The 72089-nt window shown below is 38.3% G+C and overlaps 3 protein-coding genes across 4 annotated transcripts in view; 2 read left to right on the top strand and 1 right to left on the bottom strand.

Annotated features, from left to right (window-relative positions):
• Positions 1-9457, top strand: part of LOC127203444 (zinc finger protein 420-like) — a 22543-nt gene extending 13086 nt beyond the window's left edge. Inside the window, exons 1-3 of one of the 2 annotated variants that reach the window (XM_051162219.1) lie at positions 818-883; positions 5585-5711; positions 6636-9457. In XM_051162219.1, the coding sequence (XP_051018176.1) occupies positions 854-883; positions 5585-5711; positions 6636-8797 (2319 nt within the window). In that variant the 5' untranslated portion in view covers positions 818-853 and the 3' untranslated portion in view covers positions 8798-9457. Of the gene's footprint in view, positions 1-817; positions 884-5584; positions 5712-6635 lie in introns of those variants that run through there. The other variant, XM_051162218.1, reaches the window with a different exon arrangement.
• Positions 9458-19803: 10346 nt separating this feature from the next.
• LOC127203443 (vomeronasal type-2 receptor 116-like) lies at positions 19804-61424 on the top strand. The gene is made up of 6 exons (XM_051162217.1): positions 19804-20015; positions 28445-28736; positions 29101-29907; positions 37024-37251; positions 52006-52129; positions 60520-61424. Exons 1-6 carry the CDS (start codon positions 19804-19806, stop codon positions 61422-61424), a joined length of 2568 nt encoding a protein of 855 aa, XP_051018174.1.
• Positions 61425-66994: 5570 nt separating this feature from the next.
• LOC127202992 (vomeronasal type-2 receptor 116-like) overlaps positions 66995-72089 on the bottom strand; it is a 31239-nt gene continuing 26144 nt past the window's right edge. Inside the window, exon 6 of the mRNA XM_051161813.1 lies at positions 66995-67926. Within this exon, the coding sequence (XP_051017770.1) occupies positions 66995-67926 (932 nt within the window). The remainder of the gene's footprint in view (positions 67927-72089) is intronic.

The raw sequence follows: 72089 nt of genomic DNA, 5'->3' as shown, positions 1-72089 counted from the left end.
CACGAGTTTGGTGCCATTCTTTCCCAGCATTATCTCCTCCTTATCCTTTGGCCTATTCAAATTTCTCCAGCTCACTCTTAAGCCTCTGGAGTAAATGGGACCAGGGAAGGCATGCATCTTCCTCTTCTTCCGCTATTCCTGCTAACACTGCTCAGTTTTCCTTTGCACTGGACTGTGGGCTTTGGCGTAGCGGTTAAGCTGTGTTCTGTTTATTCCTTGTCGCTTTGGGAGCTCATCACAAAATCTGTTGAACTTCATCTTAGACATTTTCAAACTTACTGGGATTTTCATATTGCAGGTTTTTTATTTCTCTTATGATTTTTAAAAAAAAAATATTCTGGTTGATAAAATTACTGGTGATGTTTCTTCCCTGGTTTTTGTGAGTTGGAAATGACATCCTACTCCCAGCTGCTCTCTGTTCATCTATTCTTTATGCAAAATGTCTTTATTCCCTGTGTTATCATGGTTAAATTCTCTCTGTATGGTTTATCTCCAATTGTGACCTTTGGTGTTGCCTGAGTGGGTGACCTGTGCTATTTCTTTGCTTTCTTCAAGTGTACTTTTTTCCTCCAGGACTTTTAAGAGCCAACATTTCTGGGTGCAGTGATGAGATCTACAGTTATTTTCTGTCATCACTCTAAATATATCCTCCATGCTTTTCTGTCTGTAAGAGTGTGGACAGTACCCCTTGTATCTTTTTCGTTCCGGGGGTTTCCTTATGTGGGATAGCATTGTCTGTAACAGGATTGTACTAAATTTAGCTTTCTTATTCTTGATAGCTTAATGTGAAATGTCCTGAAGAGTTGCAACCTTTGTTCCTGAGAAAGAAATTCAGAGTGGAGCAACAGAAAGAATGGATGCTTCTCCGATGAATGTACGCCAGGTCAGTGTTGTGTCCACATTCCTTTGAAGATTGTGTTGTTGTTGTTGTTGTTGTTAAAATCATGCATGCCTTTAATTTTCTGTCTTTGATAAAGTTATCTAAAGTGTTTATTTCCTATTTTTTTTTCTTATTTTTCTTCTCTGATAATTAAGATTAGGCCTTTGCATTTTGTCACCCACATAGCACAGTCTTGTCCCATTGTATCCTCCCTGGCTTATGACTGTGATGACAGATTATTTTCATGCACTTAAGACCTATAATTCTGAAAGGAAATATGTATTTCTATTGTAATTGGTGATCAAGTAAACCTAGTTGATGCCCAGTTCTTACAGAGGATGGACTCTTGTCCTGACACGTTAGTGAAGAAGGGAGGTCGCGTGTCTCATAGGGTTGCATTTCAGGGAGGTTTCGTAGCCATGGAAACACGTGGACTTTTTGGCCTACGTCACAATTTATGGTAAAACTGAAATAGAAGAGACTCACTGTTTTGAATCTCAGTAATACATATTTAGCTTCCTACAGAACCCAGATGATGGAAGGAGTACATGGCTTGCTCTTGCCATAAAACTGTTATTTCCGTGAGGAGGTGCAGACTGCATCATAGTGGATTTTATCTGTGCTATTGGATATCACACAAGGACAATGCACTTACAGGTGTGTTGACATCTGAAAACTATTTCTCTCAGGAAAAGTGTTGATCATATCATATCTTTTAATTCGAGTGCTCAGTGATAAGTTCACAATAGATGCATCAGGATTTTCTCTTTGTCTTTTAGTTTTCAGACAAGTTATAAGCAGGCTTGTTCCCACCTCTGTATTACATCATGTCGAATGTATTACTAAGAATTTTCTAGTTATTGACTTCACTCTGTGCATAAGCCATCAAATTTCAAGCATAACAAATGTCTCTTTTAACAATAATGCTCTTTTCTTTTGGAGGGTGAAGGCTCCCTGCATCTTATACGTTTCCTTTCCCAGAAACTATGCATTATATAGGTAAAGATTCCACAGAGAGTCTTCATTTCTTACTTAAGAAAGTATTTTTATTATGTATATGAGTGTCCATCTGCATGTTTTTATGTGTGTAGTACATACTTCCATTGATGCCCATGTAGCCTTGAATTGCCACCCAACCCTTAGTACACTGACGTAAGCTGCCATGTATGTAGAGACAATTTTAAACTATTTCTCTGCAAGACAAGTAACAGGAACAGATACCTCTGAGGCATCTCTGTGACTCTCGCGTTTACATTTCTGGTGTACATGGATGATGGAGCCAGTGTATAACCTGCATATTCTGTTTGTTTCCAAAACGAAGAAAGCATCATCAGTGGCACTTGTCTATGAAATATAAAATCATTTCATGTGACTGAGATCAAATACTGAAGAAAAGAGTAGCATTGAAATTAATACATTCAGATTTTTAGTTGAGACAATTCTGTGAGCAACAATATATTCGAAATTGATTAAGATTTAGTATCATATTCTCACACTCCTTATTACAACGATCACAGAATATCTTTCTACATCATCTGAATGCATTATCACATAGGACGTTCATTTTCACATATTTACACATGTTCTGTAGTGAGCCCCCATATGGAATTTCTTGTCAAAGGCCAACTTCGTCAGGCCAAGGAAGACTGAGGCGGTATGTGCAGAGTCAGAGACTGCTCACTCAGCAGTCTTTTTTTCTGAAGCTACAAAGCTGGATTCTCTGGGTCGGAACTACTTGTAGCCATCAAAGAAAAAGAAAGAAAAATTGGGAAAGAATTATACACTAACACACACACATACACACACACACACACACACACACACACACACACACACACACACACCATTAGTGGATGAAGCAAGAAAAGTTCCAAAAAGCAAGTTCCAACAAGCTTTAACAATTTCATACATACATACACACACACACACACACACACACACACACACACTCACTCACACATTGGGTGGAAGTAGCAAATTCCAAAAAGTGAGCTCCAAAAAACTTTACATACACACACACACACACACACACACACACACACACACACACACACACGTGCATAGTGAGTGGATGGAGCAAACTCCAACAAGCTCAGACAATCTTATTTTTTCCTCCCACAGCTTATATATCCCAGCAAAATCTTTCAAGCAGCACAAAAATCGCGGTGTGGTTTCATTCTGTTTTTCTTCAAGTGAACAATAGCAATGAATATACATAACTAAAACATGTTTCCCAGTGTTCCTCACATGATCAAATGTTCTACGTATTACCAATGAAGAAAAGCAACTATTCCCAAGAACGCACGTGCATTTATGACTAAGCAACCTGGTATGGATTAACAAACTGTAAGCGAGCAAAGTAACTTCTTTTTCAGCCAGTTTCCCTTTATTGGCAGGCTATAACTGGGGTTACAAAGAAAAGAATCAATTATCATAAAAAGGATTGTTATGCAAATCTTAAAAGAATCACAAATCTAAACTTTTATATAAAAACAAACAGTTGTCTACTCAGTAACAATTTTTATCAAATCGTATCAGGAAGAGGAGGGCAAAAATTGGTACAAGGAATTATCCTTTCCCTTAATCACCAGCCCAGCTTCTGCAGAGTCAGATTAGCTAGTGCTAATTGGGGTAATTGTTCTTGCTCTCTGACCTCGAAAATTCCCTCGCTCAAGCATCAGTGTGTACCTTTCTGAACTTCGAGTTATTCCTCAAGACACTCTACATCAGAACCACTGCCAAAAACCATCTTTACCTGACCTTACCAAACAGTCTTTTTCCAAATTCTTTCTGAAGGCGGTGGCCATTGCTAACAATCTGCATCTCTAAGTTCTTTCTAAGGGTGGTGGTTGAATCGTTAATCTGCTCCAGCAGCAATGCCTGAAAAAGATCAAATATTACGATTGTAAGTGCCGGTGATGGGTTGAAAGCCCCCTTAGGGTTTTCATACAACTCATCTATTATGGGATGTGGCAACGACAAGGGCAGCAAGCAGAGCCGTGCTCCATGACAGCATAAAGTTCTCAGAACACAGTCCTTGGGGCTCGGCCACCCGAGGCACACTCATCATGGTTGTGCTAACCCGTGGGCCGCATTCTATGAGTTTCTAAAACTGTTTTGTTGTTCCTCCTGCACAGCCCTCAACAATTTCCAAAATTATTGGTCATCCATATTGGCTTTGTTGACTTTTAGAAAAATGTAGATAATATTGATGCTGCTTAATGGTGATTTTTCTATTTCCTTGATGATACTGAAAATATCCTCACACGATAACTCCACAAAGTACTTGATTCTATGTGTTGTCTGGAATGTCGGATGTGTTCAGTGACCTTACTCTCCTTGCTGCTAGTAAGGAGACGCAAACTCCTTGACTTTTTTTTTAGATTTATTAATTTATTCTTGTTACATCTCAATGGTTATCCCATCCCTTGTATCCTCCCATTCTTCCCTCCCTCCCATTTTCCCCTTATTCCCCTCCCCTATGACTGTTGCTGAGGGGGATTTCCTCCCCCTGTATATGCTCATAGGGTATCAAGTCTCTTCTTGGTAACCTGCTATCCTTCCTCTGAGTGCCACCAGGTCTTCATTGCTGGTGGGAATGCAAACTAGTACAGCCACTTTGGAAATCTATCTAGCGCTGTCTCAGAAAAATGGGAATAGGGCTTCCTCAAGACCCAGCTATTCCACTCCTTGGAATACACCCAGAAGATGCTCCAGCACACAACAAGAAAATTTGCTCAACCATGTTCATAGCAGCCTTATTCATAATAGCCAGAACCTGGATACAGCCTAAATGTCCCTCAGTAGAAGAATGGATAAAGAAACTGTGGTACATATACACTATGGAATACTACTCAGCTATTAAAAACAAGGAATTCCCGAAATTTGTGGACAAATAGATTGAGCTAGAAATGATCATAATGAGTGAGTTAACCCAGAAGCAGAAAGAGTATATCAAATGGTATATACTCACTTATATCTGCATACTTGACCTTGACTTTTTATTCATCCGTAAACTGCATTCCATACTCTACCTCTTTGCTTTACAAACGATGTAGCATTGTAACCTACACCACAGGATCTCCAGCTGAGCGTGTTAGAATTGAGTCAGATGAGGCCCTGCTGCAGGGTTCTTATTGAGCAAGGTTGACGATGGAATCACAGTTTTGCCCGTAATTCTTTTCATCTGCGTTGCAACAATGTGATACTGTTTGATATCAACACAGACTTCATAAAGGTATACTCCTGGATCTACACCGCAAATGTGTATCTTATATGTACCCAGAGTTTGCTGATTGTATGTCTATTATGTCATCCTGTTTTCACAGATAGAGAATATGTAGAGAGATTGTGAATATTTTAGAGTACACCTTTTATTAAAATTAACTCGCATTTTTACTTTGTGGGTATATTTGCCTGAGTGTATGCATGAGTAATATTCTTCTTAGAAAGCCTAGAAGAAAACATTGAATCTGGTGTAACTGGGGTTACAACCTATGGGTACTGACAATCAAACTTGAGTTTTCCGGAAGTGTCGTCAGCGTTCTGAACCACGGTCTGCAGCATCATTAGAGAACATTTGCCTTTGTCTAAATGGCATGCCTCATCTATATCACAAAGCTGCCTCTAACTCTTCAGGTCTCTTTTACCTAGGAGAGCATTTTGTCCAGCAGCACATGGCAAATGGGGAACTTTTCATTACAGGATCTGTTGACGTTTAGCAATGTGGCTGTGGACTTCTCCCAGGAGGAGTGGGAGTTTCTCGACTCTTCTCAAAGGGCTTTGTACATGGACGTAATGTGGGAGAATTACAGCAACCTAGTTTTTGTAGGTAAGAATGTTTTTCTTGTAAACTTCATCACTCATCCTTTCTTTGTATTTACCTACTTTGTGGGTGTGGATGTTTATCTCTAGAAAGTTTATGGCCTGTCTACAGACTATCAGGAAAAAAAAAAATCTAATAACAGTAACTGTAATTTTACAGTTTTCAGTGTTGTGTGCAAAGAATATACAATGCTATATAGTATGAGAGCTCTCTAACCCTTTCATCTTGTTTTTAATCCTGATTTTAGAATTCAAAGAAAATTGAATATTCAAAACAATGAAATGCATTGTAGTGCAATATTTCATTGTTGGATTACATAGATTTTACTCTTGGTTTAAGCTATGTACCTGTTTCTGATTTTTTTAAAAATGGAGAGGTTTAAAATACAGAAAGCTGTTGGTGTGTGTATTGGGGTCTGTTTTGTTTTATTCATTTTTTTATATTTTGAGATATGGTCTCTAGTTTTGGCACAGCATGATTTTAATCCTGTCCCTAGGGAGGGAGGCTGAAGCAAGTGGATCTGGTGAGTATCAAGCCGGCGTGGGTTATAGTGAGTTTTAGCCGATGAAAGCTACACAGTTTGACTCTCTCAAAAACACAAACAATAAAAAATAGACAGAATTCCCTATATGCTTGTTTAGAGAGCATCTTTCTGAAATTGCATTATTATTTGATTACCGTTTCGTTAAACCTTCTGTAACATATGTAGATTAGACAGAGAAGGCTGTTATTGATCCTCTCAGATTGATAGAGATCAGAGTAGAAGTTCTTCTGAGCATTAATAATAATGAAAAAAAAAGTCCTCTGCTGAGGGCTCTGTTTATAATAATTGCTAGTTTATCTGTCTTTCAGAATTTAAGGAGGCATCAGTTATTGACTCTGTTTCATCAAGCGTCAACCTTATTGTCCCTAATTGTGCTAATTTTCCAGAGAACCATTGCATATGTGGTAAATATGAGGAGGTTGTGGATCAAGGCTCAAAGCATATTGTCTGTCAACATGCAAGTACCCAAAAGAAGTCTTACACATGTTGTGAGTTTGGCAAAATAGTTCATGAATCCTCCCAAGGTGTACCTTATAACACAAACGATACTACAGAAAACTGCGAGTACAGAAGTGGGAACCTCAAGGATGCCGCCATTGAATCATCAACTCCCACGACACAGAAAAGTGGGAACACTGGAGAAGAACAAGACAAATATAAAGATTATAAAGAATATTTAAATTTGTGTTCTGTCATTAGCCAATATCAACAAGTCCACACTGGAAAGAAAGAACACAAAAATACAGAGTATGATACATTTTTTGACTCGAAACATGAACTCACGATGAAACAACTCTGTAGTGGACAGAAACCATACCAGTGCAGGAAATGTGGAAAATGCTTCAGGACCTATTCGAGCCTCTATAGACACCAGAGAGCTCATCCTGGGGAGAAACCCTATAACTTTACAGAATGTGACAAGCCCTTTCTGTATTTGTCACACCACAATGTACATTACAACATTCATTATGGAGAAAAACCGTACAAATGTACAGAGTGTGGTAAATGCTTTTATCATTCATCAGGCTTTAAAAGACATTACAGAATCCACACTGGAGAGGAGACTTGCAAATATAACGGTGGTAGAAAATCCTTTCTCTGCTGCTTAGGTCTTAGAAAACCTCATAAAATTCATGGAGGAGGAAGACCTTATGAATGTAAGCAATGTAGCAAGTCCTTCTATACGTTATCACACCTTGAACAGCATTACAGAATCCACCGTAGAGAGAAACTTTACCGATGTAACGAATGCGGCAAGTTCCTTTCCACTTCTTCAGGCCTTCAAAGGCATCAGAGAATTCATAGAGGAGAGAAATCTTACGTATGTTCAGATTGTGACAAATGTTTTATCCAGAAGTCCCAACTTAAAACACATCAAAAGATTCATACAGGAGAGAAAACTTACAAATGCAGTGAATGCGAGAAATCCTTCACCGTTGGCTCATCTCTTAGAATACATCAAAGAATCCATACTGGAGAGAAACCCTATGAATGCAGTGAGTGTCACAAGTGCTTTGTCCAGCAAGCCCACCTGAGACGACATCAGAAAATTCACACAGGAGAGAAACCTTACAAATGCGGTGAATGTGACAAATCCTTTACCGTTGCCTCAGATCTCAGAATGCATCAGAAAATCCATACAGGAGAGAAGCCTTACAAATGTGGTGAATGTGACAAATGCTTTATCCAGAAAGCTAAGCTTAGAAAACATCAGAGAATTCACACAGGCGAGAAACCTTACAAATGTAGTGAATGTGACAAATCCTTTACTGTTGGCTCAGACCTTAGAACGCATCAGAAAATTCATACCGGAGAGAAACCTTACAAATGTACTGAGTGTGACAAATCCTTTATCCGGAAAGCCAACCTTAGACGACATCACAGAATTCATACGGGGGAGAAACCGTACAAGTGTAGTGACTGTGACAAATGCTTTATCCAGAAAGCCAATCTTAGAACTCATCAGAGAATTCACACAGGAGAGAAACCTTACAAATGTAGCGAATGTGGAAAATCCTTCACGGTTGGCTCAGACCTTAGGAAGCATCAGAAATGTCACACCGGAGAAAAACCTTACAAATGCAATGAATGTGAGAAATGCTTTATCCGGAAAGCCCACCTTAGAAGGCATTACAGAATCCATACAGGAGAGAAACCTTACAAGTGTAGTTACTGTGCCAAATGCTTTATCCAGAAAGCCAATCTTAGGACACATCAAAAAATCCATACAGGAGAGAAACCTTACAAATGCAGTGACTGTGACAAACGCTTTATCCAGAAAGATCATCTTAGAACACATCAGAGACTTCATACAGGAGAGAAACCATACAAATGTAGCGAATGTGAAAAATCCTTTACTGGTGGCTCCGTTCTTAGAAAACATCAGAAAATTCATACTGGAAGAAGTGTGAATTTTAGCAATGCCGTGAATCTGACTAACCCTTTATCTAAGAAGCCCACCTTAGAACTCATCAAAGAATTGATACAGGAGAGAAGCCTAATAAATGCAGTGTGTATGGCCCAGTCTCTACCTGCCTCTCAGGCCTAAGAAAACATCAGAAACTTCATACTGGAATAAAAGAAGTTTCAATAGCAAATAATATGGCATATGCTTTGTCCAGACTCTGTTCTAATGGGCCACTACAGGTTCCCCACTAGAGAATAGTTGTGAATATGAGAAACCTGGGAATGCCTTTAAGTAATTACGTCCAAATCTTGGTGAAAAAATATCAAGACTTTAAACTGAAGGAATAAATGCAAATGTGACATTGTAGAAAAAAAAATTGTTAAAATGTTTTACTTTTTCAACCTCAACCTATTTCATAGTGAAGACGAAATGGAGAATCCTGAAGAATATTCTATTGTGTAGCAGTTTTGTTTTGTTGTTTTCGTTATTTTTGAGACTAAAACATTTCATCCTCTAGGGAAGCGAATTAAAACAGGAAATAAACCGCTCAAAATAGCATCAAGAAGTCCCTGAAGCAGACAGGAATCATTGTGCTTAATAACATCTGAAGAAACTCACACCAGTGTTGCTGCTTAGAAGGGGTTTGATGGATTGAACCAGTAAGAGACGATGCCCTTTTCCCTGTAGATAAGCCTACAGTTGTGTAGTGTGCTCTGGGTGCTCAGTGTTCATAAGCTGTATTTCATGTTGGTTTGCATTTCATGATGGCAATTGTCTTTGAATCCCTTATGCTCCTAGAAGCAACTCCATTCCCATATTTATGTAAGTAACCCCACTAAACCCCAGTGATTGGACAGGATGGACTTCGTTGGCAAGCATACTGGCTTCTGTTGTCAATTCCCATTTGGCTGCGTGGGTGCATATGAATGTTGTTATCTCCGCAGGAGGAGCCTCTCCTACAACATGTGACAAACCCTCTCGTTGTTCCTCCAAACTTGGACATCAGAAAACCGACATTAGAGAGAAAACATTTGGTTAAATAAAGTAGGGAAGTCTTTTTGCTTACTCTTCAGGCTCACTACTATGGTAGTATACATGGTGCCATTAAAAGAGCTCAACACAGACAGTGTTCATAGGCTTAGGGGCTTAGGGGGGCCTTAGAAAGAAGACTATTCTCTTCCTTGCATTCATGGAAAGTGAGAAGTCTGCAGTGAGACAAATGGAAATACAGCTACAATCCTATTATTGATAGACAGTGTCCAAACTGGGCTGTTTGTATGATTCAGTCCAATTCCAATGGCCCTCGGAAGACTGCTTGCTGTCCATGGACCAATACTGAACACCATTGTACCATCCTTGAGCTCTCCTGTACCTTATAAGTTCCACTCTAAAAGCCTCAGCAAACGGATTGAATTTCTTTGTTAAATCTTTTATACAATGCTAATATTATAAACATATCAAAAATTTAGCATGAAATAAAACTCAAGAAAATGCTTTAATAAAGACTTATATTCATTCAGCTTAATTTCATCTGTGAGTCCATCCAAACAAATATCAGGAGACTATGAAGCTTTAAGGAGATAACCTATGAACAACAGAAGATGCACATGCTCATATATAGTTTAGAAATCTCCAATGTGGGGCTGGAGAGATGGCTCAGTGGTTAAGAGCACTGGCTGCTCTTCCAAAGGTCCTGAGTTCAATTCCCAGCAACCACATGGTGGCTCACGACCATCTATAAGGAAACCTGCTGCCCTCTTCTGGTATGCAGGCCTACATACAGGCAGAAGAACACTGTCTATGTAATAAATAAATAAATCTTTTTTTTTTTTTTTTTTAATCTCCAAGGGTGTGTGGGAAGATAATTTTGATGTACTGAAAAAAGATGGTAAAGTATTTACTCTCATTCCAAAGTATTATATTAGAATAATGGTACTAAAAACAGCAAGACTCAGACATTTGAGACCAGAGACAAGGCCGTGTGTTACAATCAATCAAACCATACCATGCTAAAAGTACTTCATGGATTTCAGTACAAGAGGATAGTCATATCAACTAGTGGGAAGCTATTGTTTGAGGACATTTTGGTGTTCTCAGTATTGAAGGTAGTGTTGAAGGTGGTTAATACAATCTGAGTAAATTCAGGCTCTTATTGGCAAATGTCCATACAATAATTTGTATCAATATGCTCCTGTATCAGGGCTGATCGATCTGACACAGGAGACAGTAGAAACTTAAAGCTTCTGGACTGTCCCTTAGCAATCTAGAGAATGTAACCAGACAGACAGACTCCTGAACTGCCAATATTAGGTGATCTATGGATGGAGGCCCCTCTGATGACATTAGATGATTGCACTACCTAATTCACCACAGATTTTCAGCCCCAAGTTTATAAGCTTGTGCACAATGAAGATATCTCATCTTGTACCTCTCACACAGTATTGTTTTCTTATTTCTGTGCTCATTTATACACACTGTTCTGGTGTCAAATGGCAGCTACCTGTGGGGAAGCTGTATAGAACAGGTCCAGGACAGCCTAACAAGTGGAGTTATGTTGAAGGTAGCCTGGACAGAGTGGGGCAGATGGGTATCTTTGGGGCTGGGGCAATTGTCTCACCTGAGACATGATGAGGAAGTGACACAGAGGTTGTATGGGCTTGGAAAATTCAGGACTTGTACAAGTGCATGGTAAGAACTAGGTTATAGGAGCCAGGTTGCCTGAACCAGGCCACGATAGACTGGGAAAGCCCGGCATTCCCAGAGGGACCTCTAGGAGCTACCTTGCTCAGAACCAAATAGAGGACACACATGGTATCTCTGTATCTTGTGCAGACAGAAAAACTCCCCTTAGTTGGCAGGGCACCCTGTGTGGCATCCTCCAGGAGCCATCAGTCAGCAGAGCAGTGGGGGGAGACAGGCAGTGGGAATCCAGCCAGTGGTTTGAATAGGCTTTCTGCTGCTGTGCAGGAGGACACCAGATGTCAAAGTTGTGTTGTGGATATGTACCCATGTCCATAAACTTCAGGTCATATATCCTGGGGCCTATTGGGATGTTTTTATTTATCCTCTGGTTGCCAGAGTGTTACGCAAGAGTCCTCTGGGAGAGACGTTCCATTTTCTCTTGTTTGGTAACATGGTCTTCGTGCTGTTGTAGCAGTTACAATGCTCTTGGAATTTAAGTTCATCCATGCTTTCTAAGTCTCCTGTTCTACCTTGCCTATTCAAGAGAGTGGGATTTGCCCCCAGGCCTAGTATCCCAAGAGTTGTTTAGAAATCAGTCTCAAAAGGAACCCGTGCATATTTGATGGAATCCGAAGATATACTTTGCTGAACTCTACAATAATGGTTGAAAACATTAACATTTACTAAGCAAATTTTTACTTTCTGTTATTTTCCATCTGAGATGTAGAAACTATACAGTGTGTATACAGCATTCAGAGATATGTCTTTATTAAGAACTCATATGATGCCCTCTTAATGTTCCACCTTAGCATGTGGAAAAGTGCAGTATATATATACTGTGGGTGAATATCAGGTCACACTGTTTTTTACAGTTATAAAATGCACTATATATTAGGACAGAATTGGAAAGCCTCTTTTAAATAATTTTGATCACTTAGCTGTATAAGATAAACTCAAGTTGTCTTTTGGTCCAACAAAGAGAAATCTTCCAATAAATGCATGGACAATGTGGGTTTGTATTTTGTATTGTATTGTATTGTATTGTATTGTATTGTATTGTTGGGTTTTGTTTTGTTTCATCGAATAAGTATATCACTCTATTGTGCTATCTTGCTCAGAACTTGCCTTGTAGTCCAAGCCTGATCTTCTATGGGGTCTACCTCCCTCTGCCTTCTTAATGCTAGGAATAAAGCAGCGTACCAACACAGCTGTCTCAAACACTGTTGATTTTTTGGATTTGATGGCATCTAGTTTTATGGCTTTGTACTTCTCTAAGGAAGAATGTCAGTGCCTAGGCCTTCTCAACAAATGTACAGATATTAGACATTGCACAATTGCAGCCATCTGATCCCCATGGGTGAGAATAGTCTTCTTGCAGTCTTACTTGCTCCTCCTCAGGAGAAACTCTGCAAGTGTCAGAGCTCAGTTTGAGTGAGTCTTATATCTCATAGAGGAAAGAAATTCTCAGGGGATCAAAGAACATTGTATGATATTTCATCTCAGTTGTTTCCAGGTTCTGGCTATTACGAATAAGGCTGCTATGAACATAGTTGCGCAAATGTCTTTGCTGTATGGTGAGGCATCGTTCGGATATATGCTCAGGAGAGGTATAGCTGAGGGTTGGAGTTGAGTTAATCCCACTTTTCTGAGAAAGTGCCATATATCTTTCCAGAGGGGTTGAACAAGTTTGCACTCCCACCAGCAGTGGAGGAGTGTTCCCCTTTCACCACATCCTCACCAGCATGAGTTGTCATTAGAGTTATTGATCTTCACCATTCGGATAGGTATAAAAGGGAATCTCAAGGTCGTTTTGATTTCCATTTCCCTGATGACTAGGGATGTTGAGTTGGGTTTTCCTTTTCAGCATTGTTTTAGTTTTTATTTTCTTAAAAACTGCAAAGTCTATTTTCATGTCATCAATTGAACTACCCATATAATTTTCTTTGTTTTTGTGTTCTTTAAGTACTTTGAACATATTTATAGCTATTCTTTTTATTGGTCTCTAATTTCTTCCATATCATTTTCATTAGAGGGATATTTCCATGAGATTTGAGATTTTTATAGGTGGTGTATTACGTGGTGACATATTACATTGGTTTTTCCTGTACTAAAAATTAGTGGAGAGGTCCCAAGATAGCAATCCCAATCATCCATTGTATGTGATCAGCAAAACAACACCAATTGCAGACCTACGAACTGGCAATGCTGTGTACTCCAAAACTCCAGCATCTGTGTTTTCCAGATGAGAGGAGAGCCCATGATGAGGCAAACAACTGGTTCCAACCTCAGGTCACCTGGATAATTGTGAAAAAAGTCCCCAGGTTTAGAGTGGAGCAGGGTATCAGTCTCTGGCCACCCACATACACCATCCTATGGGTGGATACCTTCCAGGTACTGAGGTGCATGGCTCCTTAGACCTAAGATCCACAGAAACAGGCACAGCCATCATTCCAAAGCTCAACCTGTCTCTATAAGGTGACCAACTAGACCTCTGAACTCACAGATTCTCCAAAATGTCTGCACCCAAGGAGCAAAGTGTCTGATTAGAGTGTCTGGACATATGGAATGCATTAACCTCAGAGCAAGAAATCCAGTAGTAAGCTGTCTGACTCCAGGACTTGTCCTGATGAGAGGAGGGCCCCCATATTCCGACAGATCCCAATCTGTCTGGATGATCACATATCTGAGGATACCTGTGTGCAATTCCTTGAGTCAACCAATCCAAGCAGGCTGCAGGAACATCCACCTTCTTGCCTGGGGCTCTTCCCACACCACAAGATCTACAGCAGATGCCAGGAACTACCAGCCAATTCCAGAGACAACCAGATGGCTGAAAGCCAGTGTAAGATCACAACCAACAAAAACCAGAGCAATATTAACATCTCCAGAAGCTTGTAATGCAACAGCAAGCAGCCCTGGATACCACAACACAACTGAAACACAAGAAACTGACATTAAGTTTATGTTAATGAAGATGATAGTGGCGTTTGAAGAGGAAATTCTGAAAGAAATATAGAAAGATAGAGTGAAAAGATTGAGGCCTTAAAAGGGGAAATGAATAAATCACTCAAAGATACAGGAAAATACAAACAGGTAAAGGAAATGGATAAAAATGGTTCAAGATCTGAAGATGGAAATAGAAACAAGAAAGAAAGCACAAATTGAAGAAATCCTGGAGATAGAGCACATGGGGAAAACAGGAATTACAGAGGTAAGCATTGCCCAAAAAACACAAGAGATGGAGGAAATCATCTCAGTTGTAGAAGATACAAGTGAAGAAATTGAAGTATCTGTCAAAGAATGTTAAATATAGAAAATCCCTGACAAAAAAACATCGAAGAAATCAAGGACACCATGAAAAGCCAAATCTAAGAATAATAAGAATAGAAGAAAGAGACGATTCCAAGCTGCAAGGCTCAGGAAAAAAGATTCAACAACAAATTGGAAGAAAAAGAAATTCTTAAACACTGAAAATACAGAACAAAGAAAAAAATGTTAAAAGCTGGAAGGGAAGAAAGCCAAGTAACATATAATCACAATTCTATCAGAATCACCCCTGACTTCTGAGCAGAAACCGTAAAAGCCAGGAGGGCCTAGGCAGGTGTCTGAAAAACCCTACAAAATCACAGATGCCAATCCAGACTATTGTGCCCAGCAAAACTTTGAATCCCCATAGATGGAGAAAACAAGATACTCTACAGCAGAACCAAATTTAAGCACTATTTATGCACATGCCCAGCTCTACAGGAGGTACAAGAAGGAAAATACCTACCTACAAGCCCAAAACGCACAGGATATAAGTAACTTCACTACAGCAAAAAAAAAAAAAAAAAAAAAACAAAAAAAAAAAAACAAACAAACAAACAAACAAAAAAAAACAAAACAAAACAAAAAAGAAAAATCACACAAACATGCTATGACAACCAACATCAATATAAAAGGAACTAACAGGCCCTGGTCATTAATATCTTTCAATGTCAATGGACTCAATTCACAAAGGAAAAGACAAAGCTAACAATGGATTTATAAAGAGGATGGATCACTCTGTTGCATAGAAAGATAGATATTACCTGAGAGTAAATGGCTGGGAAAAAGTTTTCCATGCAAATGAACCCAAGAAGAACGCTGGAGTAGACATTCTAATAGCTCTTAAAATAGACTTTCAAGAAAATTAATCAAAAAGGATGAGGAAGGACACTTCATACTCATCAAAAGAAAAACCCACAAATTCTGAAGATCTCAATTCTGAACATCTATGCCCCAAATACAAGGGTACACACATTTGTAAAAGAAACATTAATAAAGCTTCAACCACAAATAGTGCCCCACACAATAATAGTGGGAGGCTTCAACAGCCCATTCTTGCCAAAGTACAGGCCAACAAAACAGAAATAATGACATTAACAGCCAAACACAAAAGAATACACCTTCTCAGCATCCCTCAGAACCTTCTCCAAAATTGACCATACTGTTGGTCACAAAAGAAGCCTCAGCAGATATAAGAGGATTGAAATAGTACCTTATATCTTATCAGGGTACCATGAACTAAAGCTAGACCTCAAGAACAATAATAAAATGCCTTTCAAATGTATGAAAACTGAACAACTCTCTACTCAATGACAAGTGACAGATTCCACTTACTAAAGTTGGATCAAGATTGGGTAAAACAATTAAATAATCCTACATCCTATAAGAAAACAGAAGTCATCAAAAGTCTCCCAACCAAAAAATGCACAGGATCAGATGGCTTCAGCACAGAATTCTACCAGACCTACAAAGAAGAGCTAGTACCAATACTCTTCAAATTAATCCACAAAATAGAAACAGAAAAAACACTGTCAAACTCATTCTATGAGAACACAGATACCTTGATATTTAAACCACAAAAAGACCCAACAAAGAAAGAGGATTTCAGACCAGCTTTCCATATGACACACAAATACTTAATGAAATGCTCACAAACAGAATCCAAGAACACAGCTGAAATGCCATCAATCATGATCAAGTAAGCTTCATTCCAGGAATGTAGGAATGGTTCAATATATGGAAATCCATCAATTTACTTCACAGTATAAAGAAATTTAAAGGGAAAAAAGCACATGGTAATCTCCTTAGATGCTGAAAAAGCCTTTGATGATACCCAACACTTGTTCATGTTAAAAGTGTCAATCTACAGATTCAACACAACTCACATCAATATACCAACACAATTCTTTACAGACCTTGAAAGAATGATTCTCAACTTTATAAGAAAAAGTACATAATACAGAAAGGTAAAACAATCCTGTACAATAAAAGATCTCCTGATTTAAAAGCTACTTGGTGCTGGCATAGAAACAGACTGGTGGATTAATGGAATTGAACTTAAGACCCAGAGATAAACCCATACACCTACAGAAACTTTATTTTTGATAAAGAAGCCAAAACCATACAATGGATAAAAGATGGAATGTTCAGCTAATGGTGCTGGCCTAACTGGATGTCTACATGTAGAAAAATGAAAATAGATTCATATTCCTCACCATGCACAAAACTCAAGTCTAACTTTGATCAAGGACCTTAACATAAAGTTAGAAACACTAAATGTATACAAGAGAAAGTGGAGAAGAACATTGAACTCATTGGCACCGGAGACAACGTTTTCCTAAACAGAATGCCAACAGCTCAGGATCTAAATGGGACGTCATAAAACTGAACATATTTTGTAATGCCAAAGACGCTGTCAATAAAAAAATGATAGCCTGCAGTCTGGGAAAAGATCTTCACTAAACCTACATGCAACAGAGGGTTAATATCCAAAATATATAAAGAAATGAAAAAATTAAACACCAGCAAACCAATTAATCCAATTAGAATGTGGTACAGTGCTAAACAGATTTCTCAACAGAAGAATATCAAATGGTCAAGAAGCACGAGGAAATGCTCAGCATCCTTACTCATCAGAGAATTGCAAATAAAAACAACTGTGAGATTCCATCTTACACCCTTCAAAATGGTTGAGATCAAAACCTCAAGTAACAGCATGTGCTGGAAAGGATATGGAGAAAGGGGACCATTCCTCTATTGCTGGTGGGAATGCAAATTTGTACAACCAGTTTTCAAATCAATCTGGTGGTTTCTCAGAAAATTGGAAATACCTCTATCTTAAGACCCAGCTATACTCCTCCTTGGCACAAACTCAAAAGATGATCCATGATCCAACAAGGACATTTGCTCAAGTATGTTCATAGCAACATTTTTATTTGTAATACCCAGAAACTGTAAACAACCCATATGTCCCTCAACTGAAGAATGAATAAAGAAAGTGTGGTACATATACACAATGGAATACTATTTGGCTATTAAAACAAGGACATTATGAAATTTTCAGGCAAATGGATAGAGATAAAAAAAGATTGAGTGAGGTATCTTAGACCCATAATGACACACATGGTATATACTCACTTATAATCAGACATTACCCGTATAATACAGGATAACCACACTACAATCCACCGACCTAAATAAGCTAAGTGACAAGGAGGACCCTAGGATGGTGATTAATTATAATTCAGAAGGGCAAATAGAATAGACAGTGGAAGTGTTTGAAGGTAAGGAACAGGACAAGAACCTACCATAGATGTCTTCTGAAAGACTGCACCTAACAGAGCATCAAACCAGATTCTGAGACTAACATCGAAACTTTGGGCAGATCATGGGGAGTGCTTTTGAAAAGTGGGAAGGGGGGTGCAAGTACCCAAGTGGAGCAGGTGCTTTACAAGAAGACCAAAAGAGCCAATAAATCTGGGCCCAGGTGGACCATTGTAGACTGATGAACCACACAAGGATCTGTATCAGCAATGAAGAGTTTGTATTTTCATAATCACTCACTTTTGACATTGCAACATTGTTTTGTCTTGTTTTTGTTTTGTGTGTGTTTTGTGTGTGTGTGTGTGTGTGTGTGTGTGTGTGTGTGTGTGTGTGTGTGTGTGTGTGTGTGTGTGTTTCTGTTTGTTTTGTTTTTGGTCAGAAAATGCTAAGAAAAAAAAGATTTTAAAAAATGCCCAGTCCTCTTACCAGGACTTTCCATCCAACCCTCATGTTTAAGTCTCATGGTTATCATGCATCAAACAATCTTCCTGAGGAAATTGTCAATGAACTTCCCAGTCTACAGATTTAGTACTCCAAGGAAGGAGTAGCGTTTAGTTCATTGATGCACAGGCTTGTTCTATTACCCAGGATTTCAGGGACAAGTGATTTACTGAGAGGCAGATGTCTCTCTCCTTTTCATTGCACAGACTCTTATAATTTACAGGTTCTGTCAATATGTACTCATTGCATATTGCTAATCTAGACACAAAGAAAAGTTCCAACAAGCTACAGTTTGACCAGTTAACATTTCTTAATGTGCTGCTTTCTATTGTTGTTTCTTTGAGGCTTTTGTTCCTTCTACTCACACATCCTTTCTTAGGGGTGCCAATTCAGTTGGAGGCCATAGTTTTATTACCATGTCACAATACAAGGTACATTCATTGCTCTTAACTCCTAGTCAGTAGGAAATAGAGCCCTGCACATGATAGCTTCCTTCAGTATATTAGGTGATACCTTTAAATTATTATACATTTTTACAAAATGGAGAAGGATTTCTCACATGCCCTAATGTTTTCAGAGCAGTATAAACCATGGGTGAACACACTGATGTAGGTGCAGGGATGGAGTACAAGACACCTCTACTCAAAGACTAATGCAGGATGAATGGAAAGAGGGGAGGGAAGAAATTCAAATCACAGAATGTAAGAGGGACTTGAATTTTGCACCGGAATTAAGTAGATGATTTGGAAATGAGAAATGTAGCAGGACTATTGGCATTTCCAAAGTGAGAAATAAATTAATCATGTTCCGTGCACACATCAAATTGTTCTGCAGACATAAATATTCCACAGAAGACAATCTGAAGCACTTATAGCCAGCAGTAAGAATGGACTCACTGGTGTCTTTGGTTCCCTGTGCATTCATGGAACAGGCATTTTTTCAGGCCTTTGCCAATTCATCTAACACGGCAAACACTAACTAATGCAGCATGTTTTCGTCAGTCAAAATTGTTGTCACATGAAAAGTTTCATGCTTCAAACTTGGCCAAAACAGCCCAATCAGAAAGTTGACTCCCGAGCTCTTGTTGTCTGTCTTCTTGTCTGAAGTCATGGTCCCTGCGGCTAGAGAAGATCCAAAACCACATTTTTTTCCTGACTTGTTTTTAAGTCAAACACAGAGCCTCAGATGCAGAGCCTAAGGGAAGAGTTTCAGAACTCTCAGTGGCAGTGGAGTTGGCGTGAGGAAGAACTTTTGGTAATTAGTGTGCCAGCTGCACCAATTAACAAAGTTAGAAGCATGCATGTTCACAAACATTCGAGATTAAATGCATAGCCGCTGAACATAAATTGACGCGAATCCACCAGTCTTCTGGCTGGGCAGATACTTGTGTCACTATGATGTTCTGGATTCATGTCTTTGGGCTCCTGTATATCCCCAGTTATCTATATGCCTTTACTGAAAACGAATGCTATTTAACAATCAAGGAATCTTTTTACCATGAAGGAGATGTGACGCTTGGTGCTTTTCTCCCTCTTCATATTTACTACACAGGCAGCAAAGTTCCTCATATAAACGTGCCACATGCATACCAGGACATTCACGTACAGTAAGTACAAGCATTCATTGTATGAGTTCAGAATTCTTGTGACTTTAAGAGTGTATGAATTAAAACTTCCTTATGTTTTCCACAGTCCTTCTTTTCCAGTTTTCAAATCTCTTCAAGTATATTCCTCTCTCTCTCTCTCTCTCTCTCTCTCTCTCTCTCTCTCTCTCTCTCTCTCTCTCTCTCTCTCTCTAACCTCTTTCAAAGGATAAGTCATAGTTTTTGTGTTACTCATTTTGTTTTCCTTGTGTGGTTGGAACTTAATGATAATCCTTTGTCATACTTGTAATGCCAGATGAACTGATTATTTTCAGTGTTATGATTTCAGCCAATGGCTAATTTAATCTAAGTATGACTTGTACTTCTGGGCTTTCCTTAAGTCCATATGTGCCTCTGTGGGAAGAGGCGATGTCACTGAGTTCACAGACTCCTGCCTGGAGTGCCTGGAATGCTGCTAGAGTGACAAGCATTAACTTGGCTATGTGCAGTTCATTTCACAACAGGACTGTCACCATTACATTTTGGGAGCATTTTTCTGCTCTACACATACAGTTGTATATCTCAGTTTTTGTATCTCAGTGTTTTTTTTTTTTTTTTTTCTATTTTTTTTATTCTCAGGAAAAAATTTAAATGTTTACATGTTTCCTATGTTTGTTTTCAGTGTTTTTCTCATGTATACAGATATGCTCAGCCAGATACTCTTTCTGTGAGGGTGACCACTTATAGCTGTTTTGGCTTTTTTGTTTGTTTGTTTGGTTATTGTTTTTTTTTTTTGTTTGTTTTTTGTTTGTTTGTTTGTTTGTTTTTAGCTTTTGTGGCATATGTGAGATTAAGGAATAGCATCTGAAAAGTCTTATTTCCTTAGACAAATTAATGACAAATATTCAAGTGAATCTTCATTGAGAAAATAAAGAATGCTTATTCCATACAGACATCCCAAATATCTACAGATCAATTTTAAAACACCTTGAAAAAAACAATAGAGCTTGTAAATATCTGAGCACATGAATAAATTGGTAGGAAGAAAATGGGCAGAAATTTACTGCATGTAATATAGTTATGAAGTTGAATTGTGTTCAGTGTTACATTAGTGTCTATTTGTTTAAAAACTTGGTTGGGTGTTAATTATAACTCAAGCACAGTGGCAGACATCAGATGTAAAAAAAAAAAAAAAAAAAGAACATCAGATATTGTAGAAATGTTTTCAAATATTTGGTGTGAAACTAACATAGCATAGGCAGCCACAGATCCAAAATTTTACATGTAGATGCAATAATGTATATCTCAATGCAGTAATTTGAGGTAGGCTTAATATCCTAAGGATAATACTTTGTTTCACATAAAAATCACAAATTTGTCGCATATACCTAGCAGACTGGGGCCTTTGGGTGCCTTTGGATGCTGTGTGGAGACCCTTTCACCTTATCCTAACTAATGTCCCTTGTTACTCTCCTTTTCCTCTGCTGTCTACTTTCACCAGCTCAAGCACCAACATACATGTGTATGTGTTTTTCTTTGTGCCATGCACCAACAAGCCCATATGTGAAAACACTATGATTTTTATTGCATGAGCCATTTGTGTCCCTCTTGTCCTTCATGCATTAAAGATTCGTAATCTGTAAAATATATTCAACTTTTTATTAAATCACAAATAAAATCAAAGTAGTTCATGAAAGAAAAAAGTATTTTTTTTTTTACTATAAAAGATTAACAGTCTCATCTAACACAAAACAAATCCTAAACATTTTTCTGAATATACTCAAAACGTTTGTTTTTTTTTGTTTTTTTTTTTTTTTCTGGAATAAAATATAGATAAAGTGGAACAACTTAAAGTTTTCTAGGATGTTGTTCTGGTGTCTAAAATAATCCCGGTTTGTTTTCTCCATTTTTATTTTTCCATATTTTAGCAGTGAAGATGGTTCCACCCCTGTGTCTTGATTTTGAGCACTACCATCCACTCTTGCTGTGGATTTGTAATTGAGGTCTCTATTTCCATGGGTGGCAACTTTGTGTCCTTTTCTTTGTATGCAACCAGAAAGGCTGTTGAGTGTCCTCTAAATCCTTTTTATGGCGGTCTGTCGTGTCTATGGTCTACATTCACTAAACTGAGAGTTACACCTTTTGTGCCTGCTCCTCAGTGTCCACTGATCATTTTTAATCTTCAGAATATTCTTTTAATTGTCACTCTGCTATGTTTGCTAGCTCTCCTTTACTCGGGACAATTAAAAAAGAAGATGCCATGTACAGAGCCATTTTTTTTTTAGCACAACCACAACCACAAACAGCCTATCAACTGTACACAAACCTCTCTGACATAAGAAATTAGTCAGAGTCAGAATGAAGTGAGAACTGGTGACAGCCATTGTCAGCACTGTGGGAGTTGTCCTACCATGTATCTGAAACTGCCACCGAAATAGATGTGAATTCAGGACTTGTAAATTAGCTTTCTTTTAAACTCATAGACTAAGAGATTATTTAATTGTATAGTAGTTCAATTTTATCTACTCTAATTGAATAAGTTAAATGATTCAGGAAGCATTCTTGGATTTCCAATGTAAATTTTCTGATGTGGCAGATGTTTAATAATATAAGAAATTTCTCAGATATCTGATCTTTCCTACTGATTTGCCTGCACGTTCTGTTTCTACCATTATCCTAATGAGATATTTTAAAGAACCATTTAAGGTTATTTTTGATAATTCATTACCTTATACCTTTATTATGCTATTATTACTAATTTCTTAACATTTTCATATTGTCTAAAACATTTGTACACTTTTTGCCTCATATTTCCATGTGTGATTGATAGTTTTTTGCCAAGTTGATACCAACTAAAGTCACTGGAAAGAATGATGATTTATTTGAATAAATGCCTCAATAAGACCAGGCTATCTACAGGCTTGAAGGGTATTTTCTTAGTCATCGATATGGGAGTGCCCAGCCAATTGTGGGTGGTGCCACCAATGAGCCGTGTGGTCTTTGTTTCATAAGATAGTGGGCTGAGCAACCAAAAGTGAGCAAGCCAATAAACAGCATTCCTTATGGCTCCTGCCTCTAGCCCCTGCTCTGGTTGAGTTCCTGCCCTAACTTCATTCTAAAATGAACAGTGATGAAGAAATATAGCTAAATGTGCTAGATATTTTTATATCCACTTTAGACCTGCTAAAGTCATCTCAGAGGCGGCAACATCAATTAAGAAAGGGCCTCCATAATACTGGGTTGTAGGCAAGCCTGTAGGGTATTTTCTCAAATAGTGATTGATAGGGATTGGCCCAGCCCGTTGTTGGCAGGGCCATTCCTGGACTAGTAGTCCTGAATCCTATAAGGAAACACGCCAAGAAAGCCATTATGAGATATAGAGTAAATAGAAGCCCTCTGTGGCCTCTGTATCACCCTCTGCCTCCACTTTTGGGCCTTCTTTGAGTTCCCTGTCTTGATTTTTTTTTCAGTGATGGAGTATAATGTAAAAATATAAGCTTAATAAAAGTTTTTGTCTCCATCTTGTTTTTGGTCATGGTGTTTCATCACAAAAATAGTAATAATTTTTAAAAAGCAATATATATATATACATATATATATGTATATGTGTATATATATATGTGTATATGTGTATATATATATATATATATTCCTCCCAGTTTGCTCTTGGTCATGGTATTTCATTGAACAAGTAATATACATAACTGAAACACTTTGTTTAGTTTTTAAAATCTGTTTGTGTGTGTTTCAATTGCAGTCTCGGTGTTTTCTTTTACTCTTTTTGTTTTGTTTTTAGAAACAAAAGCTCACTAACTCTTTATAGCGTTGACAGTTCTATAACTTACTATGTAGACAAGGCTGGCCTAGAACTGAAAGAGATCTGCCCATTTCTGCCTTCTGAGTACTGAAAATAAAAGTGTGAACTACCATTCTAAGCTAAATGTTCACTCTTTTCTCTCTCTTCTTTCTTTCTTTCTTTCTTTCTTTCTTTCTTTCCTGAAAACAGTGTTTCCCAGTATAGCCCTGGTTGGTGTTATACTCTCTAAGTATACCAGGCTGGCCTTGAACTCACAGATCATCTGCATCTGCCTCATGATGCTGTGGTATCATCAAACCTGCCTTCACTGTTTTTAAAAATAATGATTTGCTTGGTTTTTGTTAAATTTGTCTATTTGCATTTTAAAGACAGAGAAGGGGTGGCACAAATTTACATGGGTTTGAAGATAGAATAAAAAAGTAAAACAGAAGGAAAGTGGAAAATATCCTTTCATTATAAAAGAAAGATAGTATATATGTTCATGAACATGCACATCTTTAAATATATTAGACAAAATGAATGTTTAACCAATCTATGGAATCCAGAATTCAATCTCAGTGTATCAAAATAATGAGACAGAATCAGTAAAATTATGTTGAGTTTTAATACATGCTTATGGCACACTATGTGTTGTCAAACAAGACTCTAGGATAAAGTGATGAACTCTCAGTTATAAATTTTCCATTTCCTAATCAGTGCTTTGTGTGAGGAGGCTTGGAGACCCTCTGCTGATTTACCATGAAATATGTAGTAATGATTGAATTCTATAATATATTGCAAGCCTATGATTACATGAATAAAGTCAAAATGATACTTTATAATAAATATATATATATATATATATATATATATATATATATATATATATATATGTAGTCATTTGAATCTATACTGTCCATTGGCAAAAATTGTACTTACTTTTCTTGTGTCTCACAAATGACCTTCCATAATTTTTATTTTATCTTGTGCTTTAAAATATTCATTATTTCTTTAACAATTATCTAAAAAAATTACTATATTCACCTCCACCACCACACCTCATAAGCAGTCTCTCCACTCTTACCTTCATACCCAACTAAGTCTGTGGGTTTTTTTTTTTTTTTTTTTTTCAGTTTACTATACTTTGTGTCCTATAAATACTGTTGTATTTGGAGCTTTTCCTTGAGTGTTCTCAACCCCCTAGGGATCACAACACTGAAGAAACTGACCGTATTTCACCCAATAACTGTCAAATTTCAATAGCATCTCAGCTAGGGGTTGGATTTTTGTGCCCATCTCTTCTCCATGACGGTATTTTGCCTTGTTTGAGAATGGTCTTACACATGCTGTCATAATCTTTGTGAGTTCAAATGTGTAACTAGTCTGTTTTGGACAGAAAACACTGTTTCCTAGAGATTGTCCACAGCCTCTGGCCCTGACAACCTTCCCACTTATCCTCAGCCACGATCCCCAGCCTTTTTTAGTAGGCATGTGATACGTAAGTCACATGTATGGCTGAGCACTTCATAGTCTTTGACAATCTCTGATATACTCCGTCATTGCTTTCTTTGTTATTTGCCATCTGCTGGGAAAAAAAGCTTTGCTGATGAGGGCAGAGGGGTGCACTAATGCATGTGCACAGCAATAATTCACTGGGACTTAAGTTCATACTATGTCCATTTAACAGAATTATATCGTTAAGTCCATCCCTGGGTCTGTTACCTACCTAGTTACAGACTTGGCTATTTTTATAGCACCAAACATGTGTTCCATATTATTGAAGGGGCCTTATATCAAATCATTAAAAATGTTGGTTCAACATATAATATTTGTGCCCATTTTTATACTAGAATGCATATCATGTATGGCCAGCCATTACTATAGCCCTCATGGTTCACAGATAAGTGAGAGTTATGATTATTTTTATTTTCTTTAGTACCATGCATAGCACCTTTCAGCACTATGAATATACCTAGGAAAGATAAAGCATCCAGGTGAGTAACAGCTTGATTTTTCCACGTTGTGTAATTCAATTATATAGCATCCTCAACGGTGGCATCTTGCCATCAAGGTTGCAGGATCCAATCTTGTACCTTCCTAATACATATTCTAGATAATGAATAGGAAAGATGTACAGCATATGACTTTCTTAGCATGAATCAGAATAGTCATTCCCACAGTTTTCAAGTTTACTGAGATGTCCAAAATTCTGGTGTGTTATTTTGGTACCTGGCATTTTGATTTGATTATGATATGTTTTTTACTTAAAATATTTTCATTGCTCATCTCTGCATTCCTATTTTAGTCTTTGTGGTCTGTCACCCTGCTCCTAAATTTTGTGGTTTTCATTATTTCCCCCTGCTAAATACAATTACATCTTTACTTATTAGTTTTAGATTAGGGCATATACAAAGTCTTTTGGGTTTTTTTTTTCTGTGAAGTTTTTAAAATAAATACATTAGGTTTAAAAGAAACACACCTCAGAGCATGCACGCAATCTATAAATCTTAGCATCGCCTCAGAAAAAGCACATATTGGAGATATGAAAAATACGAAGTCCTTTGACCCAGCAGATATATGGTATACCAGCAGCTACACTAAATGAAAATAAGTTTTGAAAAGGAATAGGGAATTACAAAGAATCATAGCTGCAAACATTTTGATGAAGGAAAACAAACCACTAAGTGACTAAAATGCCAGAATTTGGAAGAAAATTTTGACATCTAAAAATGCACTATTTATTTTCTTTTCAAGTATGTTTACTATAGAATTAATCTCCTTCCATTAACATCTTTCCAAACTATTTTTAAAATATTGATTTTCTTTTGAACCCTGAACAATGTCTTAATATAAAATATTTCTATATCCAAGTAAAGAACAATTTACTAACTATAATCTTAAGGAAACTTTTGTGAACAGCACATTTTGACACTAAAATGAAATGCTATTCTTTGTGTGGAGGGCTTTTGGCACCACTAAGAGTGACATATTGTCCTCACCGTGTTCTTATTAGACAGATTAAGAGATGCTTTATAAAGCAAATTTCTCTAGGAGCAAGTGTGAAGATCTGAGTTTACATTTTCCAAACATCATGAATGTGATCTTGTAATGCAATGATCATATGAAGGGTAGAAACAGAGAGAGTTGACTTGCTACAAGATTGCTGGCCAGAGTGCCAGGCTTATGTGTTGGAAACTACAAAGAGAGTGTGGGGTCAGTTGGGGTGGTCCTCTCTCTCTTTCACAGCACTGAGTAAGGAGAGGCAGAATCTCCGCTATTCTAATGCCAGATAGGTATGCATAATGTTTTCCAGGCCATCCAGGTCGACATGGACAAACTCTGTCTCAACTAATTAAGTAAGTAAGTAAGTCTTTTGATAACTAAATAAATGACCAAGAGACACTGTATGAAATAATTTGGACAGCTTGGACTGACCCCTGGATTTCCTTCTCTGTCTTGCACTCATGGCTATTGAAACTTTTACAAAACTGTATCTTCACAGAGACTCATATCCACATAAATAAGGCACACAGCTCATAAATACACAAAAAGGTCAAAGGAATTCTGGTGTGGATTCACATGAATTAATCCTAGAAATTCAGAGGTAGAGGCATGAAGAGCCCCACGTGTAGGTTCAGTTTTCTTAACCAATATATTTTATTAGAAACTTATTAACCGAGCGTATGTCCCTTATAACCTGACTAACCAAAACAATAGGAAAAGAGAATTAAAAAATAACAAAACCATAAGGATATCAGTTCCGAGGAATGATTCTCCTGGCGCTGCCAGCAGGGTTTCTTCTGCTGGAGTCTGGAGTAACCAGAACCCGGAACCTCAGCAGGAGCCTGGAGCCCTGAAGCCTTCCCTCGAGTGGTTCTCTCTAGGAGCATCTCAAAGTGCAGCGATGAACAGCCAAAACTATCCCAAGTCTCCAAAAGGCCCCGCCTCCAGTTTTGGGTTCATTTATATATCTCCTCCCAGAGTCTGTTCATGGATCTTTTCAGCTGGCAACAATCAAGTTCCCACACGAGGTGGTTTGTATTCTAGTGGATTAATCCCACCTGTTCTCTCACAAAACCATTCCAGTTCCACACTTGGGATCACAGCAAAAACAGATTTATCTCTCCTTCACCCATGTTTTCAAGGCCAGCCTAGTCTGTACAGTGTATTCCATGCCACCCTGTTAAAAAAAAAATCGTAGAAATGACAGCATGACAATATATGATTTTGACTAACTTTGTGCAGTTCTTTAAATAAGATAGTCACAAAAACTTTAGTGATTGTATCAACATATAATGACCATTTGTAGTTGTAGAAGATGGAAGGCCAAGATTCTGACATGAAGAATTCTGATGTTTTGGTAGAACCTAATTGCTCACTCATGGGCAGTTTTTCTTTTATTTTTCCATGCATAAGAGAAAAATAAATCAATACAATAATAGAGTCTCTGAGATCATAATCAATGAATGTTCTTTAGGATCTAGCCTAATTTTAATATCTTAAAATGCCAATTCTAATTTCAGTCATTCGTGAGAAGATATTAAAATATGGATTTTATAGGATCATCAGCATTTAAATAATGAGAACCATAACAACAAATATGAAGCTTGTGTGATCTATGTCTTCTTCCTGTGTAATTTTTATGAAATCTGTGCAGGTATAAGTTTAAGAACTACCAGTTTGTTCTGGCCCTGGTTTTTGCCATTGAGGAGATCAACAGAAACCCTCATCTTCTACCCAACACAACTCTGGGCTTTGATGTCCTTAATGTTGCATTTAGTGGAAAGAATATTCTTTATTCTGCCCTGTTATGGCTCACAAGGATGAGCATTCCAATACCTAATTACAACTTTGTACAGAAGAGAATATCACCTGTTGCAATCACAGGAACATCATTGGTAATATCTGCCCAGATTGAGACACTGATACAACTCTACAAAATACCTCAGGTGAGGGGTGGTTTCTGGGAACCAAGAGTCAAGTATCCTTTGTTGATGTTATAGGTATCTGAAAAGGTTATGTAAGGACACTGGAGTTAATCCTCTATCAGAGGAAAGTATGAAGGTCCTTGATGACAGTTCCATATTTGCAGTGCTTGAAATAGAAAAGAATGAGAGGTAGATGAGACTGGCTAGGTTATTTAAAATGGAAACCTCTCAGTAATTTCTGTGGAAAACTCTGTAATGAATTTGCCTTTTACAATATGACAGAACCATGTTTCACCCTCACTGCTTACATATGTTGACCCTGGCCTGAGACTGTGTTTGATGCCAATGTTCTATAACTTGTTTCCATTTTTTTTTTCCTCTTCAGCTCACTTTTGGGCCATTTTATTCTACCTTGAATGACCCAGAACAGTTTAAATTCCTCTATCAGATAGCTCCTAAGGACACATCTCTGTCACTTGCAATAGTCTCTTTGTTACTTCATTTCAACTGGTCCTGGGTTGGTCTCATAATCTCAGATGACCACCAAGGATCCCAGATCCTCTCAGACTTGAGAAAAGATATGGAGAGTAAAAGCATCTGCATAGCCTCTGTGAAAATGATCTCTGGCACCTGGAATTCATTTTCCAATGAACTATGGAAAAGTCTGGAGAAAATTGAGGAATCACCAGCAAATGTGATAATTATTTGTGGAGACACAATTTCTTTACAGGGTTTAATGCGACACATTGCACAACTATTAATCACTTGGAAAGTCTGGATCTTGAACTCTCAATGGGATGTTGACACTTATTCTGATTATTTCATGGAGGAGTCATTTCATGGGAGTCTCATTTTTTCACACCACCATAAAGAGATGGTTGACTTTACAAAATTTGTTCAAACAGTTAATCCCTACAAGTACCCAGAAGACATTTATCTTCCCAAGTTTTGGTATTTGTTCTTCAAGTGCTCATTTTCTGAGGTTGATTGTCAACTTTTGGAGAACTGCCAACCCAATGCTTCTTTGGAGTTACTGCCTAGACACCTTTTTGACCCATCTATGAGTGAAGATGTCTACAATATATACAATGCTGTGTATGCTGTGGCCTATAGTCTCCATGAGATGATTCTTCAGCAAACACAAATTCAACCAAATGATAATGGTGAAGCAATGGTATTCTTCCCCTGGCAGGTAATATACTTTCCTACATTTTGTAATATCAGCAGTTTGATGATTTTTATTATTTCATAAGGCATTCCAATTGGGTATCATACATTTTACATTATGTTGTCAATAAGCATGGGAGAAAATATTTGTTTCCCTGTCTGGAGTTTAGTGCAAAACCATGAGTAAGTGTCCTTTATAAATAGAGTGCTAGAAATAATAATAATTTAAAAACTGATTATATCAATATTAAATTCATATAACACATTTTTCTTTTCTTATTAATTTATTTCATTTACATTCCTATTGATGCTCCCGTCTTCTTCTAATCCAACCCTCCCACCCTCTTCCCCCATTCCCCACTCCCCTTCTCAGAAAAATGGAGGCTCCCTACCCCATACCAAACTTCCCCAACACATTTTTTTTTTTTTTCTGCCTTAGATGTTTATTTATATTTACAACAGATACGTGCAGATCTCAGGCTTCATCGGAGAAGCTTAGTTTTGTTTTTTTTTTTTTTTTTTTTTTTTTTTTTTTTTATTTTTTATTTTTTTATTAATTTGTTCTTGTTACATCTCAATGTTTATCCCATCCCTTGTATCCTCCCATTCCTCCCCCCCCCCATTTTCCCATTATTCCCCTCCCCTATGACTGTTCCTGAGGGGGATTACGTCCCCCTATATATTCTCATAGGGTATCAAGTCTCTTCTTGGCTACTTGCTGTCCTTCCTCTGAGTGCCACCAGGTCTCCCCCTCCAGGGGACATGGTCAAATGTGAGGCACCAGAGTATGAGTGGAGAGTGTGATACGACTTTCCCAACACATTTTTATCAGGACTAATTGCAACCTACTTCCCTGAAGCCAGACAAGGTAGCCCAGCTAGGGGAAAGTGATCCAAAAACAGGTAACAGAGTCCATATCAGAGACAGACCTTGCTTCAATTGCTAGGAGACCCACATGAAGACAAGCCAGCACATCAGCCAAATATGTATATATGTATCTTATATACAGTCATTACATGCTCTTTGGTTGGTGGTTCAGTTTCTGTGAGCCTCATAGGCCTATGTCAGTTAACTCTGTTTGTCTTCTTGGGGTGTTCTTTTTCTCCTGCAAGTACCTTTCTCCTTTCCCTAACTCTTACACAAATTCCTGAGATTCAACTAATGTTTGGCTGTGGGTCTCATCATAAGTTTTGATCAGCTGCTGGGTGGATCCTCTCAGATGACAATTATGCTAGGCTCCTGTCTGCAAGCATAGCAGAGTGTTATTAATAGTGTCAGACATTGGCTCTCTCTATTGGGCTGTGTCTCAAGTTTGGTCAGTCATTGGTTGGCCACTCCCTCAATCTCTGCTCCATCTTTAGCCCTGTACAAATTGTAGGCAGGACAAATTTTGGGTTGAAGGTTATGTGGGTGGTTGGTGTCCCCCTTACTCCACTGAAAATTTTGCCAGGATATGGGAGATGGTCACTTTTGTCTCCATATCCCTGCTGCTAGGAGTCTCAGCTCTAGTCAAACCCATATCCTCCCAGGAGCCTACCCCTTTGCAGGTCTCCAGCTTGTTCTAGAGATGCCCTCTATTGGTTTCCCTTCTCTCTCTCTCTCTCTCTCTCTCTCTCTCTCTCTCTCTCTCTCTCTCTCTCTCTCTCTCTCTCTCAGCCTTCTGACTTTCCATTCCTACTGTACCCAGTTTCCATCCCCCTCCTCTTTGTTACCCAGTTCTTTCTCCATCTACTTCCCATGTTTATTTTTTAATTTAAAAATCATTTATTTATTCACTTTCCATCCTGATTGTGACCTGCTCCCTTATCTCCTCCTGGTCCTTGCCTCTTTCCACACCCCTCCCTCATCACCTTGTACTTAGAAAAAGGGACACTCTCAATACCAAGCCACACATCCATTCACATCAGGATTAAGCACATCCTTAGCCCACTGAGGCCAGACAACGCTGCCCAGCTTGGGGAAAGTGATCCAATGGCAGGCAACAGAGTCCATGTTAGAGACATCCCCCACTCCATTTGCTAGGGGACCCTCATGAAGACCAAGCATCCCATCAGTTACATATGTCTTTGAGCCCTAGATCCAGTCCATGCACGATTTTTGGTTGGTGCTTCAGTCTTTATAAGTCCCATTGGCTCTGTTAGTCTTCTTATGGAGTTCTTATCCCTCTGTATCCCTCTATCCTTCTTCACTCTCCATCACAAAGTTCCCTGAACTCCACCTAATGTTTAAGTGTGGGTTTCAGCATCTGTTTCAATCCACTGCTATGTGGAGCCTCTCAGAGGACAGTTATGCTAGGATCCTGTCTCCAAACATTGGAATGTATCATTAATAGTGTTAGGTGTTGGCTCTCCCCTATAGGGTGGATCTCAAGTTGGGCCAGCCATTGGTTGACCATTACCATAGTCTCCGTTCCATTGTTTTTCTCACACACCTTGTAAGCAGAGTAAATTTTTGTTGTAAAGTGTTGTGGGCGCGTTGGTACCCACCTCCTTCCACAGAAAGTTCTTCCTGGCTCGGAGGTTTCATCTTCACTCTCCATCTCCACCACTGCTGGCATGTTCATGTCATGGAAAAGCCACCCATACATTTCCCTTCTCTCAGTCTGCCTTCTGACCTCCCACACCTCTTTTTTTTCCCCAATACTCAATCCCTTATCCATACTATGCTTCACATTCCCCCTCAACCCAGTTCCTTTTCTTCATCCACTTCTGACCTCTATTCTATTTCCACCTCTGAATGAGAATCAGGCATCCTCTCTTGGACCTTCTATATTACTTAGCTTCTTATCTACCGGTCCATCTGTCTGTCTGACTGACTGTCTAGCTATCTATCATCTATTTAATAATTTCTCTTTCTTTTACATCCTTGTCATAGCTCCATCTCTCTTTTCCTCCCAGTCACACCTTCCCTCCCTGTCCCCTTCCTCCCTTTCCTATCCCTCAGAAAAAAGGGGAGATTCCCATTTCCATCCACTCCAGCTCAGCACAGCGTCAGGAGTGAAAGTGTCCTCTTCCTCTGTGGCCTAATAATATAGTCCCACCAGGACAAAATGATGAAAAAAAAAAAGGGTGACATCAGAGTCTATAGCAGAGACAGCCCATGTTCCCCTTACTAGAGGACCCACATAAAGCCTGAGTGTAGGGGGCCTGGTCCATTCCTGGTGTGGTCTTCGGTTGGTGCCTCAGTTTCAGGAAGCCATACCGGGCCCTGGTTAGTTGATACTGTTGGTCTTCTTGTGGAGCTCCTGTCACTTCTAGGGATTTTTCTCCTATTCCCCACTTACTAAGTCCCACTATTAGTGTGTTGGATCAATGTGTGGCTTAACCTTTAAACATGTTTCTTTTATGAATGAATGTGTGTGCCCTTGTATTTGAGGCACAGATATTCAGGATTATGATGTCCTCTTGATGAGTTTTTCCTTTGATGAGAACAAAGTGTCTTTCCTCACTTTTCCTGATTAATTTTAATTGAAAGTCTATTTTAATTATATATCTGAAGGGCTACTCCAGCTTGCTTCTTGGGTCCATTTTCTTGGAAAAATCTCTTTCTAGCCCTTTACTCTCAGGTAATGGCTATCTTTGTTGCTGAAGTGTATTTCTTGAATGCAGCAGAATGTTGGCTCTTCTTTCTCAATTTTATGATAAATTACCAGATTGATTTACAAAGTGGTTGTATATGTTTGCACTCCCACCAGTAAGGGCTGAGTTTCCTCTGACTCCCTATCCTCACCAGCATGTGCTCTCACTTGAGTATTTTAACTTAGCTATCCTGATGGGGGGGTGCAAGATGGAATCTCAGAGCTGTTTTGATTTGCATTTACCTTATGACTAAGGATATTGAGCATTTCTTTAAGTGCTTCTCAGCCATTCCAGATTCCTCTGTTGAGAATTCTGAGTTTAGCTCTGTACACTATTTTGTAAATTGGATTATTTGTTTAGCTGGTGTTTACTTTATTGAGTTATTTATATATTTTGGGTATTAGACCTCTGTCAGACATAGGACATGTGGAAACCATTTCCCATTTGTAGAAACTATTTTGTTCTATTGACATTGTCTTTTCCCTTACAGAAGTTTTCAAGTTTCATGACTTGTTAATTGTTGACCTTAAAGCTTGATCTGCTGGTGTTCTGCTCAGGAAGTTGCCTCCTGTTCTAATGACCTCAAGGCTATTCCCTTTTTCTCTTCTATTAAATTTAGTGTATCTGGTTTTATGATGAAGTCTCTGATCCATTTGTACTTAAGTTTTGTGCAGGGTAATAAATATGGATCTATTTGCATTATTCATCATGTAGGCATCTTGTTAGACCCACAAAATTTATTGAAGATGTTTCCTATTTTCCTGTGGATAGTTTTGGTATTTTGTAAAAAAAAAAAAAATAATCAAGTGTCCGTAGCTCTGTATGTTTCTTTCTGTTTTGTAATTCAACTTGAAATCAGGGGTGGTGATAACTCCACAAGTTTTATTATACAGGATTATTTTGTCTTTAATTTTTCCATATGAAGTTGAAAATTACTCTTTCATGGACTGTAAATAATTGTGTTGGAATTTTGAAGGAAATTTTTATATTTCTTTTGGTAAAATGGCCATGTTTTTCAATGTTAACTCTACCCATCCATGAACACTGAAATATTTTCATCTTCTCATTTTCTTTCATCAGAGACTTGAAGTTCTTCTCAAACAGGTCTTTCACTGTTTTGGTTAGTTATACCAGTATATTTTGTATTATTTGTTTCTATTGGGAAGAATTTTGTTTCCATATTTTTCTCGGTCCATTTATCAATTATTTAAAGGAGGGCTACAAATTTTTGGAGTTAATTTTTTTTCTCCAGCTATTTTGATGAAGGGGTTTTTCAGCTGTGGGAGTTCTATGGTAGAATTTTCAGGGTAACTTATGGATACTATCATATCATCATCTGCAAATAGAGATATTTTTGACGTCTTGCTTTCTAATTTGGATCCTTTTGAATTCTTTTAGTTATCTTATTACACTAGATAGGACTTAAAGTATTATGTTGAATAGATTTGGATTTAGTGGTCAGCCTTGTCTTGTCCCTAATTTTAGTGGAATTGCTTTAAGTTTCTCTCCATTTAATCTCAAGTTTGTTATCAGCTTGCAGTATATTGCCTAAGGGGTGTTGAATTTTGTCAAAGATTTTCTCAGCATCTAATGAAATAATCATGTGTTTTTGTTTCTTTAAGTTTCTTTGCACAGTGGATTACTTGATGGAATTTTGTATGTTGAACCATCCCTCTATCCCTGGGAAGAAGCCTACTCGATCATGGTAGATGATATTTTTTATCTGTTCTTGCATTTAGTTTGAGAGTTTTACTCAGTATTATTGCATCAATGTTCATGAGGGATAGGGTCTGAAATTTACTCTCTTTGTTGAATCTTTCTGTGGTTTAGATATTAGCATGACAGTGTGTATTAAAATATGTTTCTGAATGTTCCTTCTAGTTTTATTTTATGGAACAGTCTGAGCAGTATGGGTATTAACTTTTCTTTGAAAGTCTGGTAGAATTCTATGCTAAATCCATCTGTCCATGCTCTTTTTTTGGGTAGGATTTTAATGACTGGTTCTATTTCTGAGAGTTTTTTTAGGGCTATTTGATTATTATCCTAATCTTGATTTAACTTTGGTAAGTGGAGTCTAGTTAGAAAATCATCCATTTCATTTAGATATTCCAGTTTTGTAGGGTATAGGCCATTGAAGTAAGACCTAATGATTCTTTGGATTTCCTCAGTGTCTGTTGTTATGTCCCCATTTTCTTTATGATTTTTAAAATTTGAATATCACTGCTCTGCCTTTCAGTTACTTTGGGTCAGTTTTTGTCTATCTTCTTGATTTTCTTAAATAACCAGCTTTAATTTTTTATTGATTCTTTGCATTGTTCTTTTTCTTTTTAATTAAACTACATCAGTTGATTATTTCTACCATATACTCCTCCTTAGTGTATATAGAGATATGTTTGGCCAAGTGTGGTGGTGGACACCTTTAATCCCAGCCCTCGGGAGGCAAACGCAGTCAAATCACTGTGTGTTCAAGGACATCCTGGTCTACAAAATGAATCCCGGACATCCAGGGCTACAAAGAGAATCCCTGTCTCAGAAAAAAATAGAGATTTTTTTTTTACCAATAATTGTTATTCTGTAATTTTTATATTAGTGGTGGTAGTGTGTATGTGTGTGCATACATGCACGCGTACATGTGCACGTGTGTCTCTGTGTGTGTTATTACCCTTTTTTTTGCTAATGTGAAATTATTTATTTCCTGTTTTTGGGTTTTTTTTTTTTTGTGTGTGTGTATTTATGCTCATTGTGATGTAGTTTTCATTCTAGTATCCTCTATAAGGCTGAGTTAGGGAAAATATTTTTTAATTTGGTTTTGTCATAGAATACCCTGGTCCCTCTATGATGACTGAAAGTTTTGCTGGTTATAGAAGTCTGAGCTGGCATCTTTTGTCTCTTATGGTCTAAGATGTCTGTCCAGATCCTTCTGACTTTTAAAGTCTCTGATGAGAAGTCTAATATAATTCTCACAGTTCTAGCTTATATGTCCCTGATATCCACCACTTCTGGTAGTCCCTGGTGGCTGTTGCCTCTGTTAATTGCAGGTAAAGCTAGGACCTGGAAACTTCATATAACAACTTTTCTCACAGTTTTCTTTATAATCTATTCACTGTGGAAACTTGATATTTCCCATAAGTATTTCTCAGAGCAGAGGTAGGAACAGAGGAGCAGTATATCTTTAAGGGTTAAAATGCTTCTGAGCACTACTATAATGTTAGGAAGATAAGGATCACTTTGAAGTGCACTGTAAACTTCAGGACTGTTATTTTAAGAATGAAAGCACTGAATGTGTTCCAAAAGTTCATAGGCGTGGCAAGCTTTGAGCTGGATAAATGCACATAACTTGTTTTATCTGTGTTTAGTTCAATGACTTCTCCCGAAAAGAATGAGGTTTTTGACGTTTAATGTGTTTTAGTCAAAGTGTCTTTCATTTACTCAAAAACACTCATGCCTCTTTTTATTTTGAGAGGTTAAAAACATTGAGATTCTTTGCAACACTTTTAAAAATGTGGTTTTAGTGTCACAGCTGTACTTCAACCAATAAACCAATATGCCTACATCTCTTTTAGTTTCTTCCTTTCCTAAAGAACACCTTAATGAAAAACCACATGAGAGGCCACACAGTAATGGAAGGGAGAAGAAACTTGGATTCAGAATATGACGTTCTCAATTTCTGGAATTTTCCAAAAGGTCTTGGATTAAAGGTGAAAGTAGGAACATTTTCTCCAAATGCTCCCCAGGGTCAACAGTTCTCTGTATCTGAACATATAATACAATGGCCTACAAAGTTTACAAAGGTGAGTTGTGTCTTATTGCACCACTTTGACCCATCATAAAAATAAAAATTATTCTCGGGATGTAATGATTTGGTACCAGTGAATATCCAACTACCAATAAAGAGCTACACATAAAACCAGCCAATAGACTTTGATAGACAACAGGGCAAGAGGGCATTCTCAGTGCTGGTACAACTTGATGAGATGGGAGTGGTGGTGGGGGGCATGTCTCCTCTTCTGAGGAGGGAGAGAGGGAGGATGGGACTGGGAGGCGAGGAGGGAGAGGGTTGCCACCAAGATGTGAAGCAATCAAATTAAAAACAAAAAGAATAAGATGAGACAAAAATGAAAACAAAACAAAACAAAAAACACAGCCAATATAAACTGCTTTTTCATACCATGACTGTGATCAATGAAAGAGTTTATTTTTCAGTTTTATTAATTTTGACACATTTGCTTACTTTTTCCTCTTCCTGTACATCTTGTCTCTTTTTTAAAATTCATTTTATTTTATTTTTTAACTTTTATATATACATTTATATTATCACACATATATACAATAAGCTGCATACAGCTTGAAGGACCATGAAACAATTAGGGATCATATAAATGTTAAGTTCATAGTGTTTTGCCTATTCGTATTTGGCAAAAATGTAGAAAACATTTTTCCTATTTTAGTGAGTCTACAACTCTGAATGTAAATCAATATCTATCATATCTCATCTCTATCAACCTAAAAATTTATGTCTAGATCTAAAAATATGTTAGCCTCTAAAAAACAAAGCTTTATTGTAAAACTAAACCATCTGGTCTTCAATTGCATCAGAGACTTGAGAAGGAATAAAATTAACTATCTGAGTAAACAGGAAGTGAAAATTAGCAGCTTCCAAAATGAGAAAATGACAGTTCACTGCCTATTCAGTCACCCAAAACTCTGTAACACTGGAGCATCATCTTCAGCCTTCTTGCCCATTATATCTGATAAACATATTTATGAAGCAGGAACTATTGAGGACTTGCTTACCCTGTCTTGGCAGAGTTTGTCCATCGACTCTGCCTGCAACCAAGGTTGCCCACTTTTAGGAAGAATTCTGTCTGTGGCAGAAATGCAGCCATTTTGTCCAGTGGCTTGTTTGTCACATTTAAAGCCATCTCCATAAGGCTCATCATCTTCTCTGAGGTAGGCTAGGTGTTTCCAGGCAGTAATCTGTCTTATTGACAAAGTATCCTGAAAATTATAAAATATCTTTAAATGTCATATTTTGTAGATTTTGGAGGTTTTTGAGGACCTTTTATTTTTTTTTTCAAAAGGAACAAACTTTTTTTTTTATTAATTTATTCTTGTTACATCTCAATGTTTATCCCATCCCTTGTATCCTCCCATTCCTTCCCCCCCCCCATTTTCCCGTTATTCCCCTCCCCTATGACTGTTCCTGAGGGGGATTACCTCCCCCTGTATATTCTCATAGGGTATCAAGTCTCTTCTTGGCTACCTGCTGTCCTTCCTCTGAGTGCCACCAGGTCTCCCCCTCCAGGGGACATGGTAAATGTGAGGCACCAGAGTACGTGAGAAAGTCGTATCACACTCTCCACTCAACTGTGGAGAATATTCTGACCATTGGCTAGATCTGGGAAGGGGTTTAAAGTTTACCTCCTGTATTGTCCTTGGCTGGTGCCTTAGTTTGAGCAGGACCCCTGGGCCCAAATCTGCCTATCATATTGTTCTACTTGTAGATTTCTAAGACCCTCTGGATCCTTTTATTTTGCTGTTCTCCCATGCGTCTCTCATTTAGAGTCCCAATAGGATGCCTTCCCCTCTGTCCCAGTTTCCTGGTAAGTGAAGGCTTTTGTGGGACATGCCCCTTGGGCTAGTATGCAGATATAAGTGAGTATATACCATTTGATTCTTTCTGCTTCTGGGTTAACTCACTCATTATAATCATTTCTAGCTCAATCCATTTATCCACAAATTTCGGGAATTCCTTGTTTTTAATAGCTGAGTAGTATTCCATAGTGTATATGTACCACAGTTTCTTTATCCACTCTTCTACTGAGGGACACTTAGGCTGTTTCCATGTTCTGGCTATTATGAATAAGGCTGCTATGAACATGGTTGAGCAAATTTTCTTGTTGTGTGCTGGAGCATCTTCTGGGTATATTCCAAGGAGTGGAATAGCTGGGTCTTGAGGAAGCCCTATTCCCATTTTTCTGAGATAGCACCAGATAGATTTCCAAAGTGGCTGTACTAGTTTGCATTCCCACCAGCAATGAAGGAGTGTTCCTCTCTCCCCACATCCTCGCCAGCATGTAGTGTCACTTGAGTTTTTGATCTTAGCCATTCTGATGGGTGTAAGATGGAATCTCAGAGTTGTTTTGATTTGCATTTCCCTGATGACTAAGGAGGTTGAGCATTTCTTTAAGTGTTTCTCAGCCATTTGATACTCCTCTGTTGAGAATTCTCTGTTTAGTTCCAAGGCCCATTTCTCAATTGGGTTATTCGGTTTGGTGGTGTTTAATTTCTTGAGTTCTTTATATATTTTGGATATTAGACCTTTGTCAGATGTAGGGTTGGTGAAGATTTTTTCCCAGTCTGTAGGCTGTCGCTTTGTTCTCTTGACAGTGTCTCCTGCCTTACAGAAGCTTCTCAGCCTCATGAGGTCCCATTTATTAATGGTTGACATTAAGGCCTGGGCCGTTGGTGTTCTGTTCAGGAAGTTGTCTCCTGTGCCAATATGTTCCAGGCTCTTTCCCACTTTTTCTTCTAAGTGGCTTAGTGTCTCTGGTTTTATGTTGAGGTCTTTAATCCACTTGGATTTGAGTTTTGTGCAAGGTGATGAATATGGGTCCAGTTTCATTTTTTTACACATAGACCTCCAGTTAGACCAGCACCATTTGTTGAAGATGCTATCCTTTTTCCATTGAATGGATTTGGCTTCTTTGTCAAAAATCAAGTGACCATATGTGTGTGGATTCATTTCTGGGTCTTCGATTCGATTCCACTGATCAACCAGCCTGTTGCTGTGTCAGTACCATGTTGTTTAAATTACTATTGCTTTATATTACAGTTTGAGATCAGGTATGGAGATTCCTCCGGAGCACCTTTTATTGTACAAGATTGTTTTAGCTATTCTGGGTTTTTTGTTTTTCCATATGAAGTTCAGAATTGAACTTTCAATGTCTTTAAAAAATTGTGTAGTTATTTTCATAGGGATTGCATTGAATCTGTAGATTGCTTTTGGTAGGATGGCCATTTTTACTATGTTAATTCTCCTGATCCATGAGCAAGGAAGATCATGCCATCTTTTCAGGTCATCTTCAATCTCTTTCTTCAGAGTTTTGAAATTTTTTTCATACAAGTCCTTCACTTGCTTAGTTAGGGTAACTCCTAGATATTTTATATTGCTTGTGGCTAATGTGAAGGGTGTGGTTTTCCTAATTTCTTCCTCTGCAAGCTTGTCATTTGTGTATAGGAAGGCTACAGACTTTTTTGAGTTAATTTTGTATCCAGCCAATTTGCAGAAGGTGTTTATCAGCTTTAGGAGTTCTCTGGTGGAGTTCTGAGGGTCACTTATGTACACTATCATATCATCTGCAAAGAGGGATAATTTGACTTCCTCCTTTCCCATTTGGATACCCTTGATCTCCTTTTGTTGTCTTATTGCTCTAGCTAGAACTTCGAGTACTATATTGAAGAGAAATGGAGAGAGTGGGCAGCCTTGCCTTGTTCCCGATTTTAGAGGAATTTCCTTGAGTATCTCACCATTTACTTTGATTTTGGCTATTGGCTTGCTGTATATAGCCTTTATTATGTTGAGGAAAGTGCCTTGTATCCCCGATCTCTCTAAAACTTTAAACATGAATGGGTGTTGAATTTTATCAAATGCTTTCTCTGCATCCAAGGAGATGATCATGTGGTTTTTTTATCTTCAGTTTGTTTATCTGGTGGATTACATTGATGGATTTCCGTATATTAAACCATCCCTGCATGCCTGGAATGAAGCCTACTTGGTCACGATGAATGATATCTTTGATATGCTCCTGTATTCGTTTTGCAAGTTTTTATTTAGTACTTTTGCATCTATGTTCATAAGAGAAATTGGTCTGAAATTCTCTTTCTTTGTTGAGTCTTTGTGAGGTTTAGGTATCAATGAGACTATGGCCTCATAGAATGAATTTGGTAATTTTCCATCCATTTCTATCTTTTGGAGTAGCTTGAAGAGTATCGGTATTAGCTCGCCTTTAAAGGTCTGGTAGAATTCTGCACTGAAACCATCTGGCCCTGGGCTTTTTTTGGTTGGGAGACCATCGATGATTGCTTCTATTTCTGTAGGGGAAATGGGACAATTTAGCTTGTTTATCTGTTCTTCATTCAACTTTGGCAAGTGAAATTGTTCAAGAAAATCGTCCATTTCCCTTAGATTTTCAAATTTTGTGGCGTATATGCCTTCAAAGTAGGATCTTATGATTCTTTGAATTTCTTCAGTGTCTGTTGTTATGTCTCCCTTTCATTTCTGATTTTGTTGATTTCAATACTGTCTCTCTGCCTTTTAGTTAGTTTGGCTAATGGTCTGTCTATCTTGTTGATTTTCTCAAAGAACCAGCTTTTGGTTTTGTTGATTCTTTGGACTGTTTTCTTAGTTTCTAATTTGTTAATTTCAGCCCTGAGTTTGATTATTTCCAGGCGTCTACTCCTCTTGGGTGTTTCTGCTTCTTTTTTTTCTAGGGCTTCCAGTTGTGTTGTTAAGATGCTTATGTGCGATGTTTCCAATTTCTTTTTAAAGGCACTTAGTGCTATGAATTTTCCTCTTAGCACTGCTTTCAATGTATCTCACAAATTTGGGTGCGTTGTTTCTTTATTTTCATTGAATTTCAGAAACTCCTTGATTTCTTTCTTTATTTCTTCCCTGACCCAGGTGTCATTTAGCAGAGAGTTGTTTAGTTTCCACGTACGTGTAGGCTTTTTGTTATTTCTGTTGTTGTTGAATTGCAGCCTAAGAGCATGGTGATCTGATAGGATACAAGGTATTATTTCAATCCTCTTGTATCTATTGAGGCTTGCTTTGTGACCTACGATGTGATCCATTTTGGAGAAGGTTCCATGGGGTGCAGAGAAGAAGGTGTATTCTTTCTTGTTTGGGTGAAAGGTTCTATAGATATCTGTTAGATCCATTTGACCCATGGCATTGGTTAATGATGTTATTTCTCGGCTTAGTTTCTGTTTCAATGACTTATCCTTCAGTGAGAGTGGGGTGTTCAAGTCTCCCACTATTATTGTGTGGGGATCGATGTGTGGTTTAAGCTTTTTTAGCAGATCTTTTACAAATGTGGGTGCCCTTGTATTTGGAGCATAGATGTTCAGAATTGTGATGTCATCTTGGTTGACTTTACCTTTGATGAGTATGGAGTGTCCTTCCTCATCCCTTTTGATTAATTTTGGCTGAAAGTCTATTTTGTTCGATACTAAAATGGCTACACCTGCTTGCTTCTTGTGACCATTTGCTTGGAATATTTTTTTCCAACCTTTTACCCTGAGGTAATGCTTTTCATTATGGGTGAGATGTGTTTCTTGGATGCAGAAGAATGTTGGATCTTGTTTATGTACCCATTCAGTTAGTCTGTGTCTTTTTATTGGAGAATTGAGGCCATTGATGTGGAGTGATATTAATGACCAGTGACTGTTAAGAGTCTTAATTTTGATGTTGTTTCCAGTCGAGCGTTTGTGTAGTTGTGTTTTTGCCATGGAATAGTTATCTATTTCCTGGGTAGTTTTGGTTGTAGCTTGACCCTTTGGGATGGAGTTTTCCTTCTAGTACCTTCTGTAAAGCTGGGTTTGTGGATAGGTACTGTTTGAATTTGTTTTTGTCATGGAATATTTTGTTTTCTCCATCAATGGTTATTGATAATTTTGCTGGGTAAAGTAGTCTGGCCTGGCATCTGTGTTCTCTTAGGGTTTGCAGGATCTCTGTCCAGGCCCTTCTGGCTTTTATGGTCTCTGCTGAGAAGTCGGGTGTAATTCTGATAGGTTTACCATTAAATGTTATTTGGCCCTTTTCCCTTGCAGCTTTTAATATTTTTTCTTTGTTCTGCAAGTTTTGTGTTTTGATTATTGTGTGGCGGGCAGTTTTTCTTTTCTGGTCAATTCTATTTGGTGTTCTGTAGGCCTCTTATATGTTTATAGGCATCTCTTTCTTTATATTTGGGGAATTTTCTTCTATGATTTTGTTGAGAATAGTTTCTGGGCCCTGGAGTCTGATGTCTTCTCTTTCTTCAATGCCTATTATCCTCAGATTTCTTCTTTTCATGGTGTCCTTAATCTCTTGGATGTTTTGTGTCAGGAGTTTTCCAGATTTGGCATTTTCTTTAATGGTTGATTCAATATCTGTGATTGTATCTTCTAGCCCTGAGATTCGTTCTTCCATTCTTGGATTCTGTTAGAGAAGCTCACCTCTGTGTGCTCGCCTCTTCTCTGAGGTCTCCCATTCTCGTTTTTCTTCTGTCTGTGTGTTTATCATTGAATCCATCTTTCATTTCAGATCTTGAACTGATTTTTTGATTTCTTTCATCTGAATTTTTGTTGTATTCCTGAGTTTTCTTCCATGCCTCTTTATAGGTCTTCAGAGCTTGAACCGTTTTATTTATTTCTTTCATAGGTTGTTTGCATTTTCCTGCAATTTTTCCAGTTCCACTCTATGTGCTTCTTTTTATGTCTCTCACCTGTTTGTCTGCGTCTTCCTGTATTTGATTACGAATTTTATTTGTTTCCTCCATTATCATCCTCATACTAGGATATGAGGTCATTTCCTGTATTTCCATTGTATTTGAGTTCTCTGGGTTGTTTTCTTTGGGATAGCTGGAAACTGGAGACGCCATGTTGTTTTGGGAGTTTTTGCGTATGCTTTTTCGTTGTCCTTTAGACATCTTGCTGTCTTTGTTTTTGTTGGGTAGCTTCCCGAGTTGGATGGAGGGTGTCTGACGATAGATTCACTTATTTTCTCACGATTTCCCTAGGCTGGGAGCTCAAAGCTTCACTGGTGTGGATCTTAGTAGGTTAGCCCTGTTGTCCTGGTCTCTCACAGCCAGTGATCTTCAGCCCCCCTGTGCTGTGGATTCTGCAATTGTTCTGGGTCTCTGAATGAGCGTTGGGTCAGGCCAAGGTATCCACAGCCTTCTGTGTTCCCTGCCAAGTCCAGCCAGGAACACTGGGCCTGAACCACGGGCTGAACTCAGCTAGATTCTCAGGACCTGAACAGTCTGCCGAGCTCAGCTAGAGATTCAGGGCCCAAAATGCGCACAGGGTCCAGCCAAAATTTTTGGGCCGGGACTACGTACCAAGCTCCAGTAGGGCCTTTTGGCCCAAAGTGTGTGCTATGGCCAGTTATTGACTCAGGGCCCGAACTGACTACCAATCTCAGCCAGGAACTCTGGATTCAAACTGCACACTGTGTCCAACCAGAGTCTTAGAGCTGGTGGAACCGAGAGCTCTGTCCAGCCTGCGCCACAGCGGGAGAACTGGGGCTGCTCTGAGTTAGCGCCTGTGGTTCAACCAAGTGCTCTGCCCAGACTATGTCACCGCAGGCGAGCTGCTGCTGAGCTGAGGTGGTGCGTAGGATGGAACTGCGCACTCCACCAAGCCTGTGCCACAGCAGGAGACCTGCAGCTGTTCTGAGTTAGCGCCAATGTTGGAACCAAGTGCTCTGCCCAGACTGTGTCACTGCAGGGGAGCTGCCGCTGAGCTGAGGTGGCGCCTAGGGTGGAAGTGAATGCTTGGCCAAGCCTGCGCCACAGGAGGAGAACTGCGGCTGCTCTGAGTTAGCGCCTGTGGTTCAACCAAGCGCTCCGCCCAGACTGTGTCACTGCAGGGGAGCTGCTGCTGATCTGAGGTGGCGCCTTGGGTGGAACTGTGTGCTTGGCTAAGCCTGCGCCACAGCAGGAGGACTGCGGCTGCTCTGAGTTAGCGCCTGTTTTGGAACCAATCGCTCCACCCAGACTGCGTCACCGCAGGGGAGCTGCCGCTGAGCTGAGGTGCAGCCTAACGTGGAGCTGCGTGCTCAACTAAGCCTGCGCCACAGCCGGGAAGCTGTGGCTGAAGCTGAGTTAGTGCCTTGGGCAGAATTGCTCGCTGGGCTGAGCCAGTACCCGGGACTCTGGGGCCGAACTGTCCGCCGAGTCCAGTCTGGGTCCGAAGGCTCCATGCGACCCAAATTCTGCCCCGAGTCCCCTCTCCCGCAGCAACTTCCACCAGCCACCACACCAATCGCCTCCACCGGAAGGCTATGAGCTGCAAACCTCAGTCACCGCTGCTGGTGCCCCTGGTGCTGCTGCCTTTGCCGCTGCCGCTCCGATCAGAGAAAATCCACGCTCCTCCCGTGTGCAGGGGCATGCAGGTCCTCCGCACCCTGGTCTCTCCGAACCGTGGAGCACTCCCGCTGCCATGATGTTTGGCCCTCGGTGTTCCTGGCTCAGAAATCTATGCAATTCCCTGAATTGTTCACTGGAGCCTCCAAACGAGGTCCACACTGCTCGCCGCCCATCTCCGATGGATTCTGATGTATATAAGGTTTGACGGCGACTCTCTGTGCGCCAAACAAGGAGACCCAGCTCTCCTTGAGGATCTAGGGGGTGCGAGGCACTGTTAAAATCAATCTGATCCTCCGCGGCTTCTCTCCTCCTTCTCTCCATCAACTCTCCAGTCTCAGCTCCGGACCTTTTATTTTACCTTATCTTTCTATACAATCCTATCTATCTGTTAAACCTAGGTTTATATATTCTTGTGATGAAAATAGACTAGTAATTGACATGGCCATGAGTTGATCAAGTTACAATGAACTTGTATTACTTAATTATCCTAAATACCCAGCAAAAGCAGCTTCAAAGAATTGGAATTAAACCTTGTATTATAATTGAGTTGTATGGGTACACTACCTCCTATTAGAATAGCAATATATTTAATATGTGTGAAGAATAATCTTGAATTTTAATTCTATACCAATGTATTTAAACAGCTTATTTTGCATCAATATACAAAATTCTATACCAATGAATTAAAAATAACCTTGTTTGTGAGTAACAGTTAAGGCCTTAAGTTGAGTAGATTCAATAATCTACTTTTTGTCCTGTAATCCCTATATATTTCTTTTTTAATTAATTTATTTTATATATACAAGTATATTGTCTTCATGCACACCAGAGAGGGCATCAGATCCTATTACATATGGTTGGGAGGCACTATGTGGGTGCTGGGAATTGAACTCAGGATCTCTGGAAGAGCAGCCAGTGCTCTTAACCACTGAGCCATCTTTCCAGCCCTCATCCCTATATAGTTCCATATTCCCCCTTCTTTCTTTTCTACCCATATCTCCATACTTAATAAAGAAAGATAAGGGAAAAAAAAGAAAAATTCCCTGAGCAAGTCCAACCTCATTTTCTCTCTGAATAAGACCAATAGTAACTTATAACCAACTCCCAATGAAAATAAAAATCTGTAGCCCAAGGAAACAACCAAAAATACTACCCAACCCCCCCTTAAGGTAAATGGGGCATCATTCTCTTTTTAAGGCTTCTTCTGCCTGATTTTGGATGAATAGTACCTTGTTAGGGGCCAAAATACAGTTAGAGAAAATGTGGTCCAGTTTCTAAGTGTGGAGAAATTCCAGGCTTAATAGAAGTCCTGTGTGAGACAGTCTGAAACACTGGCCCAATAATTTGCATCAGAATCTTTCTTCGAGAATCAATAATTTGCATTCAGAATCTTTCTGGGAGCTGTCCTGTTCTGATTAGGAACAGCAATGTGAAAGATGCAGGATGTCAGGATCCAGCATGCTGAGAGGAATGGATCCTGTCAGGAATGATCTAGCATCAGTGTCCAGTTCTTTTGTCCAGTTCTGAAAACATACAATTTCTCACAAGCATTATACATTCCCAACATTATAAAAGTAGGAGATGGGCAGGATGCACAGAACAGTTAAGGCTGGTTCTCTGCTCTTCGTATGAGCAGAAGAAATACATCTGTTAATGTTCATTCATATCATGCAAAGAATGGCATCTAAAAAAATAAGTTACAGGGATTCTGTAACCAAGAAGAAGCATTGTCTATGCATAAACATTCATGACTCAGCCAGTCTCAGAGTTATTGCCATGTAGTGGGATTAGCAATATAAGTTACGTGCTTGTTCTGCCGCAGTTTGAGTTCATGTAAGTATAGACTGACTTGAGTTAGGAGTCTCTCTTTCATCGAAGTCTGTTTTCTTTTTACCTTCTTCTTTTAAAGGTGTACTTTATTTATTATAACTTATTCACATTATATTCCGATTGCCATCCCCTACCACCTGTCCTCCTCCCATTCCCACCCACCCTTTCTACCCCACCCATTCCCCTCCTCCAGACCTCTGACGGGGGGGCTCTCCTACCCTGACTCTCTGGCAATGGTCTATTAGGTCTCATCTGTATAGCCTGTACCCTCCTTCTCTGTTTGCCTGCTAGGCTGCCTTGTCTAGAGGCAGGGACCAAATCGTGGGCTCCAGAGTGCATTTCAGAAGTTCAGCAGTCCCCCTTTTCCCAAGGAGAATCGGAATTCTATCAGTTACATCTGAGCAGGGGGACTTGTTTCTCTGCATGCACTGTCCTTGTTGGATGCATAAGTTCATGCAGTTCCCCCTCCCCCTTTATTGAGATCTGAAGGCTCCGATGGTCTCCGTGTTGGGCTCCTGCTTCCTCCATCCCCCAACTCTGGCATACAAGCTGCAGTTCTTCTCCCATAGTCCTGCTGAAAGTCCCAGCATCTGTCCCAGTATGCCCTGAGTGTAATCTCTGAGAGGAGGTCTATGTTGGGCTAATATCCACTTCTAAGTGAGTATATACCATGTGTATCTTTCTAGGTCCAGGTTACCTCACTGAGGATGATCTTTTCTAGTTCCATCCATTTGCCTGCACATTTCAAGATTTCCTTGTTTTTTTGATAGCTGAGTATTATTCCATTGTGTAAATGTGCCAGAGTATCTTTACCCGTTCTTTGGTTGAGGGACATTTATGTTGTTTCCAAATTCTGGCCGTGACGAATAAGACCTGCTATGAACATAGTTGATCAAATGTCCTAGTTATATGTTGGAGCATCTTTTGAGTATATGTCTAAGTTCTTTATGTAGTACTATTTCCAATTACCTAAGAAAGTGCCATATTGATTTCTAAAGTTGGTGTACAAGTCTGCACTCCCACCAGCAATGGAGGAGTGTTCCCCTTTTTCCACATCCTTGCCAGCATGTGCTGTCACTTGAGTTTTTGATCTTATCCATTCTGATAGGTGTAAGACAGAATATCAGATTAATTATGATTTTCATTTCGCTGATGACTAGGAAAGGTGAGCATTTCTTTAAGTGATTCCCAGCCATTTAATACTCCTCTTTTAAGAATTCTCTGCTTAGCTCTGTACCCCATTTTTAATTGGGTTATTTGATTTGGTGAAGTTTAATTTCTTCAGTTCTTTATATATTTTGGATATTGTCCCTTTGCCAGATGTAGGGTTGGTGAAGAACTTTTACCAGTCAGTAGGCTGTCATTTTGTTCTGTTGACACTGTTTTTTGCCTTACAGAATCATTTCACTTTGATGAGGTAATTTATTGTTGATCTTAGAACCTGAGCTGGTGATGTTCTGTTCAGAAGTTGTCTCCTGTGACAATGAGTTCAAGGCTCTTCCCAACTATTTCTTCTAACAGATTTAGTGTGTTTGGTTTTACATGTGTAGCTCAAAAGGTGGCAAGATTAGTAATAACAAAATCCCTTATCTTCAACTGTATGGGTAAGCACACCTGATCTTGATTCAATTTTCATAGTTGGTATCTATCAAAAAATTCTCCATTTCATTTAGATTTTCCAATTTTATGGCATATAGGGCCTTTGAAGTAAGACCTAATGATTCTTTTGATTTCCTCAGTGTCTGTCATTATATCTCCCTTTTCATTTCTGATTTTGTTGATTTGAATATTCTCCCTATGCCTTTTAGTTAACTTGGCTAATGATTTGTCTATCTTGTTAAAACCAAGAACCAGCCCTTGGTTTCGTTGATTCTTTGAAATGAACTCTTTGTTACTAATCTATTGTTTTCAACCCTGAGTTTGATTATTTCCAGCCATCTACTCCTCTTTGATGTGTCTGCTTCTTTTTGTTCTAGAGGTTTCAGGTGTTCTGTTAAGCTGCTAGTATGGGAACTCTCCAATTTTTTTATAAAGGAACTTAGTGCTATGAACTTTCCTCATAACACTGCTTTCATTGTGTCCCATTGGTTTGGGTATGTTTTGCCTTCATTATTATTGGATTCTAGGAAGTTTTTGTTTTTTATTTTTTATTTATTTATTTATTTATTTATTTATTTATTTATTTATTTATTTTTGGCTTTTGCCCAGAAGTCATTGAGTAGGGAGTTGTTCAGTTTCTATGAGATTGTAGACTTCCTGTTATTTCTGTTGTTGTTGAGTCCCAGCTTTAATCCATGGTGGTCTGATAAGATGCAAGGGATTATTTCAATCTTCTTGTATCTTTTGAGTTTTCCTTTCTCGCCAAATATATTATCAATTTTTCAGAAAGTTCCATGAGGTTCTGAGAAGGTATATTGTTTTTTTTTGTTTGTTTGTTTGTTTGTTTGTTTGGGTGGAATGTTCTGTAGATGTCAGTTAATTCCATTTGATTCATGATGTCTATTAGTTTCATTATTTCTCCATTTAGTTTCTGTCTTGAAGATCTGTATATTAAGGAGAGTGGGGTACTGAAGTCTCCCACTACTAATATGTGGGATTTGATATTTGATTTAAGCTTTAGTAATATTTCTTTTATGAATGTGGGTGCTCCTGTATTTGGAGTATAGATGTTCAAAATTGAGATGTCTTCTTGGCGTATTTTTCCTTTGATGAGCATGAAGTGTCCTTCCCCATTTGTTTTGATGAGTTTTGGTTGAAAGCCTGTTTTGCTACATACTAGAACAACTGCTCCAGCTTGCTTCTTGGCTGTGTTTGCTTGGAATACCATTTCTCAGCCTTTGACTCTATAGCAATGTCTATCTTTATTTCTGAAGTTTGTTTCTTGTATGCGGCAGAATGGTGGGTCCTGTTTTTGCATCCACTCTATTAGCCTGTTTCTATTTATTGGGGAGTTGAGGCCAGTGATTTTTGAGAGATATTAATGACCAGTGGTTGTTGGTTCCTATTTTTTTAATGTTTGTAATAGTAATATGTGTGTGTGTGCTTCCTTTGTTTTGGTTTTGTGGATATGAGGTTATTTATTTCCTTTGTTTTCCTGGGTAAAATTACTCTCCTTTGGTTGAAGTTTTTCTTCTAGTATCTTCTGAAGGGCTGGATTTGTGGCTAGGTACTGTTTAAACTTGGTTTTGTCATGGACTATCTTGTTTCCTCCATCTATGGTGATTGAAAGTTTTTCTGTATATAGTACTATAGGTTGGCCTCTGTAGTCTCTTAGTGTCTGTATGACAGCTGTCCAGGCTCTTCTGGATTTCATGGTCTCTGTTGAGAAGTCAGGTTATCTTTCTGCCTGCTCACCAGCAGCCAGACCCTCCTAGGGCAGAAACAGTGAACAAGCTGAAAAGAAGTCTAGAGGTTGGGACTTGGGTGAGAGAACAAAGTTCCATTGTCCTCCACCCCAGAGAAGCCTGCTGGGCACATATCTCTGCCCAAATATCTTTCTTCCTGCTCCTCAGCACCCAGACCCTCCTAAGTAAGAAACATCAAGCAGAGACTGGACACAGAGGAGGTAACCTGGGTGCATTGTCTGTACCTACCCCTAAAAACACAGATCATCAGAGACCACCAAACCTGTTAACACCGGAGACATCACAATGTGCAGAATTCAGTCAAACAACAGTGGCCTTGTGGCCTCTTCGGGGTAGAGGCAATGAGATTTTGGTCTTTCACTTTAGTCCCCTTCTCTGGGTTTGCTCTCTGCTTGCTAGCTGTTTGACACACTTCTTATGAATATAGTGTCTGTTAAATTTCTGGCACTGCTTCAAAACAGTGATTAGAGTTCTATTTTGTAATATAGCCTAAGGAATTTCAATGAGAAGTAAGAGGATATCTTTGCTTTGTCAGTCTCTGAAAAGGTAGAATAGCATGACAGAGGTGTGTGTGTGTGTGTGTGTGTGTGTGTGTGTGTGTGTGTGTGTGAATTATACTTGCTTAGATATTTCAGATAAACAGTCAACACAAGCAAGTGATGTGAAGACAGTTTTGTTTGCAATGACATTGTGTTCATATACCAGCAGCAGGAATTAAGAATTTGAATTTTCACCTTCTATCTCCTTTTCCTTCTGTCTGTAACAGTACCCAATAAAATACTCACCCCCAATTTGCATTGACTTTTTTCATGTCCCGTAAATATCGCTATAAAATTCCTCATAGAAATGTCCAAAGATTTGTTTCCATAATGTAGCCAAATGTTGTATAGATGTCAATCAACATTCAAAACCACATTAGATATAAAAGCTCTCCCTAGCAGCCAGTGAGTATAGAGATGGGCAGAATCTGATAGCACACCATGGCCTTCTAGAACATTACTTTAATGACCTAATATTAGCAATACCTTGCTGGTATTAGACAAAAATTTAAATGTGTGCACTATGTAGCTCAAAAGGTGGCAAAATTAGTAATACTAAAATCCCTTATCTTTAACTGTATGGGTAAGCATTTGCAAATTAAGTGTTCAATGATACTCAGAAATACTATACTTGAATTTTTCACAAAAGTCTGATATATGCTAATAACTTTCCCTTCTTTCAGATTCCTCAGTCTGTGTGCAGTGAGAACTGTAGGCCTGGATTCAGGAAAGCTGCCCAGGAAGGCAAGGCTGTCTGCTGCTTTGATTGTATTCCTTGTGCAGACAATGAGATTTCCAATGAGACAGGTAAATACAGGCTTACAGAGAACTTTCCAACCTGTTCATAGGAGTCAGCAATACTTAAGAAAATGGAAAATGACTGGAGAGAAATAAGAGATAAATTTTGTATCTGGTTTAGAGATTTAAGCATTGCTGTTAATGTTATCACCCTTTTAAAGGACATACTCTAGAAATCATCCTAGACATTTATGGTTGTTCCATTGCAGAAATTAATTTCTGAAGAGAGCCTCCTTTCCCACAAGTTAACAGTCTTTTTCATTTCACCATAGATGCAGTGTTTTGAGCAACATTTCTTTATTCTCTCAAACCATACTCAGTCACACACAGGATTTACTTAAAGCTTGGGTATTTTCACAGCCTTTTAATGATTGTTCCCAGTACAAGTTGACTTTTTTCAGAGCGAGTGATTGGTGAGTTGGGTTTGGGTTTTACAGTACATATAGTTTATCTGTATCATAACTAAGTTTCTTTTATTTTACTTAAAAGAGATTTTTAATATAATTTGTTTTTGCATTCTTTGTCTCCCTTTTATTAAGCATGGGTCTGTTCTCACACAGTATAATCTGAATATATTTTCCCTTCCCTCTACCTCTCCCAGTTCCTCTCCAGCTCTTATCTCATGCTGTTCTACTTCTTACTTGGCTCTTACTAGAAAAGAACGGGATTCTAAGAGATAACAGCAACACATAACAAAATAAAACAAACACCATTGCATTGAAGTTTTAGAAGACAAGACAACAGAAAAAAATAATAGCCCCAGGAGAGTACACAATAATTAGACACTTACTTGTTTACACATTCAGGAATCCCATAAAAGTACTAAACTGGAAGCTATAGTATATAAGCAGATCATCCAGTGCCAACCTGTGTAGGCTCTGTGATTCGTCTCTGTGCGTTCATATAAATATTACTTAGTTGGTACAGAAAGCCTTGTTTTTTCTGGCATCCTCTGCCCCATCTGTCTCTACTGCTTCAGACTTATCTTCTATGGGGTACTGTAAGCTCAGAGAGGAGGGAATAGTTGAAGGCATCTCAGAGATGTGTGTGTCAAGGTCTCTGTCTGTCTTTGTCTGTCTCTGTCTGTCTGTCTGTCTGTCTGTCTCTCTCTCTCTCTCTCTCTCTCTCTCTCTCTCTCTCTCTCTCTCTCTCCATCTATCTATCTACCTATCTATCTTATTCTCTCTGTATAATGTCTGGGTATGGGTCTCTGTTCCTTTTGCTGCAAGAGGAAATTAGAAAGACTCTTTGCTGGTGTCTGAAGAAGACACTGATCTATGACTTTGACAAAATGCAATTAGGAGTCATACTTTGAGACCAGTGGTATTAGTTTTACCCAAGGTCTCTTGGTTATCTAATTTCAGGTTATCTAATCTCAGGTAGCCATCAGGAATAGGTTCCATCTCATTGAATGGGTCTTGGAGCAAATAAGACATCAGATGGTTACTCTAGCAAGGTTTGTGCCACAATTATTCTAGCGTCTTTGGTGGGCAGTACTAAATGTAGATTTTAAAAAACTTGGTAGTTGGATTCATCTTTTCACTTATCTTTTGTCAGTATAAAGAGTGACTTTCCGTGTCATAGACAGTGTAATATGGAGTTGATGGTTACATTTAGCACCATTTTGACTTCTCCGTGTTCAATGAGTTGTTGTGTTCTGTTGTCTTCAGAAGTGGGACTTTACTGTCAGTTTTTGCAGAGCAACCTATTGTTTTGGCAACAGTTTGGATTATTTGGGGATTTACCCTTTTATCCAACAACTCAAATTCATTTAACCCAGATCTACATGACTAGAAACTTTATTAACAAGAGATAACCAACTGGGTTTCCATCTTCCTCTTTATTTGGAGACTTCATTAGTATCACCTTCATATATTGTAGAAAGTTTCCACAGTGCTAGGTTTTCATATTGCCACCTAACTGCCCTTTGTTTCTAACTGTGCTTCTCCTTATTCCTTCATTCAATTCTTTCTCATTTCTCTTTTCATAGGTGTTTTTTCTATATCCATCCCACATCCACCCATAAAATCTCTTCTATTTCCCCATTTCATCAAGATCTATGTAACTCCCCCCAGTTCCTTTCTCTAACTACTCTGTGTCTATAGAGCTTAGATTTGTTTTCAATTGTATAATACCTAATATCCACATATAAGTGTATACATGCGATATTTATCTTTCTGGATCTGACTTACCTCACTCAGGGTGAACTTTTCATTTCCATCCATTTGTTCAAACAATTTACAAAGTAATTTTTAAATATCTGAGTAATTTCCAGGGACCTCCCACTGCTGTTTGATGGCAGAGTTCCATCCCCAGGGGAGGAGGGAAGAAAGAGTGGGGCATAGTAGTCAGGGGAATACTGCATCTCAGACTGAGTAGCAATCAGGTGACTTTTTATTTATTCAGGGTTCACAGAACAAAGTCGGAATAATGATTATCCAAGAATTACAGATTATGTTTGATTTTTCATTATATGTTCAGGATAACAACTTCAGTCACAATTAGAGAGTCCAAATAGAACAGACTTTATTTCTATTACAATCCTTATAACAGCATTTCTTTCTTTCTTTTTTTGTTTGTTTCTCTGTGTAACTGTCATTGTTGTAGACCAGGCTGGCCTAGAACTCACACTAATTCACCTGTCTCTTCCTCCCTGAGTGCTGAAATTAAAGATGTGCCACAACACACTCAGCTTATAACTCCAATTTAAAGAATCTAAAGAATGTCTTCTCAAAAGCAAACATGTTTATTATATAACAGCCTGCTTTTATTTTCACAGTGTTTGCAGTTTTAAAGTTGTCCAGATAAACAGAAAGTATCTGAAAGTGTCTTTTTATGAACATTAAATATTTATATGTAACTCCATTTATTATATTGTTTTATCATTTACACTATAAAGTGGTAAAAGGTAATTTTATTTAACCTATTTTATTTACTGAGTTCTATCCCTCCAGAGGATGTATGTTGAATTATCCCCTGTCTTTAAACTACATTTTCAGGGAGCTCTAAGAATATTGTAAAAGGAAGTCTTGAATCAGTAACCAGTTCTCTTGGCCAATCAGAGATTGTAAATTTTCTCTGTTTACCCTGTACTAAGTATACTGTTTGTGTTTGCTTAGAAATGGCTGTCATCAATTATTTTCTCATGCTATCACCAATGCCTCTGGATTTGGGATGTTTATATGTCTAGAAGCTGATTTCTGGATATTTTTCTTTGCAGTGTGGGTGTTTTTCCTTTGGTTTCTTTTTTCTTTTTTGATTTGTTTTGGAGTGTGATGGCTGTGTGTATTCTGTTTTACTTGCTGCTCTGCTCATGTGTTCACAAGGAATGTCTGCTGCTGTTGAAGGTTCATACACTGGAATGAATTTCAAGAAGAAAAGTTGAAGACAAAAGTCTTTGTGATATGTTGTGGATGGGATCATAGAGAAAACAGAAACAAAACCTTTTATCCTATAGAACTGGAATTGAAACTGAGGAGATGGAATCTCAGGAGCAGTAGGACTGCTATGGGTCTACTTTAGTTTGCTTGTTGCCCTGAGAAGAGCATCACTTGAGTCAGCAGTTGGTTCCTGCTGGAGTTTGGAGCTGAGAAAAAGCAACAAGTGGGGAGAGGAGGGTTAGAGGGAGAAGATCTGTGAACTCCGCAAGAGCAAAGAAGGCTGCCAAGGCTGTTTTGCTGCAGAGCTGGGAAAGAAATGGAAGGATTCAGTCTAGAGAAACAGTGAGAGGGAGAGAAGGTCTTTGGGCAGCCTACCTGGTTTTCTGGCAAGCATGGTCTGTGGTTTACCAGGGTTTGCCTTCTGGAGTAGGAAGCTGGGCTACGGTGAAGAGTAGAGGTAGGTAAAGTAGGAGAGAATGATCTTTGGGATCCACAGAAGATGTTGGCAGGGTGGAAGGGAGGCTGCAGCTGGTGTTCTATTGTAGTACTAAGGATCAGAGTGGGGGGTTGGGTCTGAGAGAAAGATACACAGAGAGAGATAGAGAGAAGGTCTGCAGTCAACCTGCATGGTTTTTTGGCAGGCATGGCCTCCATCTGGTTCAATTTTTTGTCAAGTTCACTCTTCTAAAATTCCCCATATGCATTCAATATATCCCATGTGTGCTGACCCTACCAACACTTGCCGACTCATCTCATCCTTAAACATCTCTTTACCAGTTATATGTTTTTAAAAATCATGGTCATCTTCACATCTTTAGCAATATTTCATTTTAACTATATTGCATAGAGAAAGAGAACTGCAATCATCAATACAAAATCCTACTCTGTTTTCTGTTAGCAACTATATTTTGAAACCATATGATCAAATTTGGGTGAACATATACTTGATAAAATTAAAAACTAACAATATCACCAATTCAATATTGTAGAATAAGCACACCTATTTTTAAAGAGAGGAGTTATGCTTAAATAAATTAGGTAATGAAGCATATATCATATATCTCACTTAAGTCAGACATGGAATTCTGTACTTGAATCACACATTGTACAATAGAAAATCTACAACAAAACACTAATATTATAAGCAAAGGAGTAACTTATAAGTGTTGAGAAATGAGTTCAGAAACTATCTTGTGGAAAAATTAGAGAGCCATGATCACTAAGGGAAAAAAAGACCCAGGATATCAAAAAAAGAGATTCGATTCTTTTGAAAATAATCATGATAAATGTTTAGCTCAAAATATAGAACAGAGAAAATATATTAGTGAAGGAATAGTTTTCAAAATAAACAAAGGTTTAATGTAATAGAAACTTGGCATTATAAACTGGGGTATATATGTTTTTAAATCGAGATAAAAGTTCCAAAATTTAGGAACAGAGTATTCAAATCTTCCCATTTTGAATATCTAGAAATATTTCAAAAGTTCTCCCCCTTATGTTAAAAATTAATGCCATAGCTAAATGTAACAACATATTACTAGCGGGGAATGAAAGCTCCATTTCTTTCCAGTCATTCCTCTCCAGTCACTCATCTCCACTCCTACCTATCCTTCAGTCTGCCCTTTCTCTCCAGAAAAAAAGGAGACCTTCCATAGATATCAACCTGACTTGCCTTATCTCGCTGTAGGACTAGGCATATCTTCTCCTATTGTGGATAGACAACATATCCAAGCTTGAGAAAAGGGATCCAAAAGCAGGCAATGTAGTCAGAGTCATCCCCTGATCCCACTCTAGGAGTCCTATATGAAGACTGTGCTGCACACCTCTTACATATGTGCAGAAGCCTAGGCCCATCCCATACATTCTTTCCGTTTGGCATTTCATCCTTTGTGGGTCCCTATGTGCCCAGGTTAGTTGATTCTATAGGGTTTCTTTGTAGTCTCCTTTACGTTTCTGGCTCCTAAAATCTTTTCTACCCTCTTCTCCCAGGATTATCCAAGCCCCACCTTAGGTTGATCTTAGTGCCTGAACTGTTGCTGTGCTGTTCAGGAAGTTGTCTGCTGTGCCTATGTACTCCAGGCTATTTTGTACTTTTTCTTCTAAGATTTGCTTTATCCAGTTTTATGTTGAGGTCTTTGATCCACTTCAACTTGAGTTTCAAGTAGTGTGTCAGATATGGCTCTATTAGCATTTGCCTATATGCAAACACCCAGTTAGACAACCAACATTTGTTGAAGATGCTTATTTTTCATTGTATAGTTTTGGCATTTTTTATAAAAAAAATTCAATTTTCCATAGGTATGGGGTTAATCCTGGGTCGTTGATTTGAGTCCATTGATGAACCTACTTTTATGCCAATACCATCTGGGTTTTATTACTATTTCTCTGTAGTACAGTTTGAAATGAGAGAGCAGTTCTTTTAGTGTACAGAATCTTTTGACTATCCTAGGTTCTTGTTTTTCCATATAGAGTTGAGTATTGTTCTTTCATGGTCTGTAAAGAATTGTGTTGAACTTTTGATGGGAATTACGCTGAATTAGTAGATTTCTTTTGGTTAGATGACCATTTTTTACTATGTTTTCCTACCAACCCATGATCATGGGAAATATTCCTATCTTCTTCAATTTATTTCTTCAAAAACTTGAAATTCTTGTCATAGAGACCTTTCAATTTCTTGGTTATAAGAATCCCAAGATAGTTGATATTATTTGAGGCTATTATGAAGGGTGTTGTTTCCCTAATTTCTTTCCTAGTCTATTTATCATTTGTATATAAAAGGGCCATTACTTTTTAAAGTTAATTTTGTATTGAGCCACTTAGCTTAAAGTGTTTATCAAATGTTGGAGTTTTATAGTAGAATTTTTGGGGTCACTTATTTATACTATCAAATCATCGGAAAATATCAATACTTTGATTTCTTTCTTTCCAATTTGTATCCTCTTGATCTACTTTACTATTTTTCTTATAGATCTAATTTAGATCTTATTAGATCTAATATGGATCTAATTTAGTACTTATTTTTCAACTAAGTTTTCAGGTACTATATTGAATGGATATAGAGGTTTCTATCATTTCTATAGTTGAAGTCCAGCTTTAATTCATGGTCGACTGATAAGATAAAAGGACTTTTGTGACTGTTCTTTTATCTGTAGAGACTTGCTTTGTGACCAAGTATATGGTTAATCTTGGAGATGGTTCCATGACATGCTGAGAAGGTTTATTCTTTGGTTGTTGGGTAAAATGTTCTGTAGATATATGGTAAATCCATTTGAATAATAATATCTATTAGTTTCATTGTTTCTCTGTTTAGATTCTGTCTGGATGACCTGCCCATTGGTAACACAGGGATGTTGAACTTTCCCACTATTAATGTGTGGGTTTCAATATGTGATTTAAATTTAAGTATTTTTTTAACATTTGGGTGCACTTGCATTTGGGACATACATACATACATATATATTCAGAATTTTGATATTATCTTGGTGTATTTTTCCTTTGATGTGTACAAATCACTATGATTAATTTTTTTGGAAGTCTATTTTATTAGATATTAGAATGGATATTCCAGCTTGCTTTTTGGATTCGTTTGTTTGGAAAATCTTTTTGTAACTTTTTCCCTGAGAAAACATATGTCTTTGGTGCTGAAATGTATTTCATGTATGCAGCACAATGCAAAACAATCCTGTTTTCCCAACATTCCTGTTAGCCTGTGTCTTTTTATTAAGGAATTGAGTTCTTTGATGTTGAGATATATTAATGACCAATGATTTTTAATTCCTGTTATTTTGATGCTCTTGTTTGGGATGTGTGTGTGTGTGTGTGTGTGTGTGTGTGTGTGTGTGTGTGTGTGTGTTCTTTCCTTTGGTTTTGTTGGAATCAAGTTTTTTATTGCCCTTGTTTTCTTGGGTTTAGTTAACCTTGAGTTGGAGTTTTTCCTCTATTATGTTCTGTAGGGATGGATTTGTGGACAAATATTGCTTTTTTCATGGAAAATCTTGTTTTATCTATCTATGTTTATTGAAATTTTTGATAGGTTCTATGGTCTCTTAGAGATAGCAAGGAGTCCCTCCAGGCACTTCTGGATTTTAGAATCTCTGTTGAGAAATCCAGTATAATTCTGATAGATCTGACATTATATGTTACTTGGCCATTTTCCTTGTAGCTTTTAATATTTTTCTTTGTTCTGTACATTTAGATCTTAGATTTTTATATGGCAAGCATATTTTCCTTTCTGGTCCAATACATTTGGAGATTTGTAAACTTATTTTATGTTTATAATCATCTCTTTCTTTAGGTTAGGGAAATTTTCTTTTATGATTTTGTTGAAAATATTTCTGGATCTTTGAACCTCTGAGGTTCCTAGTACCAGTGTGGCCTGTGGTACCTGGTTCTGGGAGGCCCCCAAGAAACAGATGGAACATAGAATCCAGGGAGTGGGGGTGTGGTTTAAGGCTGTTAGGTCTCTTTTAAGTGGATATGGCAGGCAAATGCTTGGGATTGGGTTTTAACAATTGTCAGTAATTTTAACAGGACAGCAGGTAGAGTTGTGGGGCAGGAATTGGAGCACAAGGTTTGGGGTACAATATACCACTCTTTGGTGTGATTTCAGTCAAGTTTGTGGTCAGAGGATTAAAAAGGGAGAGACTCATCTCACATCCTTGTTTCCCAAAGGACTCAGAAAAAGCAAGAAGGGTTGAGGAGTGTGATACGATGCACAGTGTATGTTGTGTAGTTTGTCCTAATTCTGTAATCTTATGATTAATCTTAGGTATAACAAGGTCACAAATTCAGAGAAATAATGCAAAGACTGAGGAAAGCACTGGGAATCTTTGATTTTGGCATCCCAGGCAAAGAATACTGTGTAGATGTGAGTAATTCAGGGAGTACTTAAGTATTTGTTTCTGAAACAATAAAAGAAGTTGATTTAGAACACATTTCAATGGGCTGAGGCTGAGTAACAGCTTAGGGAGAAAGGGAAAACATGGGGATTGATTCACAGTCACCTTCATTTCTAAACAGATATGGATCAGTGTGTGAAGTGTCCAGAAAGTCACTATGCAAACTTGGAGAAGAACCACTGCCTCCAGAAATCTGTGAGCTTTTTGGCCTTTGATGATCCCTTAGGTATGGCTCTCACCGTCACAGCGCTGTGTTTCTCTGTTCTCACAGCTGTGGTTCTTGCAGTCTTTGTAAAGCACAGAGACACACCCATTGTCAAGGCCAATAATCGGGCTCTCAGCTACACCCTGTTATTGACACTCATCGTCTGTTTCCTCAGTTCCTTGCTCTTCATTGGAAAGCCCAACACAGCCTCGTGCATCCTGCAGGAGACAGCATTTGGAATTTTGTTCACTGTGGCTCTCTCCACAGTGTTGGCCAAAGCTATTACAGTGGTTATTGCATTCAGGGTCACTGTTCCAGCTAGAATGGTGAGGTGGCTAATGGTATCAAGGGCCCCTAATTTTATCATTCCCGTATGCACGCTGATTGAACTTGTTCTCTGTGGGATCTGGCTGCTTACCTCTCCACCCTTCATTGATCAAGATGCTCATGCTGAACATGGTCACATCATCCTTCTGTGCAACAAGGGTTCAGCAGTCGCCTTCCACTCTGTCCTGGGGTACCTTTGCTTTTTGGCACTTGGGAGCTACACCATGGCCTTCCTATCCAGGAATCTGCCTGATACATTCAATGAGGCCAAGTTTCTGTCATTCAGCATGCAGGTGTTCTTCTGTGTCTGGGTCACCTTCCTCCCTGTCTACCACAGCACGAAGGGGAAGGTCATGGTGGCTATGGAAGTTTTCTCTATCTTGGCTTCCAGTTCAGCACTCCTTGGCTTGATCTTTGTCCCTAAATGCTACATCATTTTGATAAGGCCAGATAAAAACTCTTATCTTGATATCAGGCACAAAACCCATTCATGAAGGAAAAATCATTTAAATTTTAGGTAATAAAAAATACCACAACAAAACTTCAGATACACTAAATATATTAGAATAGAAAGTGGGGGAAAAGTCTCAAAATCATTGGCACAGGAGACAACAGGCTCTAAGATCAACAAATAACAAATTGGACCTCTTAAAATGGAAATGCTTTTATAAGGCAAAGGACACTGTTAAATGAATAAGATGACAGTCCAATGATTGGGAAAGATCTTTAACAATCCTATATCTGACAAATGGCTGACACCCTAAATATATAAAGACCTCAGTAAATTAAGCACCAACAAATAAAATAACCTTATTAAAAATGGGGTACAGAATTCTAAATAGAGGAATCTCATATGACTGAGAAGCACTTAAAGAAATGCTGAGCACCCTTAGTCATCAGGGAAATGCAAATCAAAACAACTCTGAGATTCCATCTTCCTCCTCCCATAATTCCTAAGATAAAACTCTTGAGTGTCAGCACATACTGGTGAGGTTGTGGAGAAAGGGGAGCACTCTTCCATTGCTGCTGGGAGTGCAGACTTCTACAACCACTTTGGAAATCAATCTTTCACTTTCTCAAAACTGGGAACAGCTCTACGTCAAGACCTAGTTATACTGCTCCTGGGCATATTCCCAAAAGATGATCCAACATACAACAAAGACACTTGCTCAACTCTGTTCATAGCCATCTTATTCATAATACCCAGAACCTGAAAATAATCTAAATGGCCATCAAGTGAAGAATGGATAAAAGAAACTTGCACATTTACACAATGAAATATCATTCAGTTATTAAAAAAAACAAAGAAATACGTGAGAAAGTCATACCCCACTCTCCACTCAACTGTGGAGAATGTTCTGACCATTGGCTAAATCTGGGTAGGGGCTTAAAGTTTACCACCTGTATTGTCCTTGGCTGGTGCCTTAGTTTGAGCGGGACCCCTGGGCTCACATTTGACCATGTTCCCTGGAGGGGGAGACCTGGTGGCACTCAGAGAAAGGACAGCAGGTTACCAAGAAGAGACTTGATACCCTATGAGCATATACAGGGGGAGATAATCCCCCTCAGGAACAGTCATAGGGGAGGGAAATAATGGGAAAATGGGGGAAGGGAAGAATGGGAGGATACAAGGGATGGGATAATGGTCAGAACAGTCTCCACACTTGAGTGGAGAGTGGGATATGACTTTCTCAGGTACTCTGGTGCCTCACATTTGACCATGTCCCCTGGAGGGGGAGACCTGGTGGCACTCAGAGGAAGGACAGCAGGTTGCCAAAAAGAGACTTGATACCCAATGAGAATATACAGGGGGAGGTAATCCTCCTCAGGAACAGTCATAGGGTAGGGGAATAATGGGAATATGGGGGGATGGAAGAATGGGAGAATACAAGGGATGGGATAACCATTGAGATGTAACAAGAATGAATTAATAAAAAAATTAAAAAAAAAAAAAAACAAAGACCCAAGGGGCATGTTCCACCAAAGCCTTCACTTACCAGGAAACTGGGACAGAGGGGAGGACATCCTATTGGGACTCTAGATGAGAGAAGCATGGGAGAATGGCAAAGTAGAAGGATCCAGAGGGTCCTAGAAACCTACAAGTAGAACATTATGATAGGCAGATTTGGGCCCAGGGGTCCCACTCAAACTAAGGCACCAGCCAAGGACAATACAGGAGGTAAACTTTAAACCCCTATCCAGATCTAGCCAATTGTCAGAACAGTCTCCACACTTGAGTGGAGAGTGGGATATGACTTTCTCAGGTACTCTGGTGCCTCACATTTGACCATGTCCCCTGGAGGGGGAGACCTGGTGGCACTCAGAGGAAGGACAGCAGGTTGCCAAGAAGAGACTTGATACCCTATGAGAATATACAGGGGGAGGTAATCCCCCTCAGGAACAGTCATAAGGGAGGAGAATAATGGGAAAATGGGGGGAGGGGAGGGAGGAATGGGAGAATACAAGGGATGGGATAAACATTGAGATGTAACAAGAATAAATTAATTAAAAATTTGTTTTAAAAAGTTGTATTCCACAAAATGGGAAAATCTAAAGGAAATGGATGATAGATTTCAACTGCAAAGGTTAAATCAAGTTCAGTTAACAGTTTAAATAGCCCTTTAATCCCTAACCAAATTAAAGAAGACATCAAAAGTCTCCCAAACAAAAACACCCCAGGGCTATATGGCTTTAGTATAGAAATCTATCAGATTTTCAAAGAAGTAAAACCAATACACCTCAAACTAGAAGCAGAAACAGAATAGAAACAAAAGGATCATCACCAAACTCATTTTATGAGGCACAATCACCATGATACCTAAACCACACAAATATTTAAAAAATAAAAAAATTTCAGACCAGCTTTACTCATGAATATTGATACAAAAATACTCAATAAAATACTGCATGCAAAACTTATGCAAGAACACATCAAATACATCATCCATTCTGATCAAGTAAGCTTCATCCCAGTGATGGAAGAATGGTTCAACGTGCATAAATACTTCAGTGTAATCCACCATGTCAACAAACTAAAAGAAAAAAATCACATGATCATCCCAGTATGCAGAAACAGCCTTTAACAAAATCCAACACACCTTCATGATAAAAGTATCAAGGAGATCAGGGATACAAGGCCCATATCTAAACATAATAAAGGATATGAACAGCAAACCTATAGGCAACATCAATTTAAATGGAGAGAAATGCAAAGAAATCCCTCTAAAATTAGATACCCAACAAGGATGCCCACTCTCTCCATATCTCTTCAATAGTACTAGAAGTTCTAACAAATGCAATAAGACAACTAAAGGAGATCAAGTGGATCCACATTGGAAAGGAAGAAGTCAAAGTATCCCTATTCACAGATGACATGATAGTATACAGAAGTGACCCCTGAAGTTTTACCAGAGAATTATTACTGCTGATAAAACCCAGTAGCCCTTCATGTACACATATGACAAATGGTATGAGAAAGAAATTAGGGAAACCATACCCTTCACAATAGCCACAAATAATGTAAAGTATCTTGGTGCAACTCTAAACAAGAAAGTGAAAGATCTGTATGAAAAAAACATCAAATATCTGAAGAAAGAAATTGAAGAATATATCAGAAGATGGAAAGATGTCCCATGCTCATGAATTGGTGGATTATCATTGCAAAAATTGTCATCTTATCGAAAGCAATCTACAGATTCAGTGCAATACCCATCAAAACACCAACACAATTTTATGCAAACCATAAAGAACAAATATAAAGTTCATATAAAAAAACAGAATAGCTGAAACAATCCTATACAATAATAGAGCTTCTGGAGGTATCTCCATCCCTGACTTCCAGCTTATCTACACAGAGATAGTAATTAAAACTGCATGGTACTGGAGTAGAGAAACAGACTGGCTGATCAAGGGAATCAAACCCAACATTTAGAAATAAACTCACATACCTACAGATACTTGATTTTTGACAAAGGAGCCAAAATTATATAATGGAAAAGAAGACATTATCTTCACCAATTAATGCTGGTCTAACTGGAGGTCATGTAGAAAAATCCAAATTGATCAATCTTTGTTACCACCCTGTACAAAATTCAGGTTCAAGTGGATCAAATACATCAACATAAAACCAGATACACTAAATCCTTTAGAAGAGAAATTGTAGAAGAGCCTTGAACTCATTGGCACAGAAGAGAATCTCCTGAACAGAACACCAACCATCAGGTTCTAAGATCAACAAATAGTATATGGGGCCTCTTAAAACTGAAAAGCCTCTGTAAATCAAAGGACACTGTCAATAGAATGAAATGACAATCTATAGATTGGGAAAAGATCTGCAGCAATCCTATATATGACAAAGGGCTAATATCCAAAATATATCAAGAACTCAAAACTTTAAATGCCAGCCAAGAAAATAACACAATTAAAAAATGGAGATGAAGCTAAACAGAGAATGTTCAGCAGAGAAATCTCAAATGCTGAGAAACACTTAAAGAAATGATCAGTATTCTTAGTATTAAAAAAATGTAAATCAAAACAACTCTGAGATTTCATTTTACACCTGTCAGAATGGCTAAGATAAAATACTCAAGTGACAGCACAGGTTGGTTGAAGATGTGGAGAAAGGGGAATACTTCTTTTTTTTTTGTTGGTGGGAGTGTAAAGTTAACCACTATGGAAATCAATCTTGCACTTTTTCAGAAAATTGAGAATTGCTCTACCTCGAGACCTAGCTATATCCCTCTTGGGCATACACCCAAAAGATGCTTCACAAGGACGTTTGTTCAACTATGTTCATAGCAGACTTGTTCATAATAGCCAGAAATTAGAAACAGTCTAGATGCCCCTCAACCGAAGAATGGATATAGAAGCTGGTACATTTACAAAATGGAAGACTATTCAGCCATGAAATACAATGAAATAATAAAATTTTCAGGCAAATTGATGTATCTAGAAAAGATTATCCAAAGTGAGTTATCCAAGACCTAGAAAGACACTTGGTATATACTCACTTATAAGCAGGTTTTAGCCATTTATTATAAGATAAGCATTCTACAATGCACATCCCCAAAGAAGATATGTAACAAGGTAGCGCGCACACACACACACACACACACACACACACACACACACACACACACGGAGTACATGGATGAAAATGTTCAAACTCAGGTCTGAAATCAATAAACTAGAAACAAAGAAAACAATTCAAAGAATCAACAAAACTGAGAGCTGGTTCTTTGAGATATTCAAGACAATAGACTAATCCTTATCCAAACTAATTAAAAGACAGAGACACTATCCAAATCAACAAAATCAGAAATGAAAAGGGAGACATAACAATGGACACTGAGGAAATCTAAAGAATCATTGTCTTACTTCAAGAGCTTATATGCCACAAAATGTGAAAATTCAAAACAAAATAAATTCTCCTATACAACTAAGCAAATAGAAGCAATCAACATAGTCTCCCAATTTAAAAAAATTAAAAATACACAAAACCCAGGGCTGCAGGGTTACAGCACAGAATTATACCAGAATTTTAAACAGCTAATACCAATATTCTTCAAAGTATTGCACAAAATCACTGAAAATGAAAACCTGTAAAATTGATGCTTTAGAAAAAATCTGCTCTCACAATTTTCAATTTATACAGTAGAATCGAACAGAATCTTCTGGTATTCAAAAGCAAATAAAATAAGTTATGTGAAATTTAATGTTTTTTAATCAAAGAAAGATAAAATAAATACAACATGTCTGGACATGATGAAACATCTTAAGTACCAGCACTTTGTAGGCAGGGAAAAGCAGATATCCATGGCTTGATTCCACACTGTTATACTTAAGGGACTAAAAGCTAACAAATTCTATTACAGAGAAAAGTATAACATGGATTTTAAACATGAACATGGTAATGGTTCCAGTGCAAAAGGACTACATACAATTGAATGAGGACTTAAAGACCCACATACTCTTATCCTATTATACCAGAATAAGAGATTTACAATGATGAGGCACTTGTTTCATACATTGTCTTTAATTTACTAACATAGATTAATATTAATTTTTAACTTAATGTTAAATGACTATTTCTCCTTGAATGGACTTTATGCCGGATGTCAACACAGGAGTTCTTATCTGGCCTTAACAAAATAATGTAGCACTTGGGGACAAAGATCAAGCCAAGCAGTGCTGAACTGGAAGCCAATATAGAGAAAACTTCCATAGCCACCATGACCTTCCCCTTCGTGCTGTGGTAGACAGGGAGGAAGGTGACCCAGACACAGAAGAACACCTGCATGCTGAATGACAGAAACTTGGCCTCATTGAATGTATCAGGCAGATTCCTGGATAGGAAGGCCATGGTGTAGCTCCCAAGTGCCAAGAAGCACAGGTACCCCAGGACAGAGTGGAAGGCGACTGCTGAACCCTTGTTGCACAGAAGGATGATGTGACCATGTTCAGCATGAGCATCTTGATCAATGAAGGGTGGAGAGGTAAGCAGCCAGATCCCACAGAGAACAAGTTCAATCAGTGTGCATACAGGAATGATAAAATTAGGGGCCCGTGATACCATTAGCCACCTCACCATTCTAGCTGGAACAGTGACCCTGAATGCAATAACCACTGTAATAGCTTTGGCCAACACTGTGGAGAGAGCCACAGTGAACAAAATTCCAAATGCTGTCTCCTGCAGGATGCACGAGGCTGTGTTGGGCTTTCCAATGAAGAGCAAGGAACTGAGGAAACAGACAATGAGTGTCAATAACAGGGTGTAGCTGAGAGCCCGATTATTGGCCTTGACAATGGGTGTGTCTCTGTGCTTTACAAAGACTGCAAGAACCACAGCTGTGAGAACAGAGAAACACAGCGCTGTGACGGTGAGAGCCATACCTAAGGGGTCATCAAAGGCCAAAAAGCTCACAGATTTCTGGAGGCAGTGGTTCTTCTCCAAGTTTGCATAGTGACTTTCTGGACACTTTACACACTGATCCATATCTGCTCAGAAATGAAGGTGATTGTGAGTCATTCCTCAGGACTTGTCTTTTCCTGCAAGTTGTTACTCTACCCTAGCTTATTGAAATACTTTCTGAATCATCTTCCTTTTTTGTTTCAAAAAAATTTAAATAGTCTGTCAATAACTTCAAATCTATGCAGCCATCTTTGTCTATGTTGTCAAAAATGGAAGTATCCCGACGTTTTTTTCCTAATCTTTTTATCCTTTCCCTGAATTTGTAACTCTGTTGCATCTATTTGGTAAGTCATAAGATTACAGAACAATATTTTATAAACATGATTTCACTCAGATACTACCTTATTAAAATCACTAATTTTTGTATATATATTTGTGTGTGTATTAAAATATAGACAATAATCTTTGAAAATCATTTCATATATGGTGTTGGAATCATTGGTCACATATGTCCTTATTTCAATAAACTCCTTTGTGTACACTACTTTGGTTCATTGTATGAATGATTTTGAAATAATCTATGCCATTACATCTTGAATTTCAAATCATTCACTAGTAGTATATTAATACATGTAGTTATTGCATTATATTTTAACATATAGGGAAAGCATTCTTCGAATAATTATATGTATTAAAAAATAATACTTGAATATTCTGCTCTTAACATTCGTTACTTTTATCTTGAATTTTAAAAAACAAACAACACTTCACAGGGTGTGGTTGTGCATGTCCTAAATCTGAGCACTTGGGAGGCAGTGGTAGGTAGATCAATCTCAGTTCTGTATCAGCGTGGTCTACAAAGTGAGTCCCAGACAGCAAAAGCTACACAAAGAAACTCTATCTTGACGAAAAAACAGAAATGATACAAACAAAGAAAAACAAAGAGAAACATATACACCATGTTTCTGTTACATTAAATCATTATGTATCTGAAAGCTATCACCTCATCAAAGAATTTTCTCTGTTTCACAATATGCACTGAATGTTTATCACGTTTCCTGTCAGGAGAGGCAAGTCTCTATTTTGATAGATCGGTTTGTTTTTCCGTGGTGATTATGGAACACTAATAATTTTTCTTAAGATATATTCTAAAGCTAATCACAAAAGGCTTATTTCATTGCTTCTATTATGAGTGTTTTGTTATTCCTTTTCTTTTGTACAATGTGTGCTTGAAGTGTAGAATTCCAACTCTGACTTAATTTAGGTCTGTGATATATGTTTCTTTAACTAATTTTTATATGAATAATATTTCTTTATTAAAAATACATTTTTCTTAGTACATAATATTGAATAACTGATATTTTCAAATTTTTATTTGGATCACATATATGTGGTCAGCCTGTTTTGACTTACATGTGGTTTCAAAATATAGTCACTAACACAAAACTGTGTAGGTTATTGTATTCATGACTGTGGTATTCAAACTGTGCATATGGAATTTATTTATGGACTTAGCATCTAGCTAAAGTGCAAGGGAGTAATATTTATCAAAAGATTATTGCTATGAACACACATGAAATTTCATGGTCAGGGTGGGGCATATCACATAATGAAAAACTTGATGCTGCAATTTAGCATAATCTTCTTACTTTAAAACAACCTTCTAGATGTTTGTTTTTTACACAGGGACAAGTAACACTCTCATTAAAACTCAAAGAACCCTTTCTTTATGGTGATCTGTGGTGATCTAAGAACCTGTCGATGATCCTAAGAATGAGTGATGCTTTAAACCCCATCCATAAAGGACTTATAAAACATCTATTTCAACACTCAAGAAATATAATGGAAATGAAGGCAAAATGATTGCAAGGTGAAAGCTTGAAATTGTTTCCTTCTGGAAAACATGTGCATCACACTGAGGGACTCTCAATAACTGTGCATAAGTTCACTGGTTGGTTCTGAGTGAGGATGAGATGAAGAAGAATGAGGGAATTATCTTCTCCTTCCCTGCTAAACTATATTCCACTTGTATAACAATTGATGAGTATATCCAGCTCCAAGCTACAACCTGAGTTTAACAAACAAGAAAATGTCAGTGATTGAACAAAATATGTCCCCCAGAAAAGGGAAAAGAATCATGAAACTTGTAAAGAGATAATTAAAAATGAGCTGAGTTTTAAAGTTCTAGAAGGAGGGAGCATACCTGGGATATATCAAGGATATGTGGGAAATTGTAAAAGAGTGATATGGACAAAAAAAAAAAAACAAAGTAGAGGTCATGTCTGCTAGAAAACCAGGTACCTTGCCTGGACACCATCTCCTACCTCACTTCTTCCAGATCCTATCCCATAATATCACCCTTAGTGCTGCAACAGAACATCAAATACAGCCTCCCTGTGTCCCTGCCCAAATATTTGGATCTCACAGATCATCCTCTCCTACTCTTATTCTTGTGCTCTTCAATGTATCCTAGGTTCCAGCTCAAGCAGGCAACCCCTTCTACATCACAGGCCACACCTACCAGAACATGAGGTAGGCTGCCTACAGACATTCTCCTTTCTCTGTTTTCCTTGAATGAATGCCTCCTCATTCTTAACTCCGCAACAGAACAGCCTTGGAAGCCATTGGGGTCCCATGTGCCCATCTCCTGTGGATTTCACAATTCTTCCCTTTTTAATATTTTGGTCCCCACTTCTTGCTTTCTCAGAAAACTTCAGAGGGTACCTTCTGCTGAAGACATGCTCCTCTCTGGGGGAAAAGGAGGCTAAAGCCGACTGACAGTTCTCACTCCTACTGCTCCTGAGATCCAATGCCACAGATTCTATTCCAATTCTCGAGCAGAAAAATTTTGTCTCTCTTTTATGACCACATCTGTAAGAGATCACAAGATCCTTCTCTTCCAAGTTTTCTTCCCCCAACTCATTCTATTAGGCCAACTTCTAATCATAGCAGGTATTCCCTGTGTACACACCAGCTGAGAAATCATGTAAACCAAATGACACACAGACATCACACTCTTCAAAACATCCAGAGAACAACGAAAAAAACACCAACCCAACAAAGACAAATATCTAGAAATCAGTTCCACTTAAATCCTATATGGACCCTCAAGCCCTGAGAATGAAGGATGTCTGTACACCATTCGCATCATGGGATATCTCATCTAGACAAAAACTAAACAGAGAAATACTGGCGCTTACATATTTTAGACCAAAAGGACTTAACCTGTTTACAGCACAGTTTGCACAAACACAAAAGGATATACCTTCCTCTCAGCACCTCATGGACATTCTCCAAAACTACCTACATACTCAGACATAAGTCAAGTTTTAACAGACACAAGAAAATTAAAATAAAATAACTCCCTACATCTCATGAGACTATTATTGATTAAGCTGGGCTACAACTAGAGATGCAACAGGCGAGCGACCTTAAGAAGTCATGGAAGCTGAACAACTATCTACTGAACAAAAAGCAGGTTAAGGCATAAATATCCAGGCATGGTGGTGCAAAGCCTGCAATTCCAACACTCAGGGAAGCAGAGTCTGGTAGATCTCTGTAAGTCGGAAGCCAGCCTGTCTAAAAAGTGAGTACAAGTCAATCAAAGATCCACAAAGAAATCCTGTCTTGAAACAACAAAAAAAAACATAAAAAGAACAAGAGTAATGTTTTTTTTTTTTACAATTCAATGAAAATGAAAACACAGCACACCAAATTTTGGGCCACAATATTTATGGTACAAAGAGAAATGTCCACAGGTCTTGGTGCCTACATAAAAACAAAATATGAAGATATCTTAAACTAAAAACTTAACAGAACACCCAAAAGCTCTAGAACAAAAAATGTAATCACACCCAAGAGGAGTAGATGGCAACAAATAATAAAACTCAGGACTAAAGACAAGAAAATAGAAACAAAGAGAACAATACAAAGAACTAAGGGAACGGAGAGTTGGTTCTTTGAGAAAAGATCAACAAATTCTTATCCAAATTAACTACGAGGTAGAGAAAACATAAAAATTAACAAAATCAGAAAGAAAAAGTGAGACATAACAACAGACATTGAGGAAATTCAGACAATAATGAGATATTTTAACAACCTGTACACCACAAAATTCAGACAATTTTGTCACTATCTATTCCATACCAAAGTGAAATCAAGATGAGATAAATGATTCATATAGACCAGTCTATCACAGAAAAATACAAGCAGTCACTAAAATCTTCCAAACAAAAACTGCCCAGGGCAA

This window comes from Acomys russatus, chromosome 19 (assembly GCF_903995435.1).
Source record: "Acomys russatus chromosome 19, mAcoRus1.1, whole genome shotgun sequence".
Classification (NCBI taxonomy): domain Eukaryota; kingdom Metazoa; phylum Chordata; class Mammalia; order Rodentia; family Muridae; genus Acomys; species Acomys russatus.
This window is presented reverse-complemented; position numbering and strand designations above follow the sequence as displayed.

What these genes read in the sequence shown, in the direction of transcription:
- LOC127203443 (XM_051162217.1), top strand. Translation starts at nt 19,804, where the DNA reads ATGATGTTCTGGATTCATGTCTTTGGGCTCCTGTATATCCCCAGTTAT. An exon ending in AACTCTACAAAATACCTCAG is followed by an intron (nt 28,737 to 29,100) that starts GTGAGGGGTGGT and finishes TTTCCTCTTCAG; the next exon opens with CTCACTTTTGGGCCATTTTA. An exon ending in GGCCTACAAAGTTTACAAAG is followed by an intron (nt 37,252 to 52,005) that starts GTGAGTTGTGTC and finishes CCCTTCTTTCAG; the next exon opens with ATTCCTCAGTCTGTGTGCAG.